The sequence below is a fragment of the Stenella coeruleoalba genome (genome assembly GCF_951394435.1).
Source record: "Stenella coeruleoalba genome assembly, chromosome: 7".
In the NCBI taxonomy this organism is placed as follows: Eukaryota; Metazoa; Chordata; class Mammalia; order Artiodactyla; family Delphinidae; genus Stenella; species Stenella coeruleoalba.
Window position 1 is genome coordinate 31,509,988 of NC_137153.1, and position 60,948 is coordinate 31,570,935.

The 60,948-nt window shown below is 42.5% G+C and overlaps 2 protein-coding genes across 8 annotated transcripts; both read left to right on the plus strand.

Moving 5' to 3' along the window:
- The first annotated feature begins 27,999 nt into the window (after positions 1-27,999).
- On the plus strand, positions 28,000-36,199 carry CDK20 (cyclin dependent kinase 20). Of its 7 annotated transcripts, none has more exons than XM_079927009.1 (8): positions 28,000-28,482; positions 28,845-28,958; positions 31,081-31,269; positions 31,519-31,640; positions 31,831-31,893; positions 32,629-32,752; positions 33,198-33,353; positions 34,840-36,199. In XM_079927009.1, the coding sequence occupies exons 1-8, from the start codon at positions 28,408-28,410 to the stop codon at positions 35,035-35,037; spliced, it is 1,041 nt and encodes a 346-aa protein (XP_079783135.1). In that variant the 5' UTR covers positions 28,000-28,407; the 3' UTR covers positions 35,038-36,199. The 7 variants fall into 7 exon arrangements, with proteins under 7 accessions (XP_079783135.1, XP_079783136.1, XP_079783139.1 ...); XM_079927010.1 differs by having other exon boundaries at positions 28,000-28,349; positions 28,804-28,958; XM_079927013.1 differs by lacking the exon at positions 32,629-32,752.
- A 2,504-nt stretch (positions 36,200-38,703) lies between these two features.
- FBXW12 (F-box and WD repeat domain containing 12) lies at positions 38,704-60,598 on the plus strand (the record flags this gene model as incomplete). The annotated part of the gene is given in 8 exon segments (XM_079927768.1): positions 38,704-38,802; positions 39,655-39,659; positions 47,952-48,036; positions 48,040-48,115; positions 48,563-48,681; positions 51,156-51,165; positions 51,168-51,361; positions 59,497-60,598. Coding segments are annotated over 8 exon segments (774 nt in total). The 3' UTR covers positions 59,683-60,598.
- Between the last annotated feature and the right edge of the window lie 350 nt (positions 60,599-60,948).

Sequence of the window (60,948 nt, forward strand, 5' to 3'; positions counted from 1 at the left end):
GAGCCACACGTGCTATTGGGCACCTGAATGTGGCAAGTCCAAACTGAGATGTGTTGTGAATGTAAAACATTGCATTTGGGGCACTCAGCGCAAAACACAGGATGTGAAATAGTTCTGTCCATGAAAAAAATACTCAATAGCCAATATAAGAAAGAAATGGAAAATTTTATTCAACCCAACCTGAGGATTAAAACCCAGGAGACAGTCTCTCAGAAAGCTCTGAGGACTGTTCCACCCATTAGAGGTAAAAGCAGTTATATAAGTTTTCAAGACCAAGGGTTAGACATCAGAGAAACATATTGACAGTTTACATAATCCAACAAGGCAAGTAGTGAGTCATCGCGACCTCTTAAAAGAATTAAAAAGGGAATGTTATTCCCTAAGGAGTTACCCTGCTGGCACTGGGAGAAAATTGGTGGGTGTTTTTTTTTTTTAATGTATTTAATTAATTTTGGCTGCATTGGGTCTTTGTTGCTGTGTGCAGGCTTTCTCTAGCTGCAGTGAGTGGGGGCTACTCTTTGTTGTGGTGCACGGGCTTCTCATTGCAGTGGTTTCTCTCATTGTGGAGCATGGGCTCTAGGCGTCTGGGCTTCAGTAGTTGTGGCACTTGGGCTCAGTAGTTGTGGTTCATGGGCTCTAGAGCACAGGCTCAGCAGCTGTGGTGCATGGGCTTAGTTGCTCTGTGACACATGATATCTTCCCGACCAGGGCTCGAACCCATGTCCCCTGCATTAGCAGGCAGATGCTTAAACACTGTGTCACCAGGGAAGCCCATTTGATGGGTTTTTTACTTAGTTTGTTTTTTTGTTGGTGAGCAGGCATTCCTGTGTCTTCTAAGGGGATCTAGTTTATGTAGAGTTCAGATGCACAATGCATACAAAGGGGATGGAATAGTGGCCCAAACAGCAGAGAAAATTTTATGTTCAATTTTTCTTGCCCTGCCTTAAAATAATTTTGTTTCATCAGCTCAATGATTTTCCTATCCATTACAGAATTGAAACAACATTTTTGACATATTGGGCAAAATAAAATATATTATTAAAATCAATGTCACCTGTTTCTTCTTACCTTTTCAAGATGATTACTATAAAATTTAAAAATACATATATGGGGAGAGACCTTCAAGATGGTGGAAGGGTAAGAGATGGAGATCACCTTCCTCCCCACAAATACATCAGAAATACTTCTACATGTGGAACAACCCCTACAGAACACCTATTGAACGCTGGCAGAAGACCTCAGACGTCCCAAAAGGCAAGAAACTCTCCACGTACCTGGGTAGGGCAAAAGAAAAAAGAAAACAACAGAGACAATAGAATAGGGACAGGACCTGCACCAATGGGAGGGAGCTGTGAAGGAGGAAAGGTTTCCACACACTAGGAAGGCCCTTCACTGGCGGAGGCGCGGGTGGCGGAGGGGGCAAGCTTCAGAGCCACGGAGGAGAGCGCAGCCACCGGGGTGCGGAGGGCAAAGCGGAGATATTCCTGCACAGCGGATCAGTGCCGACCAGCACTCACCAGCCCGAGAGGCTTGTCTGCTCACCCGCCATGGCGGGCGGGGGCTGGGAGCTGAGGCTCGGTCTTCGGAGGTCAGATCCCAGGGACAGGACTGGGGTTTATGAGTGAACACAGCTTGAAGGGGTGCGCCACAGCTAGCTGGGAGGGAGTCCAGGAAATGTCTGGACCTGCCTAAGAGGCAAGATACCATTGTTTCGGGGTGCGTGAGGAGAGGGGATTCAGAGCAGCGCCTAAATGAGCTGCAGAGACGGGCATGAGCCACGGCTGTTAGCTCTGACCCCAGAGACCGGCATCAGACACTAAGGCTGCTGCTGCCACCACCAAGAAGCCTGTGTGCAAGCACAGGTCACTATCCACACCTCCCCTCCCGGGAGCCTGTGTAGCTCGCCACTGCCAGGGTCCCATGATCCAGGGACAACTTCCCTGGGAGAACACATGGCACACCTCAGGCTGTTGCAACATCATGCTGGCCTCTGTGGCACGTACACCTCCCACCTCCGGCCTGAGTGAGCTAGAGCCCCCTAATCAGCTGCTCCTTTAACCCCGTCCTGTCTGAGCAAAGAACAGATGCCCTCAGGCGACATACATGCAGAGGTGGAGCCAAATCCAAAGCTGAACCCAAGGAGCTGTGTGAACAATGAAGAGAAAGGGAAATTTCTCCCAGCAGCCTCAGGAGCATTGGATTAAAGCTCCACAATCAACTTGATGTACCCTGCATTTATGGAATACCTGAATAGACAATGAATCAACCCAAAATTGAGGTGGTGGACTTTGGGAGCAATTATATATATATTTTTTCCTTTTTCTCTTTTTCTGAGTGTGTATGTGTATGCTTCTTTGTGTGATTTTTCTGTACAGTTTTGTTTTACCATTTGTCCTAGGTTTCTGTCTGTCCGTTTTCAGTTTTTTTTTTCCTGGTATAGTTTTTAGCGCTTGGTATCCTTGGTGGATTTGTTTCTTGGTTTGGTTACTCTCTTCTTACTTTCCTTTTTTCTTTTTTTATACTTTCGAATTTTTTTTATTTTTTATTTTAATATCTTTATTTTATTTTTCTCTTTCTTCCTTTCTTTCTTTTTTTCTCCCTTTTATTCTGAGCTGTGTGGCTGGCAGGGTCTTGGTGCTCTGGCTGGTGTCAGGCTGCTGCCTCTGAGGTGGGAGAGCTGAGGTCAGGACATTGGTCCATGAGAGACCTCCCGGCCCCACATAATATCAAAAAGCGAAAGCTCTCCCAGAGATCTCCATCTCAATGATAAGACCCAGCTCCACTCAATGACCAGCAAGCTACAGGGCTGCATACCCTATGCCAAACAACTAGCAAGACAGGAACACAACCCCACTCATTAACAGAGAGGCTGCCTCAAATCATCATAAGGTCACAGACACCCCAAAACACACCACTGGGTGTGGTCTTGCCCACCAGAAAGACAAGATCCAGCCTCATCCACCAGAACACAGGCAGCAGTCCCCTCCACCAGGAAGCCTACATAACCCACTGAACCAACCTTAGCCACTGGGGGTAGACACCAAAAACAACAGAAACTACGAACATGCAGCTTGCAAAAAGAAAACCCAAACACAGTAAGTTAAGCAAAGTGAGAAGACAGAGAAACACACAGCAGATGAAGGAGCAAGGTAACAACCCACCAGACCTAAAAAATGAAGAGGAAATAGGCAATCTACCTGAAAAAACATTCAGAATAATGATAGTAAAGATGATCCCAAATCTTGGAAATAGAATGGAGAAAATACAAGAAACATTTAACAAGGACCTGGAAGAACTAAAGAGCAAATAAAAAATGATGAACAACACAATAAATGAAATTAAAAATTCTCTAGAAGGAATCAAGAGCAGAATAACTGAGGCAGAGAAGAGATAAGTGACCTGGAAGATAAAATAGTGGAAATAACTACCACAGAGCAGAATAAAGAAAAAAGAATGAAAGGAATTGAGGACAGTATCAGAGACCTCTGGGACAAAATTAAATGCACCAACATTCGAATTATAGGGGTCCCAGAAGAAGAAGAGAAAAAGAAAGGGACTAAGAAAATATTCGAAGAGATTATACTTGAAAACTTCCCTCATATGGGAAAGGAAATAGTCAATCAAGTCCAGGAAGCACAGAGAGTCCCATCCAGGATAAACCCAAGGAGAATGATGTCAAGACACACATTAATCAAACTATCAAAAATTAAATACAAAGAGAAAAGATTAAAAGCAGCAAGTGAAAACCAACAAATAACATACAAGGGAATCCCCATAAGGTTAACATTTGATCTTTCAACAGAAACTCTGCAAGCCAGAAGGGAGTGGCAGGACATATTTAAAGTGATGAAAGGGGAAAACCTACAACCAAAGTTACTCTACCCAGAAAGGATCTCATTCAGATTCAATGGAGAAATTAAAACCTTCACAGACAAGCAAAAGCTAAGAGAATTCACCACCACCAAACTAGCTTTACAACAAATGCTAAAGGAACTTCTCTAGGCAAGAAACATAAGAGAAGGTAAAGACCTACAATAACGAACCCAAAACAATTTAGAAAATGGGAATAGGAACATACATATTGATAACTACCTTAAATGTAAATGGATTAAATGATCCAACCAAAAGACATAGACTGGATGAATGGATACAAAAACAAGACTCATACATATGCTGTCTACAAGAGACCCACTTCAGACCTAAGGACACATGCAGACTGAAAGTGAGGGGATGGAAAAGATATTCCATGCAAATGGAAATCAAAAGAAAGCTGGAGTAGCAATTCTCATATGAGAAAAAAATAGCTTTAAAATAAAGACTATTATAAGAAACAAACAAGGACACTACATAAGGATCAAGACATAAATGCAAGAAGATAATATAACAATTATAAATATTTCTGCACCCAACAAAGGAGCACCTCAATACATAAGGCAAATGCTAACAGCCATAAAAGGGGAAATAGACAGTAACACAATCATAGTAGGGGACTTTAACACCCCACTTTCACCAATGGACAGATTATCCAAAATGAAAATAAATAAGGAAACACAAGCTTTAAATGATACACTAAACAAGGTGGACTTAATTGATATTTATAGGACATTCCATCTAAAAACAAGAGAATACAATTTCTTCTCAAGCGCTCATGGAACATTCTCCAGGATAGATTATATCTTGGGTCACAAATCAAGGCTTGGTAAATTTAAGAAAACTGAATTCATTTCAAGCATCTTTTCTGATGCTATGAGACTAGATATCAATTACAGGAAAAAATCTGTAAAATATACAAACACATGGAAGCTAACAATACACTACTAAATAACCAGGACATCACTGAGGAAATCAAAGAGGGAATCAAAAAATACCTAGAAACAAATGACAATGAAAACACAATGATCCAAAACCTATGGGATGCAGCAAAAGCAGTTCTAAGAGGGAAGTTTATAGGAATAAAATCTTACCTCAAGAAATAAGAAACACCTCAAATAAACAACCTAACCTTACACCTAAATCAAATAGAGAAAGAAGAACAAAAAAAGCCCAAAGTTAGCAGAAGGAAAGAAATCATAAAAATCAGATCAGAAATAAATGAAAAAGAAATGAAGGAAACAATAGCAAATATCAATAAAACTAAAATCTGGTTCTTTGAGAAGATAAACAAAATTGATAAACCATTCACCAGACTCATCAAGAAAAATAGGGAGAAGACTCAAATCAATTGAATTAGAAATGAAAAAGGAGAAGTAACAACTGACACTGCAGAAATACAAAGGATCATGAGAGATTACTACAAGCAACTCTATGCCAATAAAATGGACAACTGGAAGAAATGGACAAATTCTTAGAAAAGCACAACCTTCCAAGACTGAACCAAGAAGAAATAGAAAATATAAACAGAACAATCACAAGCACTGAAATTGAGACTGTGACTAAAACTCTTCCAAAAAACAAAATCACCGGACCAGATCCATTCACAAGCGAATTCTATCAAAAATTTAGGGAAGAGCTAACACCTATCCTTCTCAAACTCTACCAAAATATAGCAGAGTGAGGAACACTCCCAAACTCATTCTACAGGGCCACAATCACCCTGATACCAAAACCAGACAAAGATGTCACAAAGAAAGAAAACTACAGGCCAATATCACTGATGAACATAGATGCAAAAATCCTCAACAAAATACTAGCAAACAGAATCCAACAGCACATTAAAAGGATCATCTACCATGATCAAGTGGGGTTTATCCCAGGAATCCAGGGATTCTTCAATATATGCAAATCAATCTATGTGATACACCATATTAACAAATTGAAGGAGAAAAACCATATGATCATCTCAATAGATGCAGAAAAAGCCTTTGACAAAATTCAACACCCATTCTTGATAAAAACCCTCCAGAAAATAGGCAAAAGGGAACCTACGTGAACATAATAAAGATCATATATGACAAACCCACAGCCAACATCATTCTCAATGGTGAAAAACTGAAACCATTTCCACTAAGATCAGGAAAAAGACAAGGTTACCCACTCTCACCTCTTTTTTTCAACATAGTTTTGGAAGTTTTAGCCACAGCAATCAGAGAAGAAAAAGAAATAAAAGGAATCCAAATTGGAAAAGAAGAAATAATTCTTTCACTGTTTGCAGATGACATGTTAATATACATAGAGAATCCTAAAGATGATACCTGCAAACTACTAGAGCTAATCAATGAGTTTGGTAAAGTAGCTGGGTATAAAATTAATGCACATAAATCTCTTGCATTCCTATACATTAATGATGAAAAATCTGAAAGAGAAATTAAGGAAACACTTCCATTTACCATTATAACAAAAAGAATAAAATACCTAGGAATAAACATACCTAAAGAGATGAAAGACCTGTATGCAGAAAACTATAAGACACTGATGAAAGAACTTAAAGATGATACAAATAGATGGAGTGATATACCATGTTCTTGTATTGGAAGAATCAATATTGTGAAAATGACTATAATACCCAAAGCAATTTATAGATTCAGTGCAACCGTTAACAAACTATCAATGGCATTCTTCACAGAACTAGAACAAAAAAGTTCACAATTTGTATGGAAACACAAAAGATCCCGAATAGCCAAAGCAATCTTGAGAAAGAAAAATGGAGCTGGAGGAATCAGGCTCCCTGACTTCAGACTATACTACAGAGCTGCAAAAATCAAGACTGTATGGTACTGGCACAAAAACAGAAATATATGTCAGTGGAAGAGGATGGAAAGCCCAGAGACAAACCCACACACATATGGTCACGTTATCTTTGTTAAAGGAGGCAAGAATATACAATGGAGGAAAGACATCCTCTTTGATAAGTGGTGCTGGGAAAACTGAACAGCTACATGTAAAAGAATGAAATAGCAAGACTTCCTAATACCATACACAAAAATAAACTCAAAATGTATTAAAGACCTAAGTGTAAGGCCTGACACTATAGAAGTCTTAGAGGAAAACATAGAACAGTCTACAACGTAAATCACAGCAAGATCCTTTTGACCCACCTCCTAGAGAAATGGAAATAAAAACAAAAATAAACAAATGGAACCTAGTGAAACTTAAAAGCTTTTGCACTGCAAAGGAAATCATAAGCAAGATGAAAAGACAACCCTCAAGATGGGAGAAAATATTTGCAAGTGAAGCAAGTGACAAAGGATTAATCTCCAAAATTTACAAGCAGTTCATGCAGCTCAATATCAAAAAGCAAACAACCCAATCCAAAAATGGACAGAAGACCTAAAGAGACATTTCTCCAAAGAAGATATACAGATTGCCAACAAACATATGCAAGAATGCTCAACATAACTAATCATTAGAGAAATGCAAATCAAAACTACAATGAGATATCACCTCACACCAGTCAGAATGGCCATCATCAAAAAATCTACAAACAACAAATGCTGGAGAGGGTGTGGAGAAAACGGAACCCTCTTGCACTGCTGGTGGGAATGTAAATTGATACCACCACTATGGAGAACAGTATGGAGGTTCCTTAAAAAACTAAAAATAGAACTACCATATGACCCAGCAATCCCCCTACTGGACATATACCCTGAGAAAACCATAATTCAAAAAGAGTCATGTACCACAATGTTCATTGCAGCTCTATTTACAATAGCCAGGACATGGAAGAAACCTAAATGTCCATTGACCGATGAATGAATAAAGAAGGTGTAGCCCATATATACAATGGAATATTACTCAGCCATATTAAGAAATGAAATTGAGTTATTTGTAGTGACGTGGATGGACCTACAGTCTGTCATACAGAGTGAAGTAAGTCAGAAAGAGAAAAAGAAATACCGTATGCTAACACATATATATGGAATCCAAAAAAAAAAAAAAAAAGGTTATGAAGAATCTAGGACTAGGACAGGAATAAAGACACAGACTTAGAGAATGGACTTGAGGACACGGGGAGGGGGAAGGGTAAGCTGGGTCAAAGTGAGAGGGTAGCATGGACTTATATACACTACCAAATGTGAAATAGATAGCTAGTGGGAAGCAGCCACATAACACATGGAGATCAGCTTGGTGCTTTGTGACCACCTAGAGGGGTGGGAGGGAGATGCAAGAGGGAGGAGATATGGTGATATATGTATATGTATAGCTGATTCATTTTGTTATAAAGCAGAAACTAACACACCATTGTAAAGCAATTATACTCCAATAAAGGTGTTAAAAAATAAAAAATTAAAAAGTAATAAAATTACATATGTGGCTCACATTATATTTCTTAAGAGTCTGTGCCCTTAATTGCTATGCAGTACCTCTACACCTATGAGGTGCAGATAATGGGCAAGATCCTGAAGATAATTATATGAACAAGACAAATACTATTTCTTATGGCTTCAGGAAGAGTCCATAATCCTCATGGGATAAGGCCAAGGTTCCAGATTCCTTTAGAGAATAATAGGGAAAAAGGCAAAAAAAAGTAAGGAAGTTTCATCTTTAGCGCCAAAGGTATTTGACAGGTTGGTCTATCCCAGATTTTGTTTATTTTTCAGTTGAAGTGTATTAGACACTCATAAGTTAATCAGTTTTCCCCACAAGAAATGGCAGTATTTGTAACATAGTTTTGAATATTAGTTGATTATTTGAGGTTAGTATTTTAAGAATCATGGCAAAAAAATTTTAAAAAGCATGACAGAGCAGTAGATGAAGATAGAGGAAAGAGAAGAAAAAAAAAAGGATTGTGTGTGAGAGAGAGATGAAGATTGACTGAGAGGGAATCAAAAATCCCGTTGCGGAGCACAGCCTCCGGACGCGCAGGCGCAGCGGCCATAGCTCACGGGCTTAGCCTCTCCGCGGCATGTGGGATCTTCCCGGACCGGGGCATGAACCCGTGTCCCCTGCATCGGCAGGCGGACTCTCAACCACTGCGCCACCAGGGAAGCCCGCAAAAAGATTCTTTTCATTCATGTCTTCACAAAGACCTGTGTAAGACCCTCAGGACCATGCTTCCTGCACTTGGCTAAAACGAACTCCATCATTTTTTTCTCTCTCTTCCCTTCTCCCCCTGCCCCATTCTCTTCCTTTCATTCCAAGGGGTGGAGTGTGACATTAGTATCAGGTAGATTTTGTTGTGATTCTGGCTTCTCCCTTCCTAGCTCCCTGAAATTGAAATATTTAGAAAAATTCTCTAAACTTCATTTTTCTTATGTGAACAACAGAAATAACTATACTTGCTGCATCATTGGGTTATCATGTAAAGTGCCTTCAGTAGGCTCTGGCACTTGTTAAGTACTTATTAAACATTAGCTATTTTATTTTCTTCAAAAGTCTGAGGACCAATGAATTAATGCCCTCACTTTATGCTTGAAACTTCCCTGATCCAGAGATCACAGGGAAGAAAGATCAGCCTGAGCAGACAAGGGATTATGGATGATATCCTGTGGCCCTTCGGGGGGGGGGGGGGTTCTAGCCATTTCAATTCTTGACTAAGCAAAGTATCCAGGTCTTCCTCCCTTAACTCATTAAAAATAAATACAGGGCACATAGCTGTGCTAGGGCTGCTTAAGGGAAAAGACAGCACTGGATGGAGCTGTTTTGTAGCACAAAGAACTACAAAGAAATCTGGGATTTAAAGATTTAGAAGACTTGGGAGTACCGGAGCAGCTGCCACCAAGTCCGGATCCGATGCCGCCAATCGCCCGCCTGATGTGTACTCTATTTAATACAAAAGAAGCCTATAATGGAGGAATAGGGAAATTAAAAAAAGACATGGAAAATAAATAGCAATTGGTAGATGTAAATCCTACCTTATGAATCATTACAACAAATGCAAATGAATTAAACATTCCAACCAAAAGGGAGAGATTGGCAGAATGGATTTTTTTCAAAAACATGTTCCAACTATAAGCTGTCTACAAGAGATTCACTTTAGAAAGTTAAAAGATAGGAAAAGATACAGCATGCAAATAGTAACCAAAAGAGAACCAAGTGGGGACTTCCCTGGTGGCACAGTGTTAAGACTCAGTGCTCCCAATGCCGGGGCCCTGGGTTCGATCCCTAGTCAGGGAACTGGATCCCAAATGCATGCTGCAACTAAGGAGCCAGTGAGCCACAACTAAGGAGCCCGCCTGCCACAACTAAGATCCTGTGCAACCAAACAAATAAATAGTTTTTAAAAAAGAGAGAGAGAGCCAAGTGGTTATACTAGTATGAGTCTTAAAATAGACTTTAAGACAAAAATTGTTATTGGAGACAAAGGACATTTTATAGAGGTATTTAAGGAAATAAATGGGTCAATCGAATAAGAAGAATAACAATTATATACACATATCCACCTAATAATAGAGTCCTAAAATACATGAAACAAAACCAGACATAATTGAATGAAGAAATACATATTTCAACAATAAAAGTTGAAGACATCATGCCCCACTTTCAATAACAGATAAAACAACTAAGCAGAAGATAAGCCAGGAAGTAAAAGACTAGAACAACACTAAAACCCAATTCGACCTAACAGACATCTGTAGAAGAGTCCACCAACCAACAGCTGAATGCAACTTTCTTCTCAAGTGCACATGGAATATTCTCTCTCCAGGATAAACCATATGCTAGGTTATAAAATAGTCTCAATAAAAGTAAAATGATTGAAATTACACAAAATATGTTCTGAACCCATAATGGAATGAAATTAGAAATCAACAGAATATAATTTTTCAAATTTATAAATATGTGGAAATGAAACACACTCCTAAATATTTCAAGAAGAAACACAAGGAAAATGAGAAAATGCTCTGATATTGTTGAAAAAAGATATACAACATACCAAAACTTAAGGGACACAGCAAAAGCAGTACTTAGAATGAAATTTATAATTGTAAATGCCTATATTTTTTAAAAAAGAAAGATCTAAAATCAATAACATACTTCCATCTTAAAACACTGAAAAAATAGTAGCAAAATAAACCCAAACCAAGCTGAATAAAGAAAATAATAAGGATTAGAGAGAAAATAAATACAACAGAGAATAAAAAACCAATAGAGGAAATCAACAAAATCAACAAAAAAAAGTTGGTTATTGAAATAATCAATAAAACTGACAAACATTTAGTACAGCTAGCCTGACCAGGAAAAAGAGAGAAAATTCAGAATACTCTAATCAAGAATGAATGTGGTGATAGTTGTTAAAACTCTTAGAACTGGGGCTTCCCTGGTGGCGCAGTGGTTGAGAGTCCGCCTGCCGATGCAGGGGACGCGGGTTCATGCCCCGGTCCGGGAGGATCCCACATGCCGTGGAGCGACTGGGCCCGTGAGCCATGGCCGCTGAGCCTGTGCGTCCGGAGCCTGTGCTCCGCAACGGGAGAGGCCACAACAGTGAGAGGCCCGTGTACCGCCAAAAAAAAAACAAAAAAAAAAACTCTTAGAACTGTACACCAAAAGGAGTGAATTTACTGTATGTAAGTAACAAACAAACAAAAAAAGCAGCCTGGACTTTCCTTAAGAAATTGCAAGTAAAAATAAGTATAAGTTTCTTTTAGTGAGAAGAGTATTATAAATCCACGTAAATCAAAAACTCCTAAAAGGTGGCCCTTGGACAGCATGATGGGTCTAGATCCCTCCTGTATACTAAAACACTTCAAATTCTACACTTACTAGTGGTAGAGATTAAGCAGTACAGAAGCGTAAACTGTGCAGAAGATGGCCCACCTCACGGATAGAAAAGACCCTGTAAGTCAGCACAGACCTAAGGGCTATACTGAATTCCCCATTATGAGCAAGTAAATTATACCAAGAGTTTATAACCTACTCATTGGTTGGAATTAATTAATTATTGACTCATTCCTCCTGAAATTTTTTCTGACACAGCTGATTTATTTACAAACTGTGACTTCAGATGTTACCTTGTGCTTGTTAGGAATTTCCTATCAGGTTCCAGAGAATTAAAGAAAGGGAGAGGAGAGGCCTTCCGTGGTGGTGCAGTGGTTAAGAATCCACCTGCCAGTGCAGGGGACATGGGTTTGAGTCTTGGTCTGGGAAGATTCCCACATGCCACAGAGCAACTAAGTCAGTGTGCCACAACTACTGAGCCTGTGCTCTAGAACCCGCAAGCCACAACTACTGAAGCCTGTGCACCTAGAGCCTGTGTTCTACAACAAGAGAAGCCACCGCAATGAGAAGCCCGCACACCACAAGTAAGAGTAGCCCCTGTTCACCGCAACTAGAGAAAGCCTGCATGCTGCAACAAAAACCCAACGCAGGCAAAAAAAAAAAAAAAAAAAAAATCAGTAAAATAAATAAGTAAATAAATTAAAAAAGGGAGAGGAGAGATTTCCGTTTCCCCATTTTCTATGACCCTTACTTAGGTTTTCACTAAGTATGGGAATGTATCAGTTTGGCATCCAGGAATAAAACCAATTCATTCAATATTATTCCACAAAGAACAAAATCTATAAACAAATAAAAAATCTTAGCTGTAAAAAAAAAAAATGAATGAATGAAAAACATCACTACTGACCTAACAGATGTAAAAAAAAGGATTATATTGGAATACTATGAACAATTGCATGGCAAAATAAATTAGATAACCCAGATGACATAGACAAATTTACAGAAAGACATGGACTCCTGAAATTGTTCAAGAAGAAAAGAAATTTTGAATATATACATAGCAAGTAATTAATAATATAAAACTTCCCACAAAGAAAAGCCCAGGAATAGTTTCACTGGTGCATTCTCTGAAATGTCTAAAGAATTAACAGCACTCCTTCACATATTTTGAAACACAGAAGAGAAGGGAACACTTTCCAACATATTTTATGAGTCCAGTATTACCCTGATACCAAAATCAGACAAAGATATCAGAAGAAAACTATAAACTAATATCCTTTATGGATAAAATGGATATGGATAATGAAAATGGACTTTAAAAATCTTCAACAAAATACTGGCACAGCAAATCAAGAACGTATAAAAAAGATTATATCAAAATAATGAGAAGACAAACCACAGACTAGAAGAAAATATTTGCAAAAGACAGCTGATAAAGCACTGTTATCCAACCTGATTTTAAAATGGGCAGAAGATCTGAGCAGACAATTCACCAAAGAAGATATACAAATGACATATGAAAAGATGCTCTACATCAAATGCCATTAGGAACTGCAAATTAAAACAACAATGAGGATACCACTACACACGTATTAGAATGGTGAAAATCCAAAACACTGACAACACCAAATTCTTGTGAGGATGGAGAGCAAGAGGAATGCTCATTCATTGTTGATGGTAATGCAAAATGATACTGCCACTTTGGAAGACAATTTGGTAGTTTCTTACAAAACTAAACATACTCTTACCATTCAGTTCAGCAATTGTGCTCCTTGGTATTTACCCAAAAAAGTGGAAAACTTAATTCCACAAAAACACCTGCACGTGGATATTTATAGCAGCTTTGTACCATAATTGCCAAACCTTGGAAGCAACCAAGATGTCCTTAAGTAGGTGATTGGATAAATAAACTGTGGTATATCCAGACAATGGAATATTATTCAGTGCTAGAAAGAAATGAGCTACCAAGCCACGAAAAGGCATAGAGGAACTTTAATTGCATATTACTAAGTGAAAGAAGCCAATTACTGAGTGATTCCAACTACGTGATATTCTGGAAAAACCAAGACTATGGAGACAGTAAAAATTTCAGTGGTTGCCAAGGGCTGGGGCGAAGGAATGAATAGAATGAGCACAGGGGACTTTTAGGCAGTGAAATAATTATATATGATACTATAGTGGTGGGTGCATGCCATTATACATTTGCCAAAATCCGTAAAATATACAACACCAAGAGTGAAGCTTAATGTGAACTATAGACTTTAAATGATAATGAAGTGTCAATGTTGGTTCATTAATTGTAGTAAATGTACCACTCTGGTGCAGGATGTTGATGGTGGGGGAAGCTGTGTGTGCAGAGCAGCAAGGAGTATAAGGGAACTCTCTGTACTTTCTGCTCAGTTTTGCTGTGAACCTAAATCTTCTCAAAAAATAGAGTATCTGTGTGTCTGTGTATGTGTGTTTGTGTTTAAAAGACTATACACAGCAACCAAGTAGGATTTGTCTCGGGAATGCAAAGTGTTCAACATAAGAAAATCAATAAATGTAATATATCATATCGATAAGGGACAAATCTCACATGCTAATTTCAATAGACACAGAAAAAAGCACTTGACAAATCCAAACCCTTACAGGATAAAAATATTCAACAAAATAAAAATAGGAGGGAACATCCTCAACCTAATAAAGGCATCTATGGAAACCCCACAATTAACATCATACTTAATGGTGAAAGACTGAAAATTTCCTCCCTAATATCAGGATCAGGACAATAATGTCTGCTCTCTCCACTTACATGCAACATTTTACTGGAGGTTCTAGCCATGGAAATCAGATAAGAAGAAGAAATAAAAGGTAGCCAGATTAGAAAGGAAGAAGTAAAACTATCTCTATTTGTAGAGGATATGTCATTGTATATAAAAAATACTAAGGAATCCACAAGAAAACTATTAAGCTAATAAAGTTCACCAATGTTGTAGGACACAAGATCAATATACAAAAATCAGTTGTATTTCTATAAAGTAGCAATGAACAATCTGAAAATAAAATTAAGAAAACAATTCTATTTACAATAGCATAAATTGAATAAGCTTCTTAGGAATAAATTTAACAAAAGTAGCACAAGACTTATGCACTGAAAACTACCAAAAAAAAAAAGAAATTAAAGAACATCTAACTAAATAGAATGATATCCTGTCTTCATGGGTTAGAAGATTTAATATTGATGGCAATACTCCCCAAATTATGTACAGATTCACTACAATCCCTACAAAATTGAGTTTTTCCCCCACAAATTAGCAAGCGGATACTAAAATTCATATGGAAATGCAAGGGACCCAGAATAGCCAAAACAATCTTGAAAAATAGGAATATAGTTTAAGGATTCACATTTCCCAACTTCAAAACTTACTACAAAGCTACTGTAATCCAGACTAGGTGATACTGGCATAAGGACAGACATATAAATCAGCAGAGTAGAATTGAGACACCAGAAATAAATCCAATCATTATGGGCAGCTGATTTTTTTTTTTTTTTTGCGGTACGCGGGCCTCTCACTGTTGTGGCCTCTCCTGTTGCAGAGCACAGGCTCCGGACGCGCAGGCTCAGCGGCCAGGGCCCACGGACCTAGCCGCTCCGCGGCATGTGGGATCTTCCCGGACCGGGGCACGAACCCATGTGCCCTGCATCCACAGGTGGACTCTCAACCACTGCACCACCTGGGAAACCCTGGGCAGCTGATTTTTGACAAGGGTTCTAAAACAATACAAAAAGAGAAGAGTCTTTTCACAAATACTGATGGGACAACTATATATCCTCACGTGCAAAATAATGAAGTTGGACCTCTACCTCACGCTATCTACAAAAGATGGATGAAAGACCTAAGTGTAAGAGCTAAACCTATGGAACTCTTAGAAGAAAATATAAGCATAAACCTTTGTGATCTTGGATTAGTCAATGATTCCTTAGATATGCTACCTAAAGCACAAGCAACCAAAGAAAAATATAGATAACCTGAACTTAATAAAAAAAAATTGTGCTTCAAAGGATGCTGTCAAGAAAGTGAAAAAAAAAAAAAAACAACAACCCCTGAGTGGAAGAAAACATTTGCAAATCATATATTTGATAAGAGTCTAGCATCCAGAATACATAAAAAACTCTTACAAGTCTACAGTAAAAACACAAATATCCCAAACACAAATTTCTCCAAAACACAAATTTCTCCAAAGAAGATATACAAATGGCCAACAAGCAAGTGAAAAAATGCTCAACATCGTTGGTTATTAGGAAAATACAAATAAAAACCAGAGTGAGATACCACTAGGATGGCTGGAATAAAAAAGATGGTTAATAACACATGTTGGTAAGGATGTGGAGAAATTGGAATCTCATACATTTCTGGTGGGAATGTAAACTGTTGCAGTTGCAGCTACTTTGGACAACAATGTGGCAACTCCTCAAAAAGTTAAACATAGTTAACATATGATCCAGCAATTCCACTCCTACAAATACAGTAAAGAAAACTGAAAACATAATTTCACACAAAATCTTGTACATGAGTGTTCATAGCAGCATTCGTCAGAGTCAAAAAGTGGAAACAAATGTCTATCACCTGATGAATGGATAAACAAAATGAGGTATATCTGTAGAGCGGAATATTATTCAGCCATAAAATGGAATGAGTACTAATGCATGTTACAACATGGATGAACCTTAAAAACATGCTACATGAAAGAAGTCAGACACAAAATGTCACATATGTATGATTTCATTTATATGAAATGTCCAGACTAGGAAAATTCACAGTAATAGAAAGTATGTTAGTGGGTGTCAGGGGCTGGGGCGAGAAGGGAATGGCGAGTGAGTGCTAATTGGTATTGGATCTTATGGAGTGTGTTGAAAATATTCTGGTTTAGATAGTAGTGTTGGTTGCAGTCTTGTGGACATATTAAAAATCTCGTGAAAACATGAAAAACGACTTAATGTACACATTAAAAGGGGAAATTTTATGGTATGTGAATTATATCTCAATTTAAAACATGAACATTTGACCATACTTGTGTTGGTCTATTCATGGACTCTATTCTATTCCATTGATTTATGGGTGTATTTGTCTGCCAGTATCACACTGTCTTGATTACTATAGATATATACAACTCCATAAAATTGGGTAGGGTGATTCTTCAAACTTTATTCTTCATTTTCAAAACTTTTAAAAATAACTGTTCCAGTTTCTTTGCCTTCCCACAAAATCTGATAATCAGTCTATAGACATCTACACAAAATACTGTAGGTATTTTGTTGATAGTGTCGTTCTTCCATACCCTTGCTGCTTTTATCTGGTGGTTCTATCGATGACTGTGAGATGAGTGTCAAAATCCCTGCCTATAATTGAACATGTGTCTGCTTCTCTTTTCAGTCCTATCAGTTCTGTTTTTTGGTGCATACACATTTTGGATTATATTTTCTTAGTGAATCGACCCTTTCATCATTATCATCTCTCTCTTTGACGCTGGTAATTTTCTTTGTTCTGAAGTCCATTTTGTCTCACGTTAATATAACCACTCCGGCTTTCTGTGATTAATGATATTAATCACAGAAATCACAATAATGATATTACTGTTTTAATGATATATTTTTAGAGGAAACTTTAAAATTTAGAATAGTTTTAGATTTACAGAAAAATTGCAAAGATAATACAGCTTGCATATACCTCACATCTAGTTTCTTCTATTAACATTTTGTATTAGTATGGCAAATTTATGACAATAAATGAATATTAATACATTATTATTGACTAAAGTCCACACTTTATTCAGATTTCCTTCGTTTTTTAAAAATTAATTAATTTATTATTTATTTATTATTTTTGACTGCATTGGGTCCCCGTTGCTGTGCACAGGCTTCCTCTAGTTGCAGTGAGCGGGGGCTACTCTTCATTGCAGCGTGTGGGCTTCTCATTGCGGTGGTTTCTCTTGTTGTGGAACACAGGCCCCAAGCACACGGGCTTCAGTAGTTGTGGCACACGGACTCAACAGTTGTGGCTCATGGGCTCTAGAGCACAGGCTCAGTAGCCGTGGCACACAGGCCCAGCTACCCCCGCAGCATGTGGGATCTTCCTGGACCAGGGCTTGAACCCTTATCCCCCACACTGGCAGGCGGACTCCCAACAACTGCACCACCAGGGAAGTCCCTAGATTTCCTTAGTTTTTACCTAAAGTGTTTTTTCTGTTTCTAGTATTCCGTCTAAGATACCAAGTTACATTTAGTCTCCTTAGGCTCCTCTTGGCTGAACTGTTTCTCAGACTTTCCTTGGTTTTGAAGACCTTGACAGTATTGAGGAGTGTTGGTCACCTATTTTGTAGAATGTACCCTATTTGGGATTTGCCTGATGTTTCCTCATGATTAGATGGAAGTTATAGGATTTGGGGAGGAAGACCACAGATGTAAAGTGCCATCTCTTCACGTATCAATGGTACATACTATCAACATGACTTATCCTTAGTGATGTTGACCTTAGCCTCCTGGCTGAGGTGGACTCCTGTCAAATTTCTTCACTGTATAGTCTGTTTATTCCCTTTCCATATTGTCCTCTTTGACAGTATGACACAATGTACAGCCCACAGTTAAAAAGTGGGGAGTTATACTGCACCTCCTGAGAGCAGAGTACCTATATAGGTTATTTGGAATTCTTCTGTAAAGGATACTTTCTATTATCCTTCCTTCCTTCCTTCCTTTCTTTCTTTCTTTTTTCTTTCTCATTTATTTATTAATATGGATTCATGGATATTTATTTTATTCTTTGGGTTATAACCCAATACTACATTATTTATTTTCTTGGTCAAATTGCTTCAGCTTTAGCCATTGGAAGCTCTTTTTGTTGGCTCATGTAGACCTTATTTATTTATTTAGAAGTTTCTTTTTTATTTTTTTGAAAGTCTGTCTTTAATATTTTATATATTTATTTTTCTTTTTTTAAAAAAATCTTTATTGGAGTATAATTGCTTTACTCCAATAATGATGTTAGTTTCTGCTTTATAACAAAGTGAATCAGCTGTACATATACCTATATCCCCATACATCCTCCCTCTTGCATCTCCCTCACACCCTCACCATCCAACCCCTCTAGGTGGTCACAAAGCACCAAGCTGATCTCCCTGTGCTATGTGGCTGCTTTCCACTAGCTATCTATTTTACATTTGGTAGTGTATATATGTCCATGTCACTCTCTCACTTCATCCTAGCTTACCCTTGCCCCTCCCCATGTCCTCAAGTCCATCCTCTACATCTGCGTCTTTATTCCTGTCGTGCCCCTAGGTTTTTCAGAACTTTTTTTTTTTTAGATTCTGTATATATATGTGTTAGCATACAGTATTTGTTTTTCTCTTTCTGACTTACTTCACTCTGTATGACAGACTCTAGGTCCATCCATCTCACTACAAATAACTCAATTTCATTTCTTTTTATGGCTGAGTAATATTCCATTGTATATATGTGCCACATCTTCTTTATCCATTCATCGGTCGATGGACACTTAGGTTGCTTCCATGTCCTGCTTACTGTAAATAGAGCTGCAATGAATATTGTGGTACATGACTCTTTTTGAATTATGGTTTTCTCAGGGTATATGTCCAGTAGGGGGATTGCTGGGTCATATGGTAGTTCTATTTTTAGTTTTTTAGGAACCTCTATACTGTTCTCCATAGTGGCTGTACCAATTTATATTCCCACCAACAGTGCAAGAGAGTTCCCTTTACTCTGCACCCTCTCCAGCATTTATGGTTTGTAGATTTTTGATGATGGCCATTCTGACCAGTGTGAGATGATACCTCACTGTAGTTTTGATTTGCATTTCCCTAATGGTTAGTGATGGTTGAGCATCTTTTCGTGTGTTTATTGGCAATCTGTATATCGTCATTGGAGAAACGTCTATTTAGGTCTTCTGTCCATTTTTGGATTCAGTTGTTTGTTTTTTTGGTATTGAGCTGCATGAGCTGCTTGTAAATTTTGGAGATTAATCCTTTATCACTTGCTTCATTTGCAAATACTTTCTCCCATTCTGAGGGTTGTCTTTTCATCTGGTTTATGGTTTCCATTGCTGTGCCAAAGCTTTTAAGTTTCACTAGTTCCCATTTGTTTATTTTTGTTTTTATTTCCATTTCTCTAGGAGGTGGGTCAAAAAGGATCTTGCTGTGATTTATGTCGTAGAGTGTTCTGCCTGTGTTTTCCTCTAAGACTTTTATAGTGTCCAGTCTTACTTTTAGGTCTCGAATCCATTTTGAGTTTATTTTTTTGTATGGTGTTAGGGAGTGTTCTAATTTCATTCTTTTACATGTAGCTGTCCAGTTTTCCCAGCATCACTTATTGAAGAGGCTGTCTTTTCTACATTGTATACTCTTGCCTCCTTTATCAAAAATAAAGTGACCATATGCACTTGGGTTTATCTCTTGGCTTTCTATCCTGTTACATTGATCTAAATTTCTGTTTTGGTGCCAGTACCACACTGTCTTGATTACTGTAACTTTGTAGTATAGTCTGAAGTCCAAGAGCCTGATTCCTCCAGTTCAGATTTTCTTTTCTTTTTCTTGAATTTTTGAATTTTATTTAATTTATATTTTTATACAGCAGATTCTTATTAGTTATCCATTTTATACATATTAGTATATATATATATATATATATATATATATATCAATTCCAATCTCCCAATTCATGACACCACCCCCACAACCCCTGCCGCTCTGCCCCTTGGTGGCCATACGTTTGTTCTGTACATCTGTGTCTCAATTTCTGCCCTGCAAACTGGTTCATCTGTACCATTTTTCTAGGTTCCACATATATGTGCTTATATATGATATTTGTTTTTCTCTTTCTGACTTACTTCACTCTATATGACAGTCTCTAGATACATCCATGTCTCTACATATGACCCAATTTCGTTCCTTTTTATGGCAGAGTAATATTCCATTGTATATATGGACCACATCTTCTTTATCCATTTGTCTGTTGATGGCATTTAGGTTGCTTCCATGACCTGGCTATTGTAAATAGTGCTGCAATGAACATTGGGGTGCATGTGTCTTTTTGAATTATGGTTTTCTATGGGTATATGCTCAGTAGTGGGATTGCTGGGTCATATGGTAATTCTATGTTTAGTTTTTTAAGGAACCTCCATACTGTCCTCCATAGTGGCTGTATCAATTTACATTTCCACCAACAGTACAAGAGGGTTCCCTTTTCTCCACACCCTCTCCAGCATTTTTTGTTTGTAGATTTTCTGGTGATGCCCTTTCTAACTGGTGTGAGGTGACACCTCACTGTAGTTTTGATTTGCATTTCTCTAATAATTAGTGATGTTGAGCAGTTTTTCATATGCTTCTTGGCCATCTGTATGTCTTCTTTGGAGAAATGTCTATTTAGGTCTTCTGCCCATTTTTGGATTGGGTAGCTTGTTTTTTTAATATTGAGCTGCATGAGCTGTTTATATATTTTGGAGATTAATCCTTTGTCAGTTAATTCATTGGCAAATGATGTGATCTATCCTGGAGAATGTTCCATGCGCACTTGGGAAGAAAGTGTAATCTGCTGTTTTTGTATGGAATGTCCTGTAAATATCAATTAAACCTATCTGGTCTATTGTGTCATTAAAACTTGTGTTTCCTTATTAATTTTCTGTTTGGATGATCTGTCCATTGGTGTAAGTGAGGTGTTAAAGTCCCTCACTATTATTGTGTTACTGTTGATTTCATCTTCTATAGCTGTTAGCAGTTGCCTTCTGTATTGAGGTCCTCCTATGTTGGGTGCATATATATTTATAATTGTTATATCTTCTTCTTGGACTGATCCCTTGATCATTATGTAGTGTCCTTCCTTGTCTCTTGTAACATTCTTTATTTTAAAGTCCATTTTATCTGATATGAGTATTTCTACTCCAGCTTTCTTTTGATTTCCATTTGCATGGAATATCTTTTTCCATCCCCTCACTTTCAGTGTGTATGTGTCCTAGGTCTGAAGTGGGTCTCTTGTAGACAGCATATATATGTGTCTTGTTTTTGCATCCATTCCGCAAGCCTGTGTCTTTTGGCTGGAGCATTTAATCCATTCACACTTAAGGTAATTATCGATATGTATATTCCTATTACCATTTTATTAATTGTTTTGGGTTTGTTTTTGCAGGTCCTTTTATTCTCTTCTGTTTCCCACTTAGAGAGTTCTTTTAACATTTCTTGTAGAGCTGGTTTGGTGGTTCTGAATTCTCTTAGCTTTTGCTTGTCTGTAAAGCTTTTCATTTCTCCATCGAATCTGAATGAGATCCTTGCTGGGTAGAGTAATCCCGGTTGTAGGTTCTTTCCTTTCATCACTTTAAATATGTCATGCCACTCCCTTCTGACTTGTAGAGTTTCTGCTGAGAAATCAGCTGTTAACCTTATGGGAATACCCTTGTATGTTATTTGTCATTCTTCCCTTGCTGCTTTCAATACTTTTTCTTTGTCTTTAATTTTTGCCAGTTTGATTACTATGCGTCTCGGCATGTTTCTCCTTGGGTTTATCCTGTATGGGACTCTCTGTGCTTCCTGGACGTGGGTGACTATTTCCTTTCCCACGTTAGGGAAGTTTTCGTCTATAATCTCTTCAAATATTTTCTCAGGTCTCTTCTCTCTCTCTTCTCCTTCTGCAACCCCTATAATGCGAATATTGTTGCATTTAATGTTGTCCCAGAGGCCTCTTAGGCTGTCTTCATTTCTTTTCATTCTTTATTCTTTATTCTATTCCACAGCAGTGAATTCCACCATTCTGTCTTCCAGGTCACTCACCGTTTTTCTGCCTCAGTTTTTCTGCTATTGATTCCTTCTAGTGTATTTTTCATTTCAGTTACTGCATTGTTCATCTCTGTTTGTTTGTCCTTTAATTCTTCTAGGTCTTTGTTAAACATCTCTTGCATCTTCTCAATCTTTGCCTCCATTCTTTTTCCAAGGTCCTTGATCATCTTCACTGTCATTATTCTGAATTCTTTTTCTGGAAGGTTGCCTATTTCCACTTTATTTAGTTGTTTTCCTGGGGTTTTTATCTTGTTCCTTCATCTGGTACATAGCCCTCTGACTTTTCATGTTGTCTACCTTTCTGTGAATGTGGTTTTTGTTCCACAGGCTGCAGGATTGTAGTTTTTCTTCCTTCTGCTGTCTGCCGCTGGTGGATGAGATTATCTATGAGGTTTGTGCAAGTTTCCTGATGGGAGGGGCTGGTCCAGCTCCGTTTTTCTGTCTCAAGATTACTTTGGCTATTCAGGATCTTTTGTGTTTACGTACAAATTGTGAATTTTTTTGTTCTAGTTCTGTGAAAAATGCCATTGGTAGTTTGACATGGATTGCATTGAATGTGTAGATTGTTTTGGGTAGTATAGTCATTTTCACAATGTTGATTCTTCTAATCCAAGGACATGGTATATCTCTCCCTCTGTTTGTATCATCTTTAATTTCTTTCATCAGTGTCTTATAGTTTTCTGCATACAGGTCTTTTGTCTCCTTAGGTAGGTTTATTCCTAGGTATTTTATTCTTTTTGTTGCAATGGTAAATGGGAGTGTTTCCTTAATTTCTCTTTCAGTGTTTTCATCATTAGCATATAGGAATGCAAGAAATCTCTGCATTAATTTTGTATCCTGATTTTTTAGCAGTTTCTTGCTTTCTGTTTTAAATATTGTTTGTTTTAAATGTTATCTGAATACACTGAGAACTACTTCAAACAACGCTATAATTTATTTTTGTTTTTCAGTATCAAGCAATTTTTAAAACCTCAGTGGAGAATAATCTAGTATCCTCACCAAATATTAACCCTTTCTATTCTTCTTTTTCACTCTTGACATTCCCTGCTTCCTTCTGTTATCATTCCCCTTCTGTCTCAAGAACTTCCTTTAGCAATTTTCAAATTAAGTCTGCTGGCAACAAATTCACTCAGTTTTCCTTCATCTGAGAGTGTCTTCATTTCACTTTCATTTCTGTAGGATATTCTCCCTGGATATAGAATTCTGTTCACAGCTCCTTTCTCTTAGCACTTGAAAAATGTTGTGCTATTTCCTTCTGGCCTCCATGGCTTCTAATGAGAAATCACAGGAATTAGAGACATTCTGCTCCAGGAGGCAATGTGTCATCTCTCTATGGATGCATTCAGGAAGGTTTTTTTTTGGTTTGGGTTTTTTTTTTTTGCTTTTTTTCCCTTTAGTTTTCAGTAATTTGATTATGCTGTTTCTGGACATTATGATCTTTGGGGGCTTATTCTTACTCAGCTTCTTGAATCTGTAGGTTATGCCTTTCCCCAAATTTGTGAAGCTTCCAGTCATTATTTATTCAAATATTATTTTTCAGCCTTGCCCTTTTCCTCCTCTCCTAAATGTTAGATCTACTGTTATTTTCCTACCAGCCCTTCATATTCTGTTTATTTTTAATTTTTTTATTTAAATAGTTTTAATTGTGGAAAAGAACACATATAAAATTTACCATTTGAACTATTTCTAAGTGTACAGTTCAACAGTGTTAAGTATATTTACAGTATTGTGCAACCAATATCCAGAAGTTTTCATCTTGTAAAACTGAAACTCTGTACTCATTAAAAAACAGCACCTCATTTCGTCCTCCCTCCAGGCCCCAGCAACCATCAATCTAATTTCTGTTGATATAAATTTGACTTCTCTACATATTTCATATAAGTGGAATCATACAGTATTTTTCTTTTTGTGACCTGCTTATTTCACTTAGCATAATGTCCTCAAGGTTCATTCACGTTGTAGAATGTGTCAGAATTTTCTTCCTTTTTAAGAATGAACAGTATTCCATTGCATGTATATACTGCATTTTGTTTATTCATTTCTCTGTCTATGGACACTTGGGTTGCTTCCTCCTCTTGCCTATTGTGAACAGTGTTACTATGAAAATGGGTGTGCAAATACCTCTTCAAGATCCTGCTATTAATTCTTTTGATATATACCCAGAAGTGGAATTACTGGATCAAAGAGTAATTCTATTTTTAATTTGTGAGTAACTGCTATATTTTTTTCCATAGCAGAAGCACCATTTTACATTATTTTGTGTCAAGTTTCTTTGCTGAACATTGTGTTTGGGATTCATCCATGTTGTTGCTAGTAGTTATGCTTTGTTTATTCTCATTACCGTGTAGCACTCCATTAGGTAAAAATCCCACAATTTATTTATTTATTCTACTATAGACTTTGGGGTTGTTTCCAGGTTTGGACTATTAAAAAGAGTGCTGCTATGAATATTCTTTTGTGTTTCTGGTGAAAATATATATATATATATATATATATATATATATATATTTACACATTTCTGCCAAGTTAAATTCCTAGGAGTGGAATGATTCTGGTGATTATAGTAATATTGTATTATGGTTTTGATTTGAAATTTCCTGATGACTAGTGGAGTTAGCACAGACCTTTTCAAATGGTTATGGGCCATTTGGGTGTCACCTTTTGTGAAGTGTCTATCACAGGTTTTGCCAATTTTTCTGAAGGTTTGCTTCTTCTTTATGATTTTGTAAGAGTTCTTTATAAGTTCTGGATATGAGTGCTTTGTCAGATACATGTGTTACAATACCACGTCCCTTTTTGTGGCTTTGCTTTTCACTCTAAATGGTTTCTTTTGATGAACAGATGTTCTTACTAATGATGAAGTCCGACTTCTAATTTTTATTTCCCTTTTAGTATTTTCTGTAACCTCATTTAGAAAATCCTTACCTAACCCAAAGTCATTAAGATATCATGTTTTCTTCTAAGAGCTTCATTGTTTACCTTTTATATTTAGGTATGCAGTCCATCTGGAATCAATTTTCGTTTATGATTTGAGATTTGGGTCAATAGACACTTCTTCCTCATATGACTTTTCAAATGACCCGTACTATTTTTTGAAGACCATCCTTTTGAATTCCACCACTGTGTCTACCCTCACCATTTATAATAGCTGTAAAGCATGTCATTCTAAGTTACTCTCATAACTTATTCAGCCACTCTTCCATGGGATATTTGGGTTATTGTCTGGCCTCTGCCATCATCAAACAGGGTGAACATCTTTGTATGGACATTAAGGCCTTCTTCTGAAGTTGTTAGAACAAAGTAGAATTTCTGAGCCTGAAAATTCTTACATATTTTAAGAATTAGTAAATTATACAGTTCACATCTCAAAGAATATGAAGAGTCCCAGTGAAACATCTGTCTCCTACCCTGTCCGCAACCCTCCCAGTCCCTTCAACAAGTAAGCACAGTCATGAAATCTTGAGTATTTTCCAGATATCCTGCAATGCACAAAAATTCATTCTTTATATTCTTTTCTTCTTTTCTTTTTATGCGGCTAGTGGTACTCTATATGCTCTGTTGTTCATCTTGCTTTTCTAAATTAACAAAACATCTTAGAAATCTTCCTATTACTGTAATAAAAAAAGCATCCTTATTCATTTTTAAGGTAGTGAGCATAATTTTCCATTTGATGGGTGTATCAGAATTTAGACAGTCTCCTATTGATTGGCATCTATGGTGTTTCTAATCTTTTGCTATTCAAACTATGCTTCAATGAGTAACTTTGAACATATCATTTCGCTGTGCGCAATATATCTGTTGGAGGTACTTCTAGAAGAGACCTTGCTGGGTCCAAGGGGATATGCAGTTGTAATTTGATGAGCATTGCCAACGCTTCAGAAATATATGAAAGCTCCTGTTTTCCCACAGCATGGCCAATGTGAGGCAGGAGATAGATGGGCTCCAGGCTAGACATTTACAGCTGGCCTCCTGTTTGCCCTTCCTGGGGTGAGAAGAAGATGTGCTCCAGGCCGGGCATTCATAACCAGCCCCCTGTTTACATTTCCTGAAGCAAGAGATAAATGGGCTCCAGGACTACATATTTATGACTGGACTCCTGTCTATATTTTGAGATCTGCACCGCAGTATAAAAACCAGCAACAGAAATAGGGTAAATAACCGGACACTGGACATTTTTATTGCAGGGACAGAGTGGGACTAAACCCTGTTAAAACATCAAGGGGTCATACATTTCCCACCCTTGGGGCACATGTGCAGAAAGTCTCGTTGGGGGTCAAAAGGGAGGGGGCACCACCCCATAATATGTGATGCTAAGGCCATCCCACAGGCCTCTGGGCTGAAATCCATCTTAGAAAAAAGTTGCGCACGCATGTTGGGGAGGGTCCTAGGGCAGGTCAGGTGTGGAAAAAGAAACCAGATAATTGGCCAAAGGTACACAAAGACCCAGAAGAACTGCCTTATATAAATGACTTAACCTCCTCTTTACTGTGCTCCTCCTCATTAGGGAGGACGCCCACACCATTTGTGCCCAGGTGTGCATTTCTGCCTTGCTCCTGTCTTAACTAAACAAACTGTTTCTCTGTGTGCTCTCCCACTTGTTGTTGTTGTGCTGTGTCTCTAATAATAAACTTTGTACCTGTTTTTACAGTTTTGCCTCCATGAGAAATGCATTTTTCACAGGGGGCAAGAGCCAAGGGGTGTGGTTGCTAGGATTCCTGGTTTTCATCCAGGCTACCCAGGTTCAATTCCTGGGCAGGGAATTAAGATCTTGCTTCACGCCACCACTCACTGCTGCCTCTTCAAGATTAAATGGACTGTTAGATCTGAGATCTTTAGCTATCCCAAAGATGGAAAATTGTAGATTATTTTCCATTTATCTCATTGTGTATGAGATTGAGCACCTTTTCAGAAGTTTAAAAAGCTAACTGTGGGCTTCCCTGGTGGCGCAGTGGTTGAGAGTCCGCCTGCCGATGCAGGGGACACGGGTTCGTGCTCCAGTCTGGGAAGATCCCACATGCCACGGAGCGGCTGGGCCTGTGAGCCATGGTCGCTGAGCCTGCGCGTCCGGAGCCTGTGCTCTGCAACGGGAGAGGCCACAACAGTGAGAGGCCCGCGTACCGCAAAAAAAAAAAAAAAAACTAATTGTGTTTTTTGTCAACATCCTTTCATGGCATGAACTTCTTAAAAATCACTCAGGCTGCAAATTCCTCCAAATATTTCCTCATGAGAAGCCCTTAGACATGGACTTTCCGGGTCAGAGTTTGTACTTTTTAAACGTTGTCTTTACATGTTGCCAACTGATGCTCCCTCCACAATGCAGATCCGAACCCGTCTCGCTTCAATCATTGGCTTTGGGGCTCATAGGTGGAAATGGCACCCGTAGGTTCTCACAGGTAGAAACTTGCACCTCTACGTATGGGGCCGAGGGTACCCTGGCCTGCCCGAGGAGCCGACCCCGCCCCGTCACCTTTCGGCCACGCCCCCGGCGCCGTGGTCCCGCCCTCGGCTGTGCGGCCCCGCCCCGTGCCCCCGCTCGCCCAGCTGATTGCCCCGCCCATCTCGCTGAGTGCCTCGCCTCCACCCCGGAGAGCGGCTCCACCCTCCCGCCTAGGTAGCCCACTCCCAAGGCTGTTCCGCCTTGCTCCCAGGCTGCATGCCCCCGCCCCTCTGCGTAACCTGGCGTCACTCGTCACGTGACGTCCGGCAGTGCTGCGAGGGGTAGGCGATGGGTGTCGCTCCCGCTGCCACGGTCTGCGCAGGGATGATTTCCGCCGAATGAAGCTCACTGAGGCGTGATGGCGAGGGCCTAGGGGAAGGCGCAGACAGGCCCGGACGCCGCCTGTAGCTGCCCTCGGCCTCCCGGCCTCTGCGCGCTTTCCTGCGCCGTTGCTAGGCAGCCGCCTCTGGGCGCGGGAGGCAGGGCGGGCTAATGCGGAAAGGTACGGGTGCCGGGGAGGGGCTGTGATTGCGGAGGGTCCGGGTGTCTGGCAGAGGGCTATGGAGCAGTACTGCATCCTGGGCCGCATTGGGGAGGGCGCGCACGGCATCGTCTTCAAGGCCAAGCACGTGGAGGTGAGCACCCAGCCCTTCCTCCTTCGGTTCCATTGAGATCTACCTGTTTTCCCGACCCACGCTTGGGCTCCTGCCTCCCCGCAGCTTTTCGTGGCGTGCTCCCCCCTCTTTTGCTCTCTTGAGTGGAGGGCGTACAGGTTGCGGCCAGCTACCAGCGGTGCTTTCTTCCGGAGAGTGCCTCCTAGGAGCGTGGCGTGGATGTCTCTGAGCTGTTTGCTCAGCGCTGCGCCTGCTAGCCCTGATTTCCTTCCAGCACGGGGTGGGGGGCGCGTCCCACCCCCACGAGGGCCTCAGGCCTCAGCGTCGCATCCCCTTTTCCAGCCGGGGATGGGGCTGCAGTGTCTGCGTCCTGTCCCAAACAGACTGGAGAGATCGTTGCCCTCAAGAAGGTGGCCCTGCGGCGGCTGGAGGATGGCATCCCCAGCCAGGCCCTGCGGGAGATCAAGGCCTTGCAGGAGATCGAGGACAGTCAGTATGTGAGTGGGGCTGGTGTTCTGAGGTGCTGGTTCCCGCCCTCCTCCATTCACTCCCACTCTGAGGTCCTGCAGTCACTCTGTTCACTCATTTGCTTCCTCACCCCTCACTCACTCCCTTTCTTCTCCACTTGTTGTTCACCCTTATTCACCCAATTACTTCACTCATTCATTCCCTCTTGTTCACTCACTTATTTCTTCGCGTACTCCTTCGCTCATTCACTAACTTATCTTTTTTTTTCTCAAAACACTTAGTGATTTCTGAAGATAATAATTGCCACCTATTGAGCTCCTGTTATGTTCTGCATGCCAGGTTAACTGCTTTATGTATATTGTCCTTCTGAGTTTTGTCCTCTGCTCCGCAAGGCACATTCAGGCTCTCCCTATCTCAGGCCAGGGGAGGAGGCACAGCCACCAGCTTATGGGTGCTCAGCTTTTTCCACTTGTCTGTGGAGGCTTTGGCCCAGGTCTGATCGCAGAATCAGGACGGTTTAACATTGGAGCCTCCCATAGATTCTACCCTCTACTGGCCACTGGCAACACAGAAACCAGCCCCTACCCTGCTCTTGAGAACTGAAGTGTGGTAGGGGAGATGGACAAAGGCTACAGCGCCCATCTGGCGTGGTTTGTGCTGTGACAGGCCTGGGAGGGGCTGTGCGCACACGAGGAGAGACACCTCACACACCCAGTTTCATTCTCTTTGTGGTATTCTTTCTTGTCCATGTCCTGAGTAGAGGATGTGCTTAACTTCCTGGGGAGTGACAAGGGTAGGTCCACCCACCTAAGGGTGGGTGATACTCTGACTTGTTTCTTATTCTCTGGAGATGTCCTTGATATATTGGGTAACACAAGCATGTTATAAAACTGCATGTGTCATCTTGGTTTTGCATGAAAATATTTTGTATATATATATGAATACATGTCTGTGTGTGCCATGTCTCTTGTAAAGTCTGGTGGAATAGACTCCTAAGGTTGACTATAGGTGATAGGGTTTTTCTTTTGCTGTTTTTTTCATTATAATTTTGGGTATTATCTGAATGTATTTGTTTGTCCCAATCTGTAAAATGAGTGTCTACTACCCTCAACATCAGAAAAACAGCAATATGGCCATTCTTGTTTTTTGAGGAAAGTAAAAGGGCTTTGCTGACAGCTTGTGTGTGGGAGAGGTGGAGGGCCCATAGGAAGCTGGTGATATGGTCCCATTTCCTGTGCATCAGCAGTCCTGAAGAGTCTATCTTTAAAACACTCCAGATCTTACCCTGGCCCAGGCCATCCTCACCTCTCATCAGAACAACTACAGCAGGCTCCCCTGCCCCCCCCGCCCCCCCGCCACTGCCTCCACTCCACAGTCAAAAAATGTACATAAAATCATCCACTCCCTGGCTTGAAAAGCTCCAGAGGCTTCTCTTCAATCTGAAAGAACTGTCACCATCTGCTTCCACCCGACTCCAGCCTCTTTTTTCATTCATTCACAACTTCTTAAGTGTCTCTCCCATGATAAGCACTGTCTAGGCTCCAGGAGTGCAGAACAGAGGAGCCTCCTTCCTGTTCTTGCCTCTGGGCCTTGTGTTTGCTGTCCCCTGGCCCAGAGCTCCTTCCCAGATGCCTTCTCTTCTTTCTTCATCAGAATCTTCATCAAAATACCCTATATGTTTATTGTTTGGTCATTTGTCAGTCATTTGTCCCCTGAACTCCTTAAAGTCCTTCAGGACCCACCAGCCCTTGCTCCTGTTCACTACTGTGCAGCCTGCCCTTGTGACCTTGTGGGCCCTCAGGAAGTATATATGACATGTCTCCTGCTCTCCCACTGCTGGGAGTTGTGATCACCTGTGTGTGTGTGTTTCCAGGTGATTTTCCAGTTCGTGGGCTGGGTGGGGGACCAGACACTGCCCTAAGTCGCCTTTCTTAGACCTCCTTTTCCCTGAGTGTTTACTGGAGCATTAGAGTAGGGACTTGCCTTCTCCTGGGAGAGGGAAGCAAGAGATCACCAAGCTCCCTGATTCTGAGCTCAGATCTCATGCCACCATCTCTGCCTGCCTGGTCCTCTGTTGGTGCAAGGGCTGAGGGTCCCAGAGAGAGTCTGAGCCATGTGAGGCTGGTGGCTGATGGGATGCCCCGCTTGCAGGTGGTACAGCTGAAGGCCGTGTTCCCGCATGGCGCAGGCTTCGTGCTGGCCTTCGAGTTCATGCTGTCAGATCTGGCTGAGGTGGTGCGCCACGCCCAGAGGCCGCTGGCCCAGGCGCAGGTCAAGAGCTACCTGCAGATGCTGCTCAAGGGGGTCGCCTTCTGCCATGCCAACAACATTGTGCATCGAGTCAGTTCCAGCATGGGCTGGGGTGGGACCTGGGGTGGTGGTGGCTGGGCTGTGGGTAGGCCAGCCCTTGATGAAGGGCATGGTTAGAAAAGGGACAGAGGGGGCAGGGCCTATGGGTACGAGGCCAGGGCTGGGGCCCTGGAGGAGGTCTGGTCTTGCGCTGACCTGGGTGCCCAGCCTGCCAAGCCCTCCTAACCCGAGGTCCTGTGGGGGCTCTGGAGGAACTGATGCCTCTTTTGGTGCTCTCAGGACCTGAAACCAGCCAACCTGCTTATCAGTGCCTCGGGCCAGCTCAAGATAGCGGACTTTGGCCTTGCCCGGGTCTTTTCCCCAGATGGCAGCCGTCTCTACACGCACCAGGTGGCCACCAGGTAGGGAGGACCAGTTCCCAAGCAGGACCTAGCAATAGACAGGCCCCAACCCTCCTGCTAGGAAGAGGTGCTTCTGGACCTTCTGTCCAAACAGTACTCTTGGGGCTGGTGTGGGGGCCAGGATGACCTTCCGAGGCAGCTTCCTGACAGACCGGTGACCTGGCTGTGACCACCTGCCCTCCTCTCACAGGTGGTACCGAGCCCCTGAGCTCCTGTATGGTGCCCGCCAGTATGATCAGGGTGTCGACCTGTGGTGAGACTCCTATGGGCTGGGCAAGGGGAAATGTGGGTTGTTGGGTCACCTTTTCCTCCTGGGCATTGAGGTCTCTAAGCCATTTGGGGGTTTTCCTGCCGTGAGCTCTAGGTTGCCATGGAGGTGTCTCCCCTGGTTAGAGTATCTCTGAGGAGTTTGGGATCAGTGTTCTTCCCCATGACAGTTTTGAGCTGGGAGGGGTCAAGTGGGATCAGAGTGGTTGTCCCAGTAGGAAGCTTCTGGGCTGAGGTCGGGGAGGTGGTCTGAGGCATGGGGCATCTAAGCTGCTATGCACGGGGTGATATCCCAGGTTGCAATATTCCTGAGCTATCTAGAGGCCTGGGTCCCTGGATATGAAGGCCCTGAACCTTTATTTGGGGTAGGATGGTTTGTGTATGCCTAAGAGTTTGAGATTTGGGGGCCGTTTTGGAGTCTGCCCCAGAATGGGAGGAGGTGGCAGTGTGTCCCAGAATGTGAGGCTCTGAGAAGTCTTAGAACTGTTGAGGGGTTGATGTGTGTTCCAGAGTTGAGGCCTGAGAGCTGTTTAGAGAGGGGGATATGCTCTGTGTTCTAGGCTTGAAGTCTTTGACTGTTTGGGGATCTGTATCCTTAGCTATGAAGCCTGAAGTCTACTTTGTGGGTATCTTGACCGCAGTGTGAGGTGTGGGTGCTGGTGTGGGGAGATCTGTTTCCATGGTATGAGATCTCTGAGTTGTTTGGGTTCTGTATCTGCAGGGCTGTGGGCTGCATCCTGGGGGAGCTGTTGAACGGGTCCCCCCTTTTCCCAGGGGAGAATGACATTGAACAGCTTTGCTGTGTGCTTCGAATCTTGGGCACCCCCAGTCCTCAAGTCTGGCCGGTTTGCAGGGGCCTACAGTGGGGAGGGGTGGGGGCGGGTGGCTTCTATTACCCCAATAGCTAGTGACTCCCCTGACCTGCACCTTCTCTCTCGTGGTCCCATGCCTCCTTGACTTCCCGGACCTCGGTCCTGGCCCAGCGTGGGATCTCCTCCACCCCTGCCCTGCTGGAGGTGGGAGGGCCAGGGCCCAAGCCCTATCCCTTCTCACCCGTCCCCAGCACACACGCATCCAGACCGAGCTGGGCATGGAGTAGGCGCCTGAGATGTGGAGGAAGGACTGAAGGACTGAGTGAGCACGTGATGTCATGAGTGACATGTGAGCAGGGGTGCATGGATGGGGGAGTGATGAGTGAATGGGAGCAGGTAGGTGACAGGGAGCAAGAACTGACACCTAAGGGGGCTGGCAGTGTGGGTGCCGGCCCTGATGGACCCCCTTCTCCTCCAGGAGATCAAGGACCTGCCTGACTACAACAAGATCTCCTTCAAGGAGCAGGCTCCCGTGCCCCTGGAGGAGGTGCTGCCCGATGCCTCTCCCCAGGCCTTGGACCTGCTGGGGCATTTCCTCCTCTACCCTCCACGCCAGCGCATTGCAGCCTCCCAGGTAGGGTGACACCCATTGCCCTGACCCTCCTCGTCTGTGCCCTTTTGACCCAGCAGGTTGAGATTCTCAGAACATGTGATGGGCTGGGACCAGAACCCCTGGAGCCAGGGGTAGGAGGGTGCAGGGCAGGTGTGCCTCTCCTGAGTGGATCCTAGAGGGGACCCTAGAGGGCAGGTGGCCAGGGGTGTCCCATTAGAAGGGCATGCACACCTCGCAGAAGAGCGAGTCTCGGGTTATTGGTGACTCGCTTCTTCATCCCTTCATTCCTTCAACAAGAATTTACTAGCAGCTGCACATGCTGAGCATTGTCCTGGACCCTGATCCAGAGTGAACAGACATGGCTTGTGCCTGTGGGGTCTCCACCCTGTGGTGAGGCAGGGCTGTCAGTCTGTGGGAGCCGAGGGGAGGGTTGTTGGGACTGACTTTGGGGTCATGCAAGGCTTCCTGGAGAAGGGCAAGTTTAAGCATGGGGAGCTGTTTTCCCAAGAGAAATGATGAGCAGAAGCCTGGAGAGGAGGACCCAGGAGGGGTGGGTTGTGGCTGGAAGGCAGGGGAGGAGGGGAGGACCATGGGCTGATGGCTGATGGTGTGAGGGCCTCTGTCGGGTGTACCTGGCCATCTGGCCTCATGGCAGCCTCCCCTCCCTGCCCTCGGCACTAGCAGCGTGTGTTTACACATGGCCCTGGCGAGTTCCCATGTCAGCAGCACCTTCAGAGTGTACTGAGGCCAACTGACCACCTCTCAGCCCCCTGCTGCTACCCCCAGTCTAAGCACCACCACCCCCCCATCGCCTCCCAGAATCTGCTTCTCCTGCCCATTTAGTCTCTCCTCCACGTGGCAGAGAGAGGGACCTTGTCCAGGTAGGCTGTCGTATCCTCACCTGCAGGGCCCTCCTGGGGCTCCCTCAGAGGAGAAGCCAGGTCCTAGTGGCCCACAGGCATCACACATTTGGGGCCATCACCTCTGTGACTCTGCCAGCTCCCATTCCCCTTGCTCATTCCCCTCGGGCCCCAGGGCTCCTTCATGTTCTGGGGGTCTGTGCATTTCTGTCCCTAGGCCTCACTCATTCACCTTTCAGGTCTCTGCTTGAACGCCACCTCCCAAGGGCCTCCCCTCACCATTCTTCAGGCCTGCAGCCCCTCCAGTATTCCTCATCCCCCCCTCATACTTTTCTCTTTCCCACAGCACTAATCATTTGATGCACTGTTTGTCTTACTTCTTTATCGTGTTTATTACCCCCACCCCTCACTTTGTGGAAAACTTGAAGGCAGAGCTCTTTGTTCTGTTTACCGCTGCATCTCCTGTGTCTGGAGCAGTGCTCAAACAGTGAGCACTCAGAGGTGTTGGAGTCACCCGAACGATGAGCAGATGAAGGAAAAATACTCTTCAGGGCAATATTCACATCTCCTCCTCGGCGGGAAGTGGCTGAAGCTGGGACGGGGAGGTGACCAGTTTCCTTTTGCTGCCCCTTGCTTGCTACCCTCAGGCCCTCCTGCACCAGTACTTCTTCACAGCTCCCCTGCCTGCCCACCCCTCGGAGCTGCCGATTCCTCAGCGCCCAGGGGGACCTGCCCTCAAGGCCCCCCCAGGACCCCCCCACATCCATGACTTCCACGTGGACCGGCCTCTCGAGGAGTCGCTGTTGAACCCAGAGCTGATTCGGCCCTTCATCCTGGAGGGCTGAGACGTTGGGCCAGGCCCCACCGGCGTGTCCCCCCCTTCCCTCCCCAGGACAAGCCAGGCCTCTTGTTCTTCTGCTCTGGCCTGATTCGACCACAGTGGTCCTGCTCCTGGCCAGGCCATCCAGCCTCAGCAGAGGGGACCCTCGGCCTGTGCTGTCGGCCTCCCATCTGTGTGCTGGTAACAGATCCATCAGAAGGAGGCAGTGAGTTCCGCTGTCATGCCTGCCATGGGGCTGGTTCTCTAGTTGCTGCCTTCCTGGTCAGGGTCAGTCCTGGTAGAGCCATTTGGGGGAGCGCTGAGTTTAGGATGTCCTCATGTCGGAAATCCAAGTGGGAAGGAAAGTTTGGGTTGATTTTGTTCTCAGAGACATTAAACACTAGTTCACTTTTGAGATTTATTATAAAACCCCCCGGTAGTTCTACGTGATGTATGCCCCTCTTCCTTTCCAGTTGAGGGAAGTGGCTGAGGTAGCATCATCCCCTGGCCCTTGCTTTCTCTGTGGTCAATGGGAAAGTGGCCCCATTCATGACTACTTTACTCTTGGGGGATTGCTAGGTGCTTCATGTGACAGAGCTCCCTTTTGGAGGTGAGTTGGCAGAAATCAGGACCCAGGAATGGCTCAAGTTGGGGACCCAATAAGTGACCCTCCACACCTTAAGCTGGTTTACCAACATCACCCTCAGGATACGGGTGAGCCTGGACCACATGGGCCTCCTCTTTACTCAGAGATACTGGGCAAATAAGAAGACAGACATTCCTGGAACTCATTTGTTAATTCAGTAAATCCCAATACAATCTGAACTGGCTCTTGTTTTTCTTATTAAATAATTTGGTAAGCCAATTCTAAAATATATGTGGAAATGAAAGGGTTAAGAGGAGGCAGAAGCAGAAGAAAAGGCAAAAAAAAAAAAAAATGATGAAAGGACTTACCCTATCAGATACCAAGACTATTATAGGGCTGTAATAAATAAGCAATGTGGTATTGGTTCACAGATAGATAAAAACAGATAAATCAGAGAAACTTATTCTTAGCAATCTTTTATTCTTAAAATATTCATTTTGTGCTCATGTGGATAGAATTCTGTAAGCACTGCAGTCACAGCGGTGACTAACAGTGCCACAGTCACTGCCCTCCAAGCTCTTAGAGGGCAAAGCACAGTAAACTCCAGTTGTTGCTTTCAGGGAAGAGTCTGAGTGTCTCATATGTCTTTAGAGGTGTTTTAAGGATCTGGCCTCTGCCTGTCCAACCACATCTGTAGACTCTAAGCTTCAGTCTAGCTCAGTTTCTGGTGTCTCTTACCTCCGTATGAATGCAAGTTTGTACCCAAACCCTGACCACTGACCCTCAGCCAGTTCCACTCGCAAAGACTAAAGCTTACTCCACCCTGACATTGACCCTCACCTTGACCATAAACCTTACACTTAACCTGACCCTATCACCCTGACCCTGACATAGACACTGACTCTCACCCTCAATTCTTTGCCAGCCCCTTCCCCACCCATGCCTGGCTTTGATCTTGGCATTGACTCTGACCGTCACCCAAACTCTGACCCCGTTTGACTTAGAACTAAACCTTGTCCATGAACTTGGCTCTCATCTTCACCTTAACCCTGAGTCTCTAATTGACATTCCTCTTACCTTGATGCTCATTATGATCCTGATCGTTAACATGTCCCTCACACTTGCCCTGAACTTGACTTATCTTTGACAATGACAGCTTCTCTCACACTGATTGTGAATACTGTGATAAATGAGATACTCACCACCTTCAATCTGATTCTGACCTTCAACTTCACTCTGCCCCTAGACTGAATCCTCACCTTGACAAGGACCATCATACTGACCCACCCTGCCCTTGAACTTGCGCCTTGATGCTGAACTACATTGTACACTCAACCTGAAACTAGTCTGCACCCCAAGCCTGACCATGATCCTGATCCTGACACTCATCTTGACCTAGACCTCCATTTCACCCTGACCTGGGTCCTCATCCTAATGCTGAGCCTCACACAGAACATGGACTCACACTTGGCTGTCACCGTTGACACCCTAATCCCATCATGACCTTGAACCTGATCTAGACCTTGACCCTGAAATTGAACTTCACACTGACACTGACTTTCATTATTATGAAGACTCATCCTCAGCCTGATCGTCACCTTCATCTTGACCCATCCTCACTTTGAAACTTAACCTTGAACTTGATTTTGACTATAAACCAAACTCTGACCCTCTGTGGTAAGCAGAATAATGTGCCCCTCCCACAAAGATGCCCATGTCCTAACCTGTGAATACATTGCCTTACACACAAAAGGGACTTTGCAAATGTGATTTAAGGGTACAGACTTTGAGATGGAAAGAGTATCCTGGATTATGCAGATTGGGCCAATGTAATGGGGTTGGGGGGAGGGAGAGTTGGAGGAGGAGGACTTAATTCCTTCCAGCAGCAATAGAAAAGGAACCCACCTTGACTTTTAATTGACCTTGACCTTCACAATGAACATCATGCTCACCCTGACCCTGACATTACCTCACATTGATCTTGACCCTGAACCTGACACTGACTCTAATCCTGAACATCAACCTCACCCTCACCTTGACCCTGAATCCTACACGGAACTGGACATCCACTGTCAACTTGAATCCAACTTTCAATCTTACTTTCACCCTGACAATAACCATCACCCTAATCCTGACATTCATCCTCTCACTGATCCTCTCTAATGGAGCCTCAACCTGATCCTAACCTTGGCTCTCACACTGATCTTGAACTGAACCCTGGATCTAAAATTTCCCTTATAGTGACCTTGTCCTTGAACCTGATTCTGGCACCATGACCCTGACCATTCTCTTATCTTGATCCTTAACCTGACGTAGAATTTTACCTTGAATTGGACACTCACCCTCACTCTGATTCTGATCTTAATCACTCTGTCCCTGATCTTACCCTCATCCTGACTGTGACCCTGGCTGCTGTGACATTGAGCTTGATCGTGACCTTCACCCTTACACTAACTCTGATCTGATCTTGGTCAGGGCCACGACCAAAACCAGGGTCGGGGCTAAGGCTAGGTAGGGTGAGAGGCTGGGCAGGAGCCATGATGAGGGAGGTACCAGGTTAGGGCCAGGGCTTGGGCAAGGGCCAGTGCTAGTGTAAGACGGAGGCTGAGGGTCATTCTGAATGTGATTGTGAAGGCCAGGGTCGGGGCTAGGGCAAAGCTCAGGATGAAGGTGTGTACTAGGGTGAGTCAGGGTCAGGTGAGGGTAGGAACAGGAGTATGGTAGATGTCAGATGCTAATGAAGTCAAGGGTGATGATTAGGGCGAGGTTGAGGAAGAGGGTCAAGGTCTGGATAAGGGCCGGCACCAGGGCAAGGGCTCGGGAGGTGCTGGGTTCAGGGGCACCACAAGGTCCCGCGTGAGGGTCAGGGCGAAGGTCAGAACGAGGATGAATGTCAGTATAAGGGGGTGGGCAAGGGTCTCAGCGAATGTCAGGACAAGGGCAGAAGCCAGTCTGAGGCCAAGTAGAAGTGGGGCTGGTGAGCGGATTAGTAGAAGTGGGTGTTCCGAAAGGAAGCGCGGAGGCTGGGCGAGGATTAAGCGAGCGGGCGGGGCTCGGCCTGCGGGGGTGGAAGCGCAGCAAAGGCGTAGCCCGACCCAGGCAGCCATGGGGGCGGGCACCGTGGAGCCGCAGATGGGTTTGCACCAGCTGCTGCATGTGTTTTTGGAGGCCCAAGACATGCTCTGCGTCGCCCAGGTGGACAGGGTAGCGCGTCCTGTCCCAGGCGGGAGGCAGGGCTGGGCTCGTGGTCGGCCCGTCCCCTCGGAGCCTCAGTTTCCCAAATCTGGGAGGGGGCGTCGGACGGCCCTGAATCCGCGATCTGCAGAGGGCGCTTTTGGCCCCCGGGGTGGCGACCTCGGCGACCTATGAAGGGGTCTCTCTGAAAGCCTCTTATCCCTCCGTCCCTCCGTCCCTCCGTCTGTCGGTGTGTCCAGAGCTCCTGCGCGGTTGGCTTGCACCGGGCACCTGTGAACAGGGTTCACCCCTAAGATTGGCTTAGGGATCCCCACCTCTTCTGGCATATTCTGGAATTTCCCTTCTGAGGCCTGCCTGGAAAGCCGTGCGCTCCCCGTGAGTGGCACCTCCTCCTGCGGGCTCCGCCTGTCCCTTCCCAGCCAGTCGAACTGTACTGGCTGTGCGCCCTAAGTGCCTGTTTAGTGCATTAGTCTGATCTGCGCTTCTGCCCCTGTTGTGTTCCGAGCTCTTCCTCCTCTGTGCTCTTACGCAGCACAACTGTAACTAAATGATCACATAGTGTACTTGTTAAATGTTTGCTTCCCCCCCACCCCCGACCCCCGCTAGACTCATTCTTTTCTCTCTTGCATCGCTGTGTATATAACCACTGTATGATCACTGTGTGTATACACTCAGCGTATGGCTTGATATTTCGTGTACTCTAAGTAAATGTTTGTTGAGTAAATGAATCTTTACTTTTAAAATACATTATTATATCATTTTACAAAAAGATTAATAAACAGACCCTTACCTGAATTGTGTAATTATAACTTAAATGTATCAAGTAAAATACTGCGTTGTTATCCCCATTTTTACCAATAGGGAAAGTGAGTATCGTGCCGTGAGTGCATTGGCTGAGGTCACCCAGGTAGTCTCCCAGCAGATTTTGAAAGGGAGGTGCCGTTTACCCTTTGATAGCAGCAACTTCTCCAGGTTCTGGTTTCCCTGTTAGGTAAAATGAGGTCAATAAACCCTGCCTTACAGTGTCATCATGAAGATCAGCATCTAACAGAGGCATTCTCCAAGGTGGGTAACACCCATTTTGCAGGTTATATTACATACTATAATTTTATGTTAGGGAAGTAAGAACATCTCAGTTGGGTTTTGAACCGGGAACTATAGAAAAACAGAATGCGGAAATCTTCTTACTTGGTTTGATTATTGCAAAATATCAATTTTACATTCCTACTAGCCAAAAAGATTTCTTAAGGACTGAGAAACTTTGATTTCGGGTGAGTGAGGGCTGTGGAAGTAGGAACCTGGGCTCAGACAGGGTGGTTGTTATTTCTACCAGGGCCTGGAAAGCCACGTATCTGGATGGGACCCTCAGTAGGTCTGGGCCACAGAAAGCTCCAGAGTGGTTTCTACTGAAGCTGTGTAGGCTCCAGAATCCAGGGTGGCCCAGCTGGAGAGGCCAAGAAGTTCCAGGATGCAGGTGTGGGCCTGAGGGAGGGGGAGGCAGGGTACTCTGATCCCTTCCCAGGGCCACCTGAATCTCTTCCAGATACTTCTGCAGAGAGCAGTTTGTGGGAATAGGGCCTGTGTGCCCTCCCCAGGTAGCAGTTCTGTTCCTTCACCTTGGCATCTCTGGGACATCCCTTTAGCCAGAGCCTTAATTTACTCCATTGCAGCAGCCTTCTTATGGGTCCTGCTGCTCTGCCCTCGTTTCCAGTCCTTCCTTCTCTCTTTTTTTTTTTAATTGGCCCTACCACATGGCTTACAGGATCTTACTTCCCCAACCAGGGATCCAACCCATGCCCCTTACAGTGGAAGCTCAGAGTCTTTTTTTTTTTTTTTAATATTTATTTATTTATTTTGCTGCATCGGGTCTTATTTGCAGCACACGGGATCTTTGTTGTGGCACGTGGGATCTTTCGTTGCGGTGCACGGGCTCTCTAGTTGTGGCACACAGGCTCTAGAGCGCTCATGGGCTTAGTTGCCCCAGCATGTGGGATCTTAGTTCCCCGACTAGGTATCCAACCCGTGCCCCCTGCATTGGAAGGCAGATTCTTAACCATTGGACCACCAGGGAAGTCTCCAAATCCTTCCTTCTCATAGAAGCCTAAAACACAGTTTGACTTGCCACTTTTCCATTCACAGTTCTCACTGTTTTTGCCCTTCTGACTTCCAAGAGTTGGTCTAAGCCTGTCTCCAGCTCCTTTCTCTATGTTATGATTAAGGCAACTTACTCATCATCTTTTTCATACTTCTGAATCTTTGCCCAAGTGGATCTTTCTCTCCCTGAAATACTTCAGCCATTTTCTTAGAGGATAACTGCTCATCCTTCAGGAGTTGATCAGTAATTACTTCTGAACCCCTTGGCTCCAACTGAGTTGGTCATTCTCTCCTTTGTCATTCATTATTTGGTGTGTTTTATTTGATTGTCTGAATTTGTCTCTAACTCCCCACGGTGAGTGTTCTTGAGTGCAAGCACTGGGTCTCATTTAGCTCTCTGTCCCCTCCACAGGGCCTGGCAGGCTAGGCACTAATTGCATGTTGACTGACCAGATACTCTTCTAGGTCTGGAATGAGGCTTCAAGGACCAAGGAACTGTGGAGGTGAGTGGAGGAAGAGCCAGGCCTGCTCAGGAGAGTATCCCTCAAAGGAGAGAGGGGTGTACTTTTCAGCACTCACTGCGTTTCTGCTAAGTAGACAAGAAGGGACAATCCACAGCCCTTACCAGCAGGAAACTCCTCCCTAGTTGGGGGTGTGAGACTTTTTTTACAGTGTATTGAAATATAAGCGATTTTGTTAATCAAGTGGAGGTTGATGTAGGTGGGGGTGCCAAACTCAGGGGCAGAAATGTACAGCAACTTGAATGCAGCTGGCTGATAGACAAATCAATAGACAAATGAACCACTTTTATTTGATTTCAACTTTGGTGTAACAACATAGTTATATAAGCATGTTTGATATTAGAACTTAAATAAAATTCAAAAAATTAAAAGTAGAAAATAAAAAATATTTTAATCATTAAATTATTAAATTTTTCTTTTCTGTTCATTCCTCCTTTGGAACCTGACATCTTTTCTTTTGTCCCAAGGGGTAAGTGTCAGATCTTCTGCCTCTTGTAGTATATAGGACAGACTATATAGCCTTGACTATCAACTAGGAGCTACATTTAGTTTTAGTCTTTCCTTATGGAAAACAACTGTTCACATGAAGTTTCCTCCAAACATGGAGGGAATCTTTGCTTGATGGTTTTTATTTTTAGAATAACTGTGAATTGATAAATTTGAGAATTGTGGAATGCCAATCTTGCCATATTTAGTTTTCAGTATCATACAGCACTGTTCTGTTTGCTTTTTATTCATTTTTTTATTGCTAATCATACTAATTAGAAAAATGATGTTAATCTCTAGTCAATTTTAAAGTAAGGGAACTTTTACTGGATTTCAGTCTTTATCTCTACAATTTGGGGAATGTACTCTACATAGAACATTCAATTCTGGAAATTTATTTCTCTGTAGATAAGTGGACAAGAGAATGTCTTGCCAAATGTGATTCTCAAAGACACTGTGTCACTAGAAATAAATGAGTTGACTCATAGATTGGTGTAACTATTTGTGGAAGCCCTTGGAGGGCAATTCTCACAGTTGAAATGGGTAGGATGCCAACCCTAAACCCTAGTCTTTGTTCTCATCTTTACTGATAAGCTGGGGTAGGAATTTCCCTTTGAGTAACATAAGTAATATATTTCTTTCAGCAGTTCATAAAATCTCTTGAGCAGCTTATCACCTAACCCCCACATGTTTGCATGTGTTACCATATTGTGTGTACCTCCAGGTTCCTCAAGCAGATTCTTCAGCTGTCTGCAAGCCAAGTCATGAATGGGTTTTCGGTTCATTACTATTTTATAGTTTTTGGTGCTAAACTCTTTTTAGCCTACAGTCATTCTTTGGTATGGTATCCTTGACCTATGTTCATATAAAATATACTGGGTTTATGCTTCTGTAACTGGGACAACTGCAGCAGCATTCCAGGAGCATCATCACATGCACGTGTCATTTCTAATGTTGTATCTGTCATGGGTACTAGGCCCCAAAACTCTCCAGGCCCATAGAAACTCTTACAGACACAGTAATGAACATGGTTAACCGGTCGTATGTTTTTAATATGTACTCTATAATTCTAATTTAAAACACTGCAAGTTACTTCTTTAAAATGCTTCATGACCTTTTAAATTCTGCCATCTCTTTAACACACTATGCGTTAGATTTTTGGTTAAAATTGCAAATATTTGCTTTTGTTTAAGCAAAAAAAAAAATATTTCTTTTTGTTTGTGTACAGTAGATTGTTTTGCTGTTAATTGCTTTCTGAAAGGTTTTGGTGCCATGGTGTTTTTTCACTTGATACATCCTTGTATTTCAGAGGCTTATCTCATACTTTACTCATGTGCACACTTCAGCCTTGTTGACAGTCTGCCCTTTTCTTGGTCAAATCACTTGGTTTTATTTCTTCTGAATATTGGTTATGGTTCCTACTTATGATGTATAATGGCCTTAAATATGTAGAAATAGATTTCACTTCCACAAAGAAATGTTATCCCCCCTTTTTCTTAAACCACATTATCTTCTTAGTCTAGCTTTTATTTTCACACTGTTTAGGTTGAGATATGGGTACAAGAAATTTCCCTTTCTGTTTATTTCAACTAAAAGAAAGTCAACAACATAAGAATGATGATGTGAGGCAGCTGATACTCAGCCTCTTAGTCCAAGAGATAAAAGGGATGGTGAAGGCCATGGTGGAGCTAAAAGCTCATTCTTTTTTTTTTGGCTGTGCCATGTGGCTTGCAGGATCCTAGCTCCCCAACCAGGGATCGAACCCAGGCCCTCATCAGTTAAAGCATAGTCCTAACCACTGGACCACCAGGGAATTCCCTGAAAGCTCATTCTTGTCTGAGGAGTACCGTTCTGTGTGGCCCCAGATAAATTTTTCCAGGTGAGAATTTGATTTCAGTATAGCTAGATATCTTCTTCTTTTACCTAATTTGTATGTGAAATCTCTTGATTTTTAAGTATTGACAGCTAGTTCAAGTAGGCCAATCCTATGCAGGCCAGACAAGGTAATCTGGATGCCCATTCTGCCTGCAGGCTGTGAGTATGCTACTTCTGGTAGAAGGAACAGGGTTTCAGTGAGGACAGGAAAACCCATATCCGACATAAGCACTGGATCCTTCCCAGTGTGTTAGAGGTCACTAGTGCCTAGTACAGAGCCTGACACATAGGTGCTCAGTGAGTGTACAGGCTTTGAATGGAGAGAAACTCTTTGCGTTGTACTTATTGGGACCATGGGCTGTGAGCTACTTATTTCCCACCCAGCCTTATTTTTCTCCTCTGTGAGATATGACTGGAGTCCTCTGATGCTGTATCAACTCTGGTGACTGTAAATTTTGAAAGCCTTTGTCCATGGGGCCTCCCTAATCCTCTCCCAGATGTTCACTCTCCTTGTGTTTTACTCCCATGGCACTATAGGCTGCCCCTTCTGAAACTTAGCATTTCTCTCCAGAATTTTAGTTTTACTTATCCTCCTAACCACCAGCTGAGAGTACTCATAGGGCAAGGGCCATGTCTCACTCACTTTGGGGTCCACAGACTAGGTGGGGATTCAGTATTCTCCATAGTGTGGATGAGCTAATGTTTTATCTTCAACAGCCTTATAAGCGAGTTGCTATCATAGAATTGACAGTAGTTATTGATACATACAAGTTAAGGATGCAGACTCTTGGAAACTGGTGGATTAATGACTTCTGAAAATTTTCTGTTCCATAAAAGCAATGAGAAAACTGGCATAAATTGTCAAAATCAACTTTTACAGAACTCTGGAAATTAACCAGAGACTTACAGTAGTCTGGGAAGTGTTTATTCAAGAAAAAAATGGCTTATTCTCAGTAAGAGCAGCAAGTGTTCACTTGCTCTGTTCCCATAACAACCTTCCAGCTTTGTGTTAGTCTTGAATACCAACAGTTCACAATCACAGTGAAACCAGGAGCTGCAGTCACTGGAAGGGTAAGAATGGGTAAGATTCTTCAAAGCCTTATTCCCAGAGAATTGTCATTGTTCAACCTGTCTGGTGTTTCCTGGAAGAGCTCACATGTAAGCTGTCTTTATTTTACCTTGCTTGAAGTTCACCCAATGTGAAAAACCTTTACTTTGGGGCATCTGTCAAGACAACTAAAGAGAATTGATTTACTTTTTTTTTTTTTTTTTTTTTTTTTTGTGGTACGCAGGCCTTTCACTGTTGTGGCCCCTTCCATTGTGGAGCACAGGCTCCAGACGCGCAGGCTCAGCGGCCATGGCTCACGGGCCCAGCTGCTCTGCGGCATGTGGGATCTTCCCGGACCGGGGCATGAACCCATGTCCCCTGCATTGGCAGGCAGACTCTTAACCACTGCACCACCAGGGAAGCCCTGATTAACTTTTTAATTAGTCTTTAATCAGAGTTGATGAATGATAGTTAAGGAAACAATAGGCCAACCAAAGAGTTTAAAAGGAAAACTGGGAATGTGATGTCCTTAGGGATTTTGGAAAGCTCCAACACATTCCTAGGAATCTAGAAGGCCAAGTGCTTATTCAGGGCTGTGTGCTAACTCAGGGAAGATATAAAAGGGCTCCAGACTTTTACCTCTGGTTAACCTTGAGGTTCCATGGAAGCAGGAAGTGAAGACTAAGACAGAGAAGTCAACTGCCTGGCTGAGTGTTGAACACATGCCCCAACCTGCACATAGAGCGTTTGGCAATCACTAGGAAATTTAGTGGTTCCAGAAATTTAGGAAATATCTGTTCTCTCATTACTGCACATTAATTTAACTGAACAGAGACATAAGTGGCCCTACATAACAAAGAATACAGACTTTCAGAGTTCAGAAACTTTTCAGAGTTACTCCACTAAACAAACAAAAAATAATAACAGCTATAATAAAACAGGGGTGGGGTGGAATCAGATTTCCAGAGTTCTGCATTATGTTATTTAAAATGTTCAGTTTTCAACAGAAGTTATAAGTCATGCAAAGATATAAAGTGTGGCTAATATGCAGGAAACAAAGCAAACAATAGAGACTGTCCCCAAGGAAGCCCAGGCATCAGACTTACTAGACAAAGACTTTAAATCAACTATTTCAGTATGTGCAAAGAACTAGAGGAAACCATGTGAAAAGAACTAAAGGGAAGTATGAGAACAGTGTCTCATTAATAGAGAATATTAATAAAGAGAAATTATAAAAAATAACTAAACAGAAATTATGGAGTAGGAAAGTACAATATTAAATTAAAAATTCAAGAGCAGATTTGAGCAGGCGGAAGAAAGAATCAGTAAACTGGAATATAGGTCAGTTGAGATTATCCAGTCTGAGGAACGCAATGAAGCTAAAGATGAAGAAAAATGAATAGTGCCTAAGAGACCTGTGGGACACCATCAAGCATGCAAGCAACAAATAATAGGGAGTTCCAGATGAGAGGAGAAAGAAAGTAGAAAGTATTTAAAGATATGGCTGAAAACTTCCCAAATTTGATGGAAAATGTTAATTTACACATCCAGAAGCTCAGTGAGCTGCAAGTAGGATAAAGTCAAAAGAGTTCCATTTCGAGACACTTTATAATCCAACTTGAAAGCCAAAGACAGAATCTTGAAAGCATCAAGAGAGAAGCAACTCATCATGTACAGGACAACCCCAATGAGATTAATGGTTGATTTCTCATAAAAAACCATGGAGCCCAAAAAGGAGTGGGCTGATGTATTGAAGGTGTGGGAAGAAAAAGATTGTCATCAAGAATTCTATATCTAGCAAAATGAAGGAGAAAATTAAGACATTCCTAGATTAACAAAAGCTCTGAGAATTTGTTGCTAGTAGATGTGCCCTACAAAAAATACTAAAGAGAGTCTTTCAGATTGATATGAAAGGACATTAGACAGGAACTTGAATCCACGTGAAGAAGTAGCACCAGTAAAGTAGCCACATAGGTGTATATAAAAGGCAACATAAATGAATTGTTTGTAACTCCTTTTTTCCTACGTGATTTAAAGGACAACTGCATAAAACAATAATTGTGACTCTCCATTGGGTACATAATGTATGAAGAAGTAATTTGTATGACAATAACAGCATGAATGAGAGGGGCATAAAATGGAGCTACACAGGAGCTAAGTTTTTTGATACTATTAAGTTGATATTAATCAAAACTAGATTGTCATAAATTAAGATTTTATCCGGTAATCCCCAAGGCAACCACTAAGAATTAAAAGAATATACAGTTGAAGAAATGACAAGGGAATAGCACATAAGAAAATACTTAATACAAAAGAAGGCAGTACCAGAGGAATAGAAGGAAAAATGCATAGAAATAAGCAAAATGACATATGTAAATCCTATCTTATCAGTTGTATTAAATATATATGGATTAAACACTCCATTGAAAAGGCAAAGATTGGCAGAAGGGATTAAAAATATCCAAGTATATGCTCTTTACAATAGACACATTTTAGATTCAAAGATACAGGTTGAAAATAATAGAATGGAAACATATACCATGCAAACAGCAACCAAGAGAGAGCTAGAATGACCATGCTAATAACAGACAAAATAGACTTTAAGACAAAAAGTGTTACTAGGGACAAAGAAGGATATTTTATAATAATAAACAGATCAATCCATCAAGAAGATCTAAAAAATTATAAATGTATATGGACCTAATAACAAAGCAACAAAATGCATGAAGGGCTGACAAAATTGAAGGGAGAAATAGACAGTTCAACAATAGTTGGAGGCTTCAAAAAAATGCAGACTCTTGAGTTGCAGTTGCATGACCAAGGCTGCATGACCCTGGGTTAGTTGTTTAACCCCTCTCTCATATCTAAAATGGAGATGAGGACCTACTTCATGGGGTTGTTATATAGATTGACTGGAAACACAAAAAGCACCTATTCCTGACATGTGGTGAGCACTCGTTCAGTGTCATATCATTATCCCCATTTAACGGTGGAGGAAACTGAGGCCTACATAGGCAAAGTGAGTTGTCCAAGCTAGTAGACGGTGAAGCTGGGAATCAAAGCTAGGCCTACTGATGCCAAAACACCTTCTAATGACTCCTGTTCTGCCTGGGACTGTGGGGTCTTTGTTTCAGGCAGCTGTGTCTGAGACGCTGGTCCTCCTGTAAAGCCTCCCAGATGACCCTGGGCACACAGACATGGAAACAGTACTATCTCTGCTGATCCGAGCTGGAGTTCCAAAGGGAATCTGGGTGGCCAGAGAAGGATTTTATCTGCAAAGCCATTGCTGGGCACAAAGGTATGGGGTGGGGAAGGTGGTAACTGTGCATTCCCACTCTTTCCCTGGTCAGATCTCCAGGGATTTAGTTTTTCAGCCAATTAGTTGGAAAATGCCACATAATGAGGACATACCCTGCTATGTTCTATACCTCTGTTATCATTTGATCCTAACAGAGATCATTATATCTATTTCAGAGTAGAAAGAAACAGAAACTAAGAGATAAGGATGTTGTAACTGTTGTTCACAGTAACATGGCTGGTGGGTGGTAGGCAGTCCTGGGCATGATACCCAAATTGTAAGTCTGAAGTCCCAGCTCTTTCTGTCCAGTGCTGTCCCCAGAATCAGCACCTGTCATGCTCCTGAGAGAGAAGAGGAATGACTTGCCTGCCTCCCCTTCACTAAGTTGAATGTTCACATTCTAGGCATCCATGTTTGTGCTTAAGGCAAGTCTGTGTTCTCTTTCAGGAGAGATAGATGAGCTGGCCTACATCTCAACCAAAGAGTACTGGTTTGATGGGCGGGAGAAGTCCGTGGTGTGCGCCGTGTCATCAGATGGCACCGTGTGTGCCTGGGATCTGCAAGAGGTGAGCTGTTCAGGAGGGGGCCAGGATGAGAAGTGACCAGATGCTGCTATGTCCTCAGTCTTAGCAAGGCGCTTTGCCTTTATTCTTTATCATCACAGCCAACTTGTGAGGTGAGTAGTGGGAGCCCCATTGTACAGATGAGAAATCTGAGCTGCAGGAGGCTCAGTCGCTGTGCCAGGTCACACTTCAGACTTGAGTCTGATTGATCGCAAATGCCCTTGACTTTCTGCTGTCCTGCCTCAGGGAGATGGGCATTTTTGCAGTGCCTGATGGAGGCTGTTTATGCAAGGGGATTGACAGCTGCCATGCCCAGTTCTGTGCTGTCCACATTGGAGCCAATGCCTGCCTCTGGGTGGTTTTTCCCAGATAATGCAGATTTTACTCACCCCACTTGCAAACTTAAGTGTTAAAACCTCGATAACTTGGTTGGTACTAATTGTTAAAAGCTTTCCTATCCATTTTCATATTCTCTGATTGCTCTTTTTTGTCGTTTAAAGGATACAGTTATTTGCCTCATATGTCTTTCCTCCATGGTCAGTTTTTTCATTTGTTTATGTTTTTTTTCTCTTCCACGTGCTTTATTTTCCTCATATACATTGTGATGTTTGACATTATAATTTCGAGTGAAGGTCTCTGGTGACTGATGGGTGCAGGTGGCTGGTTTCTGTTTCATTGCAGTTGTGTTGCCCTGACCCACCTTAGGCTGTGGACATGAGACCACACAGGCTTCGATGAGGGGCTCTTGGGCAGGAAGAAGACCTGAAGGCTGGGAGGTTCCATAGTTGCCAAAGCAAAAAGGTCTTGACTTGAACATAAAGAGCTTTGGTGCTGGGGTGGCAGACCTTTTCTGTAAAGGGCCAGAGAGCAAATATTTTAGGCTTTGCAGACCACGTGGTCCTGTTGCAACTACTTAACTATGTGGCTGAAATGCAGAAGCAGCTGTATACAAGTAAACAAAAAGGGAGTGGCTGTGTTCCAATAAAACTGTACTTATGGACACTCACATGTGAGTTTCTTGTTTTTTTCATGTGTCGTGAAATATTCTTTGATTTTTTTTTAACGAAAATACAAAAATGGTCAGTGGGCTGGGTTTGGCTGCAGGCCATGGTTTGTTGAGCTCTAGTGTGGTCCATTGGTCACAGTGTGGGACTGTTAGACAGGGCTAGACCCCTCGGCACCTATTCTGCCTGGCTTCCCAACCTTAATCCTCTTTGTGAATACATCTCCAATCTTATTTTATTTTTAAAAAGCTCAATCATTTTGTTGGAGTCATGCATTATGTAGCCTGTTTCTGAACTCTGTTTCCCTGGTTGCTACTTCCTATTCTGAAATGGGAAGGGGAGTTTCACTGCTTCTTTACCCACTTCCATACTACTAGCCACCGGCGAATAATGTGTATTCTCCGAGACCTAGTTGACATGAGCCAGTCACCGGTGCTGAGTCCCTACTAGTAATAGTCTTGTTAGCTGTTTAAGCAACAGAAATCAACTGTTGATTTGCTGATGTGAGGGGGAAGAAAAAAAAGAATGGAAGAATACTGGGATATCATGATTGGAAAAAGATCATGCTAACATGATAACACTTGATAGAAAAAGAACCGTAATAACTCCAAATTGGAAACAAACCCCATGTGGCAACTCTGAGAAACTCAGAAACAGCAATTAGAGGATTGGTTCTCTGATGCCCGGTCCTAATGTGCTGTGGGCCTGCTGGACCCGGGCTCTTACCTCGCTGTTCTAGCTTTCAGAATCGTGGGAGAGACCATGTATCTGGGAATCAGCCCATCTCGGACCAGTCATTTTCCTCTGTGCTAATGGCCTTCGCCAGGCCCAGCCTGTGGTGGCACTGCTGGGCACACCACTGGGAAGGGCATGTTCTGAGCAGGGCAGTTGTAGATATGCAACAGAAACTGTTTACAACTACAAGGCTGAATTAGCTTATCTGTAAACCTGGGTTCCTTGGGGACCAAGTGAGATGCTCCACGTGGAAGTTCTCTTTATGCAGCCCTGCACAGCCCAGGTCCTGAGTACAGCCCAGGTCCCCAGCACAGCCTGGGTCCCAAGCACAGCCCAGATCCTAGGCAGGGTGGGTAGTGTTGGGTCCTGCCTCCCTGCCCAGCCTTCTTTAGTTGAGCCATAGGTAACCACTGGGAGTGCTTCAGACATCCTGTGCCCAGTGCACATGAAGGACCCCACCCTCAGTCCCCCTGCAATGGCACCAACCCCAGGCAGTCTCAACACCCATGCTCAGCCACTGCTCTCCTCCAGGACACACCTGTCTCCTCTGTGGTAGAACATTGCTCCTGTGTTGTGTTCCCTACCATGCTGTGCAGCCTGTGAGGATGGGGATCACATCCTTTACACCTGCATGTCCCCAGTGTGCACTGGGTGATGGTCAAATGAATGAAAATAATAAGCGTTTAGGAAATAAATGGGCCCTATGTGAGTTGTTACATTAATTTTGTTGTTGCCTAGGGCACAGAGCTCTGTCGAGCCCTCTACAGCCTGCAGCTCTGGTGAATTTGGTGACTTACCCTCGGCTGCAACTGGCTGTCACCGTGGATGAGCGGGGACTGATCAAAGTATGCAAAGCAGAGAACGGGTGTAAGCAAGCCTCCTGCCTGCCTACATACTCGTCTTCATTGGAGGCCTGTGACTTTCCAGAAGGCCCCCTCCTGCTGGTGAGTGACCCAGCTCTCAGGAACCTCTGCTGTTTCCCAGGGTCTGTGGACCTGGCACCAGACTGCTGTGCCAGGTGGCACTTCAAGCCAGGCCCTCCACATGGCAGACCAAGTGACCACGTAATTCTGCTCAGTCCCCCAAGGTCCTCCTTGCCTGCCACATGGAGGGCAGACTCCTCATCCCCCTTCGGCTCTAGTGTGCCACAGCCTGTTCCCTGGCCCCATCTCTGCAGCCTCTCACCCTCTCAGAGGTCCAGCCCTGTGGGCTGCCTGTGTTTTCTTGTCCACGGGCCCCTGCTTTCCTGTCTCCTTGTCCTACTCATAGTCTTTCTTCTCCTTGCAGTTCCTTCTCACTACTGCATTCTCACCCTTCTTTCCCCCTTTTCAAGTCTCCACAAGGGCCCAACTGAAAGGAAAACTGAGGCATATTCGACAGAATGCAAGCATTTGCTTCAGATGATGAAGGCCTTCTGTTGCCAGGACATTTGTTTTAGAGGTGATTCTTGGGCATTGGGAGGGAGCATTTGGCCAGAGAGAAATGGCAAAAGGGGGTGTTAGCTGGCAGATTGAGGAAGTGGCTCTCACCTGGGGGGAGTATCCTCCTCCTGGAGGGAAGGAGGTCTTTGAAAGCATGGGCAAACTGGCATCGCAAATATCAAGATGAGCAGACATCCGGGAACAGTTTCATATGTAAACAGAACTAATTCTGTAAAAGAACTAAGCTTGTAAACAAAAAGGTAAAACCTGATGAAACAGATTTCACATAAACAACTCTAGTTGTTTAAAGAAGACTTTGGAATAAGTGTAATTAACATCTCCAGAGCAATTTGAGAATATATTGTATAGAAGAAGAGGAATCCACTAAGGTTCTCTCTTGGGAATGGTAGAGCACATGATTCACACATAGTTGTCAGTGAAGGACAATTAGAAAAATTAGAAAATATATCAAGTAAGAGAGCTAAAAAGAGCAAACGGTTTCTAGGCCAAGATTCAGAAGATGGCAGAAATCAAAGTGCTAAGCCAAAAATGGGGCTGCTTTTGCCCTGGAGATGTTTACTACAAAGCTAAGGGGCTGAGCAGAGCTTTAATAGCCAAGTAGACAAAAGTTGGACTGCAGGTCCACCAAGGAATGGAGCCCTGTGAATCCTCTTACATTGGGGTGGGTTATCAAGTTGCAACCTAAGAGTGAGGGTGGTCTGAAAGTAAACAGTCCCTGCACTGGCTGCAGCTGCCCAGTTACTGGGTGGGAGTAAATGAAAATCTTTTCTGGAGAAGGTTAACAACTCCCAAGGCCTCTCTTTTCAAATACAGTGTGCAGGACTCACTTAGAGATAAGTAGGCACATGAGGTAAGATGATAAGAACTACCCAAGGCAATCTACAGATTCAGTGCAATCCCTATCAAACTACCATTGGCATTTTTCACAGAACTAGAGCAAAAAAATTTTTTAATTATATGGAAACACAAAAGACCCCGAATAGCCAAAGCAATCTTGAGAAAGAAAAATGGAGCTGGAGGAATCAGACTCCCTGACTTCAGACTATACTAAAAAGCTACATTAATCAAGAGAGTATGTATCCTGCTACTTTACCAAATTCATTGATTAGCTCTAGCAGTTTTCTGGTAGCATCTTTGGGATTCTCTATGTATAGTATCATGTCATCTGCAAACAGTGACAGCTTTACTTCTTCTTTTCCGATTTGGATTCCTTTTATTTCTTTTTCTTTTCTGATTGCTGTGGCAAAAACTTCCAAAACTATGTTGAGTAATAGAGGTGAGAGTGGGCAACCTTGTCTTTTTCCTGATCTTAGTGGAAATGCTTTCAGTTTTTCACCATTGAGGACGATGTTGGCTGTGGGTTTGTCATATATGGCCTTTATTATGTTGAGGAAAGTTCCCTCTATGCCTACTTTCTGCAGGGTTTTTATGATAAATGGGTGTTGAATTTTTTTATTTTGGGGTGTTGAATTTTGTCGAAAGCTTTCTCTGCATCTATTGAGATGATCATAAGGTTTTTCTCCTTCAATTGGTTAATATGGTGTATCACGTTGATTGATTTGCGTATGTTGAAGAATCCTTGCATTCCTGGAAGAAACCCCACTTGATCATGGTGTATGATCCTTTTAATGTGCTGTTGGATTCTGTTTGCTAGTATTTTGTTGAGGATTTTTGCATCTAGGTTCATCAGTGATATTGGCCTGTAGTTTTCTTTCTTTGTGACATCCTTGTCTGGTTTTGGTATCAGGGTGATGGTGGCCTCTTAGAATGAGTTTGGGAGTGTTCCTCCCTCTGCTATATTTTGGAAGAGTTTGAGAAGGATAGGTGTTAGCTCTTCTCTAAATGTTTGACAGAATTCACCTGTGAAGCCATCTGGTCCTGGGCTTTTGTTTGTTGGAAGATTTTTAATCACAGTTTCAATTTCAGTGCTTGTGATTAGTCTGTTCATATTTTCTATTTCTTCCTGGTTCAGTCTTGGCAGGTTGTGCATTTCTAAGAATTAGTTCATTTCTTTCAGGATGTCCATTTTATTGGCATAAAGTTGCTTGTAGTAATCTCTCACCATCCTTTGTATTTCTACAGTGTCAGTTGTTACTTCTCCTTTTTCATTTCTAAATCTATTGATTTGAGGCTTATCCCTTTTTTTTGTGATGAGTCTGGCTAATGGTTTATCTTTTTTGTTTATCTGCTCAAAGAACCAGCTTTTAGTTTTATTGATCTTTGCTATCGTTTCCTTCATTTCTTTTTCATTTATTTGTGATCTGATCTTTATGATTTCTTTCCTTCTGCTAACTTTGGGGATTTTTTGTTCTTTGTTCTCTAACTGCTTTAGGTGCAAGGTTAGGTTGTTTATTTGAGATGTTTCCTGTTTCTTAAGGTAGGATTGTATTGCTATAAACTTCCCACTTAGAACTGCTTTTGCCGCATCCCATAGGTTTTGGGTTGTCGTGTCTCCATTGTTATTTGTTTCTAGGTATTTTTTGATTTCCTCTTTGATTTCTTCAGTGATCACTTGGTTATTAAGTAGTGTATTGTTTAGCCTCCATGTGTTTGTATTTTTTACAGATCTTTACCTGTAATTGATATCTAGTCTCATAGTGCTGTAGTCAGAAAAGATACTTGATACGATTTCAATTTTCTTAAATTTACCAAGGCTTGATTTGTGACCCAAGATATGATCTATCCTGGAGAATGTTCCATGAGCACTTGAGAAAAATGTGTATTCTGTTGTTTTTGGATGGAATGTCCTATAAATATCAATTAAGTCCATCTTGTTTAATGTATCATTTAAAGCTTGTGTTTCCTTATTTATTTTCATTTTGGATGATCTGTCCATTGGTGAAAGTGGGGTGGTAAAGTCCCCTACTATGATTGTGTTACTGTCGATTTCCCCTTTTATGGCTGTTAGTATTTGCCTTATGTATTGAGATGCTCCTGTGTTGGGTGCAGAAATATTTATAATTGTTATATCTTCTTCTTGGATCGATCCCTTGATCATTATGTAGTGTCCTTCTTTGTCTCTTCTAATAATCTTTATTTTAAAGTCTATTTTGTCTGATATGAGAATTGCTACTCCAGCTTTCTTTTGATTTCCATTTGCATGGAATATCTTTTGCCGTCCCCTCACTTTAAGTCTGTATGTGTCCCTAGGTCTGAAGTGGGTCTCTTGTAGACAGCGTATATATGGGTCTTGTTTTTGTATCCATTCAGCCACTCTGTGTCTGTTGGTGGGAGCATTTAATCCATTTACATTTAAGGTAATTATCAATATGTATGTTCCTATTCCCATTATCTTAATTGTTTTGGGTTTGTTATTGTAGGTCTTTTCCTTCTCTTGTGTTTCTTGCCTAGAGAAGTTCCTTTAGCATTTGTTGTAAAGCTGTTTTGGTGGTGCTGAACTCTCTCAGCTTTTGCTTGTCTGTAAAGGTCGTCATTTCTCCATCAAATCTGAATGAGATCCTTGCTGGGAAGAGTAATCTTGGTTGCAGGTTTTTCTCCTTCATCACTTTAAATATGTCCTGCCACTCCCTTCTGGCTTGCAGAGTTTCTGCTGAAAGATCAGCTGTTAACCTTATGGGGATTCCCTTGTGTGTTATGTGCTGCTTTTCCTTTGCTGCTTTTAATATGTTTTCTTTGTATTTAATTTTTGATAGTTTGATTAATATGTGTCTTGGCATGTTTCTCCTTGGATTTATCCTGTATGGGACTCTCTGTGCTTCCTGGACTTGATTGACTATTTCCTTTCCCATATTAGGGAAGTTTTCAACTATAATCTCTTCAAATATTTTCTCAGTCCCTTTCTTTTCCTCTTCTTCTTCTGCGACCCCTATAATTCGCATGTTGGTGCATTTAATGTTTTCCCAGAGGTCTCTGAGACTGTCCTCAGTTCTTTTCATTCTTTTTTCTTTATTCTGCTCTGCACTAGTTATTTCCACTACTTTATCTTCCAGGTCACTTATCCGTTCTTCTGCCTCAGTTATTCTGCTATTGATCCCTTCTAAAGTATTTTTAATTTCATTTATTGTGTTGTTCATCGTTGCTTGTTTCCTCTTTAGTTCTTCTAGGTCCTTGTTAAATGTTTCTTGCATTTTCTCTATTCTATTTCTAAGATTTGGGTCATCTTTACTATCGTTATTCTGAATGTTTTTTCGGTAGACTGCCTATTTCCTCTTCATTTGATAGGTCTGGTGGGCTTTTACCTTGCTCCTTCATCTGCTGTGTGTTTCTCTGTCTTCTCATTTTGCTTATCTTACTGTGTTTGGCGTCTCCTTTTTGCAGGCTGCAGGTTCGTAGTTCCTGTTGTTTTAGATGTCTGTCCCCAGTGGCTAAGGTTGGTTCAGTGGGTTGTGTAGGCTTCCTGGTGGAGGGGATTAGTGCCTGTGTTCTGGTGGATGAGGCTGGATCTTATCTTTCTGGTGGGCAGGTCCACATCTGGTGGTATGTTTTGGGGTGTCTGTGGCCTTATTATGATTTTAAGCAGCATCTCTGCTAATGGGTGGGGTTGTCTTCCTGTCTTGGTAGTTGTTTGGCATAGGGTGTCCAGCATTGTAGCTTGCTAGTCATTGAGTGAAGCTGGGTGTTCGTGTTGAGGTGGACATCTCTGGGAGATTTTCACCGTTTGACATTACGTGGAGCTGGGAGGTCTCTTGTGGACCTGAAGTCAGCTGAAGTTGGCTCTCCCACCTCAGAGGCACAGGAGCACCAAGAGCCTTTCATCCACATGGCTCAGAATAAAAGGGAGAAAAAATAGAAAGAAAGAAAGAAAGAGGATAAAATAAAGATAAAATAAAATAAAGTTATTGAAATAAAAAATAATTATTAAGAAAAAAATTTTTTGAAAAATAAAAAGAAAACGGACTGACAGAACCCTAGGGCAAATGGTGAATGCAAAGCCATACCGACAAAATCTTACACAGAAGCATACACATACACACTCACAAAAAGGAAAAGGGGAAAAAATAATATATCTTGCTCCCAAACTCCACCTCCTCGATTTGGGATGATTTGTTGTCTGTGGAGATTTAATCCGCTGCTCCTGAGGCTGCTGGGGGGGTTTCTCTTTCTCTTCTTTGTTCGCACAGCTCCCAGCGTTCAGCTTTTGATTTGGCCCCACCTCTGCATGTAGGTGGCCTGAGGGCGTCTGTTCTTCGCTCAGACAGGACAGGGTTGAACAGCTGATTCGGGGGCTCTGGCTCACTCAGGCTGGGGGTGGGAGGGGTACGGATGCTTGGCGAGGCTGCGGCGGCAGAGGCCAGTGTGACGTTGCAGCAGCCTGAGGCACGCCGTGCCCTCTCCTGGGGAAGTTGTCCCTGGATCACGGGACCCTGGCAGTGGCGGGCTGCACAGGCTCCCGGGAGGGGAGGTGTGGATAGTGACCTGTGCTTGCACACAGGCTTCTTGGTGGCAGCAGCAGCCTTAGCATCTCCTGCATGTTTCTGGGGTCCGCGCTGTTACCGTGGGGGTCCGCGCTGTTACCGCGGCTTGCGCCCATCTCTGGAGCTCCTTTAAGCAGCTCTCTTAATTACCTCTCCTCGAGCACCAGGAAACAAAGAGGGAAGAAAAAGTCTCTTGCCTCTTCGGCAGGTGCAGACTTTTTCCTGGACTCCCTCCCTGCTAGCCGTGGTGCACTAACCCCTTCAGGCTGTGTTCACGCTGCCAACCCCAGTCCTCTCCCTGCGATCCGACTGAAGCCCGAGCCTCAGCTCCCAGCCCCCGCCTGCCCCGGTGGGTGAGCAGACAAGTGTCTCGGGCTGGTGACTGCTGGTCGGCACCAATCCTCTGTGCATAAATCTCTCTACTTTGCCCTCCGCATCCCTGTTGCTGCGCTCTCCTCCGCAGCTCTGAAGCTTCCCCCCTCTGCCACCCGCAGTCTCCGCCCGCGAAGGGGCTGCCTAGTGTGTGGAAACATTTCCTCCTTCACAGCTCCCTCTCACTGGTGCAGGTCCCATCCCTATTCTTTTGTGTCTGTTTTTTCTTTTTTCTTTTGTCCTACCCAAGTACGTGGGGAGTTTCTTGCCTTTTGGGAGGTCTGAGGTCTTCTGCCAGCATTCAGTTGGTGTTCTATAGGAGCAGTTCTACGTGTAGATGTATTTCCGATGTATCTGTGGGGAGGAAGGTGATCTCTGTCTTACTCTTCCGCCATCTTCCTCAACTCTAAAGGGTAGTCTTTCCAACAAATGGTGCTGTCGAAAATGGATATCTGCATAGAAAAGAATGACATTTGATCCTTACCTTACACCATATACAGAATTGACTCAAAATGGATCAATGACATAAATATAAGACCTAAAACAACAAAACTCTTAGAAGAAAACACAAGACAAAAGCTTCATAATATTTGATTTGGTAATGACTTCTTAGAAAACAGTGAGTACTGACAATGATATGGTGAATTTGGCATCCTTGTGCACTGTCAGTGGGAATTTAAAATGGTACAGCTACAATTGGAAAAAAGTATGGAGGTTCCTTAATAAATTAAAAGTAGAATTACCATATTACCTAGAAATTCCACTTCTGGATATATACCAAAAACAAAGTAGGGTCTTGAAGAGATATTTGTACACTCACATTCCTAGCAGCATTGTTCATATTATTTAAAACAAGGATGTAACTCAAGTGCCCATCAAATGATGAATGAATAAGCAAGATGTGTTATATACTTACAATGGAATATTTCATTGTTTTATTCTAAAAACTTCATGTTTAGGAAGGAAATTCTGCAATATGCTACAACATAGTCAAACCTTGAATACATTATGTTAAGTGAAATAAACCAGGAACAAAAAGACAAAAACTGTATAAGTCCAGTGATATGAGGCATTTACAGTAGTCAAAATCAAAAAGACAGAACATATAATGGTGGTTGCCAGAGGCTGGGGGAATGGAGAAGTTGAGTTGTTTAATAGGTATACAGTTTCAGATTTACAATGAAAAGAGTTATGAGGATGGATGGTGGAGATGGCTGCACAACAATGTGAATGTATTTAGCACCACTGAACTGAATGCTTACAAATTATTAATATGGTAAACTTTATGTTACATATATTTTAACTCAATAAAAAAGAAAGGTTAGGGCTTCTCTGGTGGTGCAGTGGTTGAGAGTCTGCCTGCCGATGCAGGGGACACGGGTTCGTGCCCTGGTCCGGGAAGGTCCCACATGCTGCGGAGCGGCTGGGCCCATGAGCCATGGCTGCTGAGCCTGCATGTCCGGAGCCTGTGCTCCGCAACGGAAGAGGCCACAACAGTGAGAGGCCCATGTACCACACACAAAAAAAAAAAAAAAAAAAAAAGAAAGTTTAAAAAAAAAAAGAGACATCACTGAAAGCTAACATGAAACAAAGCTGTGTCTGGGTCCCACTCTGCATCCTGTCTGGGTTTGCTGGCATCACAGAAACCCATCTGGATACTTGGCAAGTTTGAGAATAGGATGTGGGCACCTGTAGGAAAGTTCAATGTGTCAATGACAAATGCTTCCCTGCCACTTGGAAGGGCACCTCACATTGGGTATAATGAATTAAATGGTGCCCCCACTGAATATGTCCATGTTCTAATCCCTGGAACCTGTTAGTGTGACATTATTTTGGAAAAGGGTCTTTGCATATGTAATTATATCAAAAACTTATTTGCAATCATTCTAGATTATCCAGGTGGGCTCGAAATCTAATGACAAGTGTCCTTATAATAAGAGGAGAAGACACCGACAGAAAGGAGGAGAAAGACCATGTGAAAATGGAGGCAGAGATTGGAGTGAGCAGCCACAAGCCAAGGAATGCCAACAGCCATTCACTGAAGTTGGAAATTGCAAGGAAAGGAATCTTTTCTAGAGTCTCTGGAGAGATCATGGCCCTGCAAACACCTTGATTTTGGACTTCTGGCCTCCAAAACTGTGAGAAAATAAATTTCTGCTCTTTTAAGCCAAAAAAGAAAGAAAGAATGGCTGATAACCTCCCAGTCTGGGGAGAGAAGATTTGGACATACAAGTTCATGAAGCTAATAGGTCAACACCAAATATCAACCCAAAATGATCTTCTCAAAGACACACTATTAAAAAACTGTGTAAAATCAAAGACAAAGAGAGAATTTTTAAAACTGTCAAGAGAAAAACAAACCCTCACATAATAAAGGAACCCCCAATAAGTCTATCAGCGGATACTCAGTGGAAACCTTGCAAGCGAGGAGAGAGTGGGATGAAAAATTCAAAGCGCAGAAAGAGAAACACTGCCAAAGAAGTTTACCCAGCAAAGCTATCTTTCAAAAATGAAGAAGAGATGTTTGTTCTCAAATAAAAGCTGAGGGAGCTATTCTACACTAGACCTGCCTCACAAAAAATGCTGATAGGATTTCTTCAAGCTGAAAGGAAATGACGGTAATTACTAACATGAGAACGTATGAAAATATAAAACATTCTGGTAAAGGTATGTGTATAGACAAATTCAGAATATTGTAATATTGTAATACAGTGTTGTGTTAATCACTTTAGTATAAAGGTTAAAGGATAAAATTATTTAAAATGACAATAATAATAATGTGTAAAAATATACAATATACAAAGAGGTAAATTTTGACATCAAAAACATAAAATGTGGGGTGGGGGAGTAAAAGGGTAGCATTTTTGTATGCAATTGAAGTTAAGTTGTCATCAACTTAAAATAAACTGTTACATCTATGTTTTATGTAAGGTTCATGGTAACCACATAGCAAAAACCTACAATAGATACATAACAGTTAAAGAGAAAAGAATCAAAGCTTACATTACAGAAAAGCATAAATTCACAAAGAAAGCAAGAGAGGAAGAAAGAACAATGGAACTACAAGAGTCAGAAAAATATTAATAAGATGGCATTAGTAAGTCCTTACCCATCAACAGTTATTTTAAATATAATGGATTAAATTCTCCAGTCAAAAGGCAGAGGAGCTGGATTTTTTTAAAAAAAGATCCAACGAAATGCTCCCTACAGAAAACTCACTTCAGGTTCAAAGACACATACAGACTGAAAGTGAAGGGGAAAAAAATATTTCCTGAAAATGCAAACAACATGAGACCATGGATAGGTATACTTATATCAGACAAATTTTATTTAACTTTTTAA

Excerpts from the sequence above, each read along its gene's own strand:
- CDK20 (XM_079927009.1), top strand. The coding sequence starts at position 28,408 with ATGGAGCAGTACTGCATCCTGGGCCGCATTGGGGAGGGCGCGCACGGC. Across the intron at positions 28,483-28,844 it reads TCAAGGCCAAGCACGTGGAG|ACTGGAGAGATCGTTGCCCT; the intron begins GTGAGCACCCAG and ends TGTCCCAAACAG. Across the intron at positions 31,641-31,830 it reads ACGCACCAGGTGGCCACCAG|GTGGTACCGAGCCCCTGAGC; the intron begins GTAGGGAGGACC and ends CTCCTCTCACAG.